General features: G+C 42.3%; 1 protein-coding gene and 1 long non-coding RNA gene across 3 annotated transcripts in view; both read left to right on the top strand.

The window, feature by feature from the left end:
* Nucleotides 1-10,415, top strand: part of LOC110522476 (MAM domain-containing glycosylphosphatidylinositol anchor protein 2) — a 379,869-nt gene extending 369,454 nt beyond the window's left edge. Inside the window, exons 16-18 of the mRNA XM_021600903.3 lie at nt 4,528-4,658; nt 4,776-4,875; nt 10,104-10,415. Coding sequence (XP_021456578.2) covers nt 4,528-4,658; nt 4,776-4,875; nt 10,104-10,192 — 320 coding nt within the window. The 3' untranslated portion in view covers nt 10,193-10,415. The remainder of the gene's footprint in view (nt 1-4,527; nt 4,659-4,775; nt 4,876-10,103) is intronic.
* Nucleotides 10,416-53,859: 43,444 nt separating this feature from the next.
* LOC110522475 (uncharacterized) lies at nt 53,860-57,634 on the top strand. Of its 2 annotated transcripts, none has more exons than XR_002473322.3 (3): nt 53,860-53,985; nt 54,594-54,690; nt 54,817-57,634. It is a non-coding gene; the product is annotated as an uncharacterized LOC110522475 (long non-coding RNA). The 2 variants fall into 2 exon arrangements; XR_002473323.3 differs by having other exon boundaries at nt 53,871-53,985; nt 54,597-54,690.
* The last annotated feature ends 14,455 nt before the right edge of the window (nt 57,635-72,089 follow it).

Raw genomic sequence — 72,089 nt, 5'->3', positions numbered from 1 at the left:
CCGTAGTAGGGTACTCCCCTAGCGGGCTATATCAATAGAATGACGGGTAAAAGTATTTAAAACCGTTTTATAATTTTTGGGTGACCAGGTGCACGTTTTCAATCACCAGGTGCACGGAGGAAAATGACAATCTGCATCCATAGTCCTATTTTAAACCGTCCATAAAGCACTGAAGGACCGGCCCTGAGAGAGAGAGAAAAAGAGGGGGGGGAAAAAAAATCATACCTTCCATAAATAATTCGGACCGGCCCTCATTGAAAAAGGTCCGTAGTAGGGTGCGCCATAACCGGACATGAATATATGGAACACCGCTAAGCGCATTGAGAACCGTCATTTGGGTGACCAGGTGCACGTTTTCAATCACCAGTTGCACGGAGGATTAATAGCAATCTGCATCCATCGTAATTTCTTAAAGTGTCCATAAAGCACTGAAGGACGGCCCTGACCGAGACAGGGCCGTAGTAGGGTACTCCCATAGCGGGCTATAATAATAGAATGACCTTTAAATTCATTTTGAACCATATTTTAATTTTTGGGTTACACGATGCACATGGGTCTTTTAGGCTACCAGTTGCGCGGTAATTTATTTTTCCTGCCAAAATCGGTAATTTTCAAAAAATGATTAAAAATACTTCCCGAGGGGCTAGAGGTCCCAAATTTCGTCTCATACCCTCTCTCTCAATGGGCAACAAGTAGAGCACGTAAAAAACAAATTGCCCTCACAGGCACCTATGTTTCCAGTAACATGCACTTTTTCCCAAAACTTAAAACACGATTTCCTATTAAAAGGTTTTATACAAAAACTGTTTTAATGAAATGTAAATTCTCGTCTATGTGTGCCCTTTCGTTTAAAAAAAAACCCATCCAGATTGGACATGTACTTTTTGATTTATTCACGTTTTGGTGTACCGGAATATAGCCCAAAATGGCGGCCAACAAAGGTCAAATAAGGCCTTGAGGCCAGATAGAGGCATGTAACCCGGATAGGGGTGTTTGGCCTTTAGGCCTGTATGTCCCTTCATCCCATGAGAGAGAGTCCTGACCTTTATGCCTATCTGTGTCCTCTCATGCCCAGAAAAAGGCATGCAAACCGGTTAGGTCATATAAGGCCTTGAGGCCTGTTTGTGTCCTCTGATGCCCAGATAGAGGCATGTAACCCGGGCAGGGCTGTTTGGCCTTTAGGCCTGTTTGTGTCCTCTGATGCCCAGATAGAGGCATGTAACCCGGGCAGGGCTGTTTGGCCTTTAGGCCTGTTTGTGTCCTCTGATGCCCAGATAAAGACATGCAATCCGGCTAGGGATATGTAAGTACCAGGCCAGGGCAGTGGCTTTTGTCCCAGGCCAGGCCAGTGGCTTTGTGGCCTATGGGCCTATGGGCCTTTTCTGGGTTAGCAGGCCCCTGTGGTAAAAAAAAAATGACCCAGGGGGGGTCTCGAACACTCCCCGTCCGATTGTGAGGCAGGTGCGCTAACCATCAAGCTACAGAAACCTTCACGAATAAAGAGACAATGAGGTGAGGTTCATGGTGAAATGTTCCTTCCCAGTCCAATTAGTCCCATTATGGCCCACATCTGGGGCTCATTGAGCCCTTGTTAGGGCTAGGGCTAGGTTTAGGATAATGATTAAGGTTGGGGTTAGGGCTAGGTTTAGGATAAGGATTAAGGTTGGGGTTAGGGTTAGTATATAGTTAGTTGAAATGTTACTAATAGCCTGTAGATAGTCTATAGAACATCTACAGATGGACTATCCAAATAAAGTGTTACCCATTTAAATGCCCGTTGAAGTCAAAATACTGTTTTTCCTGTGTTTTGAATCATATCGTACAACAGCTGATGAAACTAACACTGTAAAAGTGTGAAAAATGTGATCAGTGTTATTTCCTGATAGATGCTGATAGAAGTTTTTGCATGGGTGGAGCTTGCCTGGTGTAATCACCAGGTGGTAAAAGTTAATAGACCAATAACAAAGAGAGTTCCAAACCTCTCTGCCAATAGCAGCTAGTTTTCAGCTTACATCCCTCCCTTTTACTCTCTCTTTCTCTCTGTCTCTCTTTGACTTAGACAAGGGTTCAGAGTAACAGTCCTGTTAAGCTTGAGGAAAATTCTTGCTGTGGAGAATTACATTTAAAATGTTAGTACTTTAGCAGATGCTCTTATCCAGAGCCACTTACAGTTAGTGAATTCCTCTTAAGATAGTTAGATGGGACAACCACATGTCACAGTCATAGTAAGTACATTTTTCCTCAATAAAGTAGCTATCAGCAAGGTCAGAGCTAGTAAGGGGGAAAAAGTGTTAGACGGACAGTTGAAGTCAGAAGTTTACATACACCTTATACAAAAGTTTTTCACAATTCCTGACATTTAATCCAAGTAAATATTCAATGTCTTAGGTCAGTTAGGATCACCACTTTATTTTAAGAATGTGAAATGTCAGAATAATAGTAGAGAGACTGATTTGTTTCTGCTTGTATTTCTTTCATCACATGAAAGACAGTGGGTCAGAAGTTTACAGACACTCGATTAGTATTTGGTAGCAGTGCCTTTAAATTGTTTAAATTGGGTCAAATGTTTTGGGTAGCCTTCCACAAGCTTCCCACAATAAGTTGGGTGAATTTTGGCCTATTCCTCCTGACAGAGCTGGTGAAATTGAGTCAGGTTTGTATGCCTCCTTGCTCGCACACGCTTTTTCAGTTCTGCCCACACATTTTCTATAGGATTGGAGTCAGGGATTTGTGATGGCCACTCCAATACCTTGACTTTGTTGTCCTGAAGCCATTTGTCATTGTCAATTTGAAAGACACATTGTGACCAAGCTTTAACTTCCTGACTGATGTCTTGAGATGTTGCTTCAATATATCCACATCATTTTCCTCATTATGATGCCATCTATTTTGTGAGAAGTACCAGTCCCTCCTGCAGCAAAGCAACCCCACAACATGATGCTGCATACCCCGTGCTTCATGGTTGAGATGGTGTTTTTCAGCTTGCAAGCCTCCCCTTTTTCCTCCAAACATAACAATGGTCATTATGGCCAAACAGTTATATTTTTGTTTCATCAGACCAGAGGACATTGCTCCAAAAAGTACAATCTTTGTCCCCATGTGCAGTTGCAAACCGTAGGCTGGCTTTTTTATGGCTGTTTTGGAGCAGTGGCTTCTTCCTTGGTGAGCGGCCTTTCAGGTTATATCGATATAAGACTTGTTTTACTGTGGATATAGATACTTTTGTATCTGTTTCATCCAGCATCTTCACAAGGTCTTTTGCTGTTGTTCTGGGATTTATTTGTACTTTTCGCACCAAAGTATGTTCATCTCTAGGAAACAGAACACGTATCCTTCCTGAGTGGTATGATGGCTGAGTGGTCCCATGGTGTTTAAACTTGCGTTATATTGTTTGTTCAGATGAACGTGGTACTTTCAAGTGTTTGGAAATTACTCCCAAGGATGAACCAGACTTGTGGAGGTCTACAGTGTATTTTTCTGAGATCTTGGTTGATTTCTTTGGATTTTCCCATGATGTCAAGCAAAGAGGCACTGAGTTTGAAGGTAGGCCTTGAAAGACATCCACAGGTACACATCCAATTGACTCAAATGATGTCAATTAGCCTATCAGAAGCTTCTAAAGCCATGACATCATTTTCTGGAATTTTCCAAGATGTTTAAAGGCACAGTCAACTTAGTGTATATAAACTTCTGACCCACTGGAATTGTGATACAGTGAGTTATTTGTGAAATAATTTGTTAACAATTGTTGGAAAAATGACTTCTGTCATGCACAAAGTAGATGTCCTAACCTATTTGCCAAAACTATAGTTTGTTAACAAGACATTTGTGTAGTGGTTGAAAAACAAGTTTTTATGACTCTAACCTAAGTGTATGTCAACTCCCGACTTCAACTGTACGTAAGTACTGTTTCCCTCTATTATGCCCACAAGCCATTAGAACCGAGTGGACAAGACAAAGCACTAAATCACATGGGGGGGAAATTAAATTATTTTCTACACAGAAGATCATACAACTTTATTGCCTGGTGATCTTCTGAACCCAATACCTTTCTGATGCATTTCAGTCACTTCAAACCATCTTCAGATTTAAATGCTGTCCAAAGTACTGTCATACTGATTTCTAATAGACTGTCATAGCCCAAATTAAAAAGTTAACATTGGCTGTTGATTGCATAATTTTCTTTACATGGTGGGGTCACAAAAAAAAGTGATATCAAAATGGGGTCGCAGGTCAAAATAGTTTGGGAACTCCTGGCCTAAGCATTTGTTGAAAAATACATATCCCGATTCATACTGTGATATGGAATCACTCAAAGCCCTTAAGCATTTGACTTTCTGAACCTCTGACCGTGTCTGGCCATATCTAACCGTGTGGTATCTTTCCTCTGCAGGGACCCTGAAAAGCTTGCTGCAATATCACATTATGGAGATGATTATTGGCAACACTTGAGGCGGCTCTGACTGCGTGTCACAGTCTCTGGCTGAGTTTGACCGTGTGTGACCGTGTGGTCTCTCTTATCTGTAGGGACCCTGAACGCGCTCCTGAGACAGAAGGGTCAGGCAGCGACAGAGGGGCCCACCTGGTCACTGAGCGGTAACCAAGGCGACCACTGGAAACAGGCCAAAGTTAGCATCCACCCAACTGCCTCTTTCCAGGTGAGTAAAACCTTGTGTGATTGGATGATTCGGGAGTCATTCGGGAAGAATCCCAACTTAAAGTCTATGTCTATAACAGCTATCTCTCTCCATCTCTATCTTTTTCTCCCACCTCAGGTGGTGCTGGAGGGTATCCGAGGTCCTGGTATTGAGGGGGATATCGCAATTGATGATGTCACCCTGGAGGAGGGGGAGTGTAGAGATCTACCGGCCGTTAGTGAGTACAGAAACATGAGAGGAGTTTATCCCTAGTTGCTCATCTGAAGATGGTTGTATGTTTAACACCCTGATGGATAAGATAAGGCTTTGGGAGAGGGTAAGATCATCTTATAAGTGTGCCTAGAGCTGCTTTTTGCTGCACCTGCGATAACATTAGCAAAACTGTGTATTTCAGATGCTTATCTAAGGTCAGTTCTCAAGTCAGTTAAGATTTTGGGGAAGACATAGTAAGCTGGTTGTAGATCTTTTCTGTCTCTCAATTCATTTTAAGAGGCTTTATTGGCATGGGAACATATGCTTACATTGCTAAAGCAAGCGAAATAGATAATAAACAAAAGTGAAGAAAACAATCAAAAACCAACAGTAAACATTACACTCACAAAAGTTCCAAAAGATTATTATGTCTATATGTTGTAATATTGTAATGATGTGCAAATAGTACAAAAGGGGAAGTAAATAATCATAAATATAGATTGTATTTACAATGGTGTTTGTTCTTCACTGGTTGCCATTTTCTTGTGGCAACAGATCACAAATCTTCTCCTGTGATTGCACACTGTGGTATTTCACTGAGTCTGTACATAGTCAAAAATGTCCTTAATTTTGGGTCAGTCACAGTGATCAAGTATTCTGCCATAATGTACTCTCTGTTCTGGGCCAAATATAATTCTAGTTTGCTCTGTTTTTTTGTAAATTCTCTCCAATGTGTCAAGTAATTATCTTTTTGTTTTATCATGAATTGGTTGAGTTTAATTGTGTTGCTGTCCTGGGGCTCTGTGGGGTCTGTTTGTGTTTGTGAACAGAGCCCCAGGACCAGCTTTCTCTTCTCCAGGTTCACCTCTCTGTAGGTGATGGCTTTGTTATGGAAGGTCTTGGAATCTCTTCCTAGGTGGTTGTAGAATTTAACGGCTCTTTTCATGATTTTGATCATTAGAGGGTATCGGCCGAATTCTGCTCTGCATACATTATTTGGTCTTTTACGTTGTACACAGAGAACATTTTTGCGGAATTCTACATACGGAGTCTCAATTTGGTGTTTGTCCCATTTTGTGAATTCTTGTTTGGTGAGTGGACCCCAGACCTCACAACCATAAAGGGCAATGGGTTCTATAACTGATTCAATTATTTTTAGCCAGATCCTAATTTAACGTTGAATTTCATTTTCCTTTTGATGGCATAGTAGACCCTTCTTCCCTTGTCTCTCACATCGTTCACAGCTTTGTGGAAGTTACCTGTGGCACTGATGTTTAGGCCGAGGTATGTATAGTTTTTTGTATGCTCTAGGGCAACGGTGGCTAGATGGAATTTGTATATCTAGATGCTGCTGTAGGCCCTACTTGGTTGGTGACAGAAGCACCAGATCATCAGCAAACAGTAAACATTTGACTTCAGATTCTAGAATGGTGAGAACGGGTGCTGCAAACTGTTCTTGTGCCCTCGCCAATTCATTGATATATACAGTGTGTTGAAGAGGTTTGGGCTTAAGATGCATCCTTGTCTCACCCCCCAGCCCTGTGGAAAGAAATGTGTGTGTTTTTTGACAATTTTAACTACACACTTGTTGTTTGTGTACATGGATTTTGCAACTTTCCATCAATTTCTATAGCAGACCCTCATGCCAAATTGAGTCGAACGTTTTTTGAAATCAACAAAGACTTTGCCTTTATTTTAGTTTGTTTGTGAGTATGTGGTCTGTCATACGATAATTTGGTAAATGCCAATTTGACATTTGCTCAGTACATTGTTTTAGCTGAGGAAATGTACGATTCTACTGTTAATGATAATGCAGAGGATTTTCCCTGGGTTGCTGTTGATGCATATCCCCCGGTAGTTATTGGGGTCACTTTTGTGAATTGGGATGATCAGTCCTTGCTTCCAAATATTGGAGAATATGCTAGAGCTGAGGATGATGTTAAAGAGTTTAACCTCTCTAGGATAGGGGACGCTCGCATCCCACTTGGCCACTTGGCCATTCAAATAAATTCATTAAATCACACATGTAAGATACTCAATTAAAGCTACACTCGTTGTGAATCCAGCCAACATGTCAGATTTTAAAAAGGCTTTTCGGCGAAAGCATAAGAAGCTATTATCTGATGATATCACAATAGTAAACAAAGAGGGTAGCACATTTCAACTCTGCAGGCGCTACACAAAACTTAGAAATAAAATATAAAACATGCCTTACCTTTGACGAGCTTCTTTTGTTGGCACTCCAATATGTCCCATAAACATCACAATTGGTCCTGTTGTTCGATTAATTCCGTCCATATATATCCAAAATGTCAATTTATTTTTTAACGTTTGATCCAGAGAAAAACAGCTTCCAAAATGTGCAATGTCACTACAACATATTTGAAAAGTAAACTTTGCCAAAATATTTCAAACTACTTTTGAAATACAACTTTAGGTATTTTTAAACGTTAATAATCAATCAAATTGAATACGGGTCTATCTGTTTTCAATAGAGGACGAGAGGAAACTAACGCTACTTTTCATGTCTTGGCCAACTCTCAACAGTGTTACGCAGTTCCTAGGTGGCATACTTCTTCATTGCACAAATGAATAACCTCAACCAAATTCCAAAGACTGGTGACATCCATTGGAAGTGGTAGGAACTGAAAACAGGTTCCTAAGAAATATAATTTGCCAATGAGAACTCAGTGAACAGACAGACCTAAAAAAAAAAAATCTGAACGGTTCTAGTAACCCAGTACTCTGGGTTTTGCCTGCTACATAAGTTCTGTTATACATGTTTCAAACAGTTTTAGAATCTTCAGAGTGTTTTCTATCCAAATCTACTAATAATATGCATATCTTATATTCTTGGCATGAGTAGCAGGAAGTTGAAATTGGGCACGCTATTTATTCCAAACTGAAAATGCTGCCCCCTATAGCTTAAGAAGTTAAGTATGGCCAATTGGAATTTGTGGTCTGTATATTTTATAATTTCATTGAGGATACCATCAACCCCACAAGCCTTTTTGGGTTGGAGGGTTTGTATTTTGTCCTGTAATGTAATTGGAGAATCCAGTGGGTTCTGGTCATCTTCAATAGTTTATTTTAAGATTTGTATTTGATCTTGTATATGTTTTTGCTGTTTGTTCTCTGTTATGGAGCCAAAAAGATTGGAGAAGTGATTTATCCATACATCTCCATTTTGGACAGATAACTCTTCGTGTTGTTGTTTGTTTCCAATTTTCCAAGAACTGGTTAGATTCTATGGATTCTTCAATTACATTGAGCTGATTTCTGATGTGCTGTTCCTTCTTTTTCCGTAGTGTATTTTAGTGATTCACCATAGTGAAGACACAAGGTTTTCTTGGTCTCTATGTTTTTGGTTGGATAGGTTTCTCAGTTTCTTTCTTAGGTTTTTGCATTCTTTATCAAAACATTTGTCATTGTTGTTCACTTTCTTAGGTTGTCAGCTTGAACATTTTTTATTTGATAGGGAAGCTGAGAGGTCAAAAATACTGTTTAGGTTTTCTACTGCCAAGTTTACACCTTCACTATTACAGTGAAACCTTTTGTCCGGGAAATTGTTGAGAAGGGATTGAATTTGTTGTATCCTAATTGTTTTTGTTTTGTAGATTTCCACACTATTTTCCTTCCATCTATACCATTTGTTAATATTATTTAGTTCCTTTGGCTTTGATGCCTCATGATTGAGCATAGCACTGTTCAAGTAGAGCGTGAATTTGCTGTAATCTGATAGGGGTGTCGGTGGACTGACTGTGAACACTCTAAGGGAATCTGGGTTTAGGTCAGTAGTCTACAGTACTACTGTCAAGAGATGAGCTATAGGTGTACCTACCATAGGAGTCCTCTCAAAGCCTACCATTGACTCTTTACATACCCAGCATCCGACAGAGCTGCAGGAGTTGTGGCCCGTTTTTTTTGTTGGTTATGTTGTCGTAGTTGTGTCTAGGGGGGCATATGGGGGAGGGAATGCTGTAGGTTTTTTATGGGGGGGGCCTATATAGGGTGTGGTCAGGGTTTTCTTGGGGTCGTCTTAGCTGTTTGGGGTGTGGCTGGTGATGGTGTGGGTGCAGGTCCTTCAGGAGGGGGTCTTGCAGAGGTGCTTTCTCTCTCTCTCTCTTGTTCGCTCTCGCTGTCTCAGGAGGGCCAATTCTAACCGGCAGCTATAGTGTCTCTCTAGAAAGAGAGGGGTGGGGTTTCCATAGCAACAGGGCAGTAATCACATGAATGATAGCCGTCCCGACCAAACGGAGCGTCGGAACGAGCGACAGTCCGCGGGGAGGGGATCACTGTAATTGCAGACAAGGAGGAACAACCAGAGAGAGAGAGCAAAAATAGAAAAGCATGACAGGTAATGGCTTGCAATTGACGAGGCGGCCATATTGACAAGATAGGAGGAGGAGAAGGAGGACTGTGTTGCTCACTGCAGGAGGGAGAGGAAGTCTGATTAAAGTCAGCTTCTAAATGGACACACTCTCTCTCACACACAAACACACCACACACTCCAGGGAAATAAACTTCTTAGTTTGAATTTGATTTTAAGTGAACAGATTGAAGGAGTGTTGATAGATTTTTCTGGGAATTGAATAAAGGGAATCACTTGTGAACAATTGTAACGAACAAATTGTGATATTGCTTTTTTGTCAAATGAATACATTCCTACTTACTTGTTCTCACAATACCTGTGTTACTTAACTGGAAAATCAAAAGTGAGAAATGAATTACACAATCAGACTGAGCTGTCGCTATGAATAAGATTTTGAGCATAACTGGTCACTATTTCAACATCTACTTTGTAAAACAAAATATGTAAAGCAAAATATTTCCAGTTACAATATCCAGGAGTAATATGTTAATAAAGTAAACTAGTAAACTAAACTATGTCAAGTCCAAGCAATCTACTGGCAGTAGTTTCAGACAATGTTTGTCTGCAGTGCATCTGGCTCCATTATCATTCAGATCAGTTTAATCACTTCATTAGTAGTTAAGGAGTTAGTCTCCCAGGTCGAGGACAGACTCTCTCCATGCATTATGGATTTACCATCTCTCACCATGAATATTACATGATCCTGACTGCCACCATGGAAACAGCATGTGTTTTAATGAAAGTTCTTCTAATGTCTCATTTTAACTAAGAATTACTGGATATTATTACTGGAGATATTTTTGTGAAGAAACAGATTTCAGGGTCATGATGATGCCAAATGTTATTGAACAAATGTTTAACTCTGTCTCCGCCCCCTTTAGATCTCAGATCCGCTGCCCCATCTACATCTGCCCATATATGGCTGCTGAGTGTCACCTTGGCGATGACCTTCCGGTGGGGTCATAGGTGACCCTGCCCTGCGCCATCTGGCGGAGGCAAACGGGCCGAACCGGTCTCGGGCCCGACCTCGGCCCTGGTGTCTGTGTTATTGTACCCTCAGCATCCAATCACCAAAGATTCATGCATTCAGAAGGCAGCGGCGAGGGAATCCAAACACAGACCCCCAAGAGGGACGAAAATCTTTAAAACAGACGAAAAAAAGGAAAAAAAATACCACATAAAACGTAATAAAATAAGATCCGCAATTTTTTTTAAAGTGACAACTTTTCCAGAAAATTGCTCCCCAAGCGCAGGATTGTGAGCACTTTTACGAGAGCGAAGCAAAGCCAGGTGTTGAGACACCTGGACTTTAGTGAGAGTGTTCACAAGCGCAGCGGGAAAACTATTTGTAAAGCACAAGAACAATTTTGCCAGTCAGGAAACTTAAATTGAAAGGTAAGTGGGAATTGAGACATTGGGGACTTTTTGAAGAACAAAATGACTTTTCCCCGGCTTAAAAAAACACATGGAATTGAAGCTTTTCTCTGTCTGTCTTATATTTTTGGAGTTGCTCCTGATACACATCAAGGACAATTTTCACTCTGCCCAGCCACCCTGACCTTCACACCTTGACATGTCTCCCTCTCTCTCGACTTGATGCTGTGCAGTAGAAAACAGAAACTTGGACATTTAGTTATCTATCCCAGCTCTCTCTCCCCTCTTGCCCAGTAGCTGCCTAAGTATTTCACAACACTGTCCTCACCAGTCCAAGTCGCCAACAGAGGGTATATGAGGCCAAGTAAGCAGGCCCCAGGCAGACTCCAGGCAAACCCCAGGCAGGCTCCAGACTCAGGGTCTGTAGGTTAGATGGAGAGAGAGTAGGAGAGAGAGTTGAAGAGGTGTGGGGTATAGAGGTGGAGAGGGGTGTGGCATAGAGGTGGAGAGGTGTGGGGTATAGAGGTGGAGAGGGGTGTGTCATAGAGGTGGAGAGGTGTGGGGTATAGAGGTGGAGAGGGGTGGGGCATAGAGGTGGAGAGGGGTGGGGCATAGAGGTGGAGAGGGGTGGGGCATAGAGGTGGAGAGGGGTGGGGCATAGAGGTGGAGAGATGTGGGGCATAGAGGTGGAGAGATGTGTGGCATAGAGGTGGAGAGGGGTGGGGTAGGAGAGAGAGAGTTGAAGAGAGGAGGGTTAGAGGGTGGAGTGGGGTAGGAGAGAGGTGGAGGAAGGGCTTTGGGGTTAGGACAGATGACGTGTATAGGGAGGTGGAGGTCTGTAGCAGTCAGTAAGAGATGGGTGGAGATGGACAGAGACTGACAAACAGACAGTTGAAGGCTAGGTGGAGAGCAGAGGGGAAAGAGGTGGAGGGTAGAAGTAGAGGATAGAGAGCAAAAAGGAAGGGTGGACGACAGATGAGAAGAGAGGTGTCTCTGGTCTCCCCCAGTCGGTCGAACCCTGCAGCTGAGGAACAGAAGCCACTTCCTGCCATGAAACAAAGTGCCTTCAGATCACAAACAACAGAACAGACCGAACTGTTAGCCTGGATGGTAAGACCAAACACACCTATGATGATGATAGTGATGGTGATGTTTCCACTGATGGGCTATTTTCTACATGTTTATTTTGCCCCACAAGTGCTGGTGGAAAGCACGCTTCCTCAAAGGGATTCAGTTGAAATTGTGTGTGTGTGAGTGTGTGTGTGTGTTTTAGGGCAAGCTGGGGGATAGTCAGGCAGACCGGGGGGCCTAGGTCCCAGGACTATTGCAAGATGTCACAAACCAGGCAGTTGTGACCGTTTCAATAAAGGAGTTAGTATAAATGGACAGGAGGGGTGAACGCGATGGACTACTAAGAGAGGAAGGGCTGTGGAGTTTCTCAGAAAGACAGTCAGAGAACACATACTGTATGAGGACAAAGACAGTCGATTGATTGCCTCGCTGTTTCCAAAAGAGTCTCCATCCCAGCCGAACTGACTTTTTAAAAGAAAAGAACAGAACTATTAATATAACGTTGTGTTGTACAGGGAGTTGAAGATGCCGGTAGATGGAATACTGTAAGCCTCGCTACCCCACACACCTCCACCATTTATATCAAACAATGGGAGAGAAAAATATGAATAATGATCATAATAATGATATTTTATTACTCTAGCGAGAATGTTTCTCTGCTTTTACACAAACTGTGAAGATTGCCTGTGGAAGATCTACATGAGACCCTCCATTACCTTAACCAGCTGGTTTTTAAAAACATATTGTAAAAAAAAAAAAAAGACTACAAGAATTTGAGAAAAATTCTGTACATTGTTGGTTATGAAGAGAAAACAAAAACGTTTTGAGGACTTGTTGGTCTTGTTTCTTATATTTTTCTGTTGGGAAAATGATCAGACTTTTAACTTCTTTTTATCTTCTTGTTGTCTCCCTTGCATTGCTGAAGTATCAAAAACCGATGATGGAAACATAAGACGTTAAACCTATTTGGTAATTGTATAACTTGTAAATGTGAAGAAGCTCTATTATAAAGGTTTATGATCAATGTTTTATGTTGGAGAACTGGAAGCACAACATATAAGGTCTCAACATATAAAATGCAGTATATATGCACCTATATGTGACCTGCTCACACAAAGTCAGGCTTATAGACCCCGAGAAACATATTACACAATCATCGATAATAAATAACTTGTATTATTTTTACTCGTTACGTTGACATTCATACAGTCTTACCCATCCAAAGACACGAATGCAAATTCTGTGAAAAACTAACAGTCATAGATCATCAAGAATGAAACTTACCAGACAATTGTAGCCAACAAATTTGTCTGTTATTGAGTTGTAATTTGGTATTTGGTTGGTATTGGGACTTTTGACGCAGAAAACATGTATGTGATGCAAATATGCCTGGTTTGGTCCAAGCGGGTAGTGTACACGTGTGAGCACATGCAGTGTAAAATAGGTGTGATAAGAAACAGATACATGGAAAAGAAAAACACACCATACATAAAACTAAACAGAGCAGAATGATTGGCAGTCGTTAGAAAGCATTAATAACATCCTCTCATAAGGCGTATGTTATAGTTCCTAGGACATTATCACGTTTACATGTACTGTTTATGCTGTAGAGTCTGTTTGGTTTCACAAAGATGCCCAGATCATATTGAATGTAAATCAAAAATGAGTGTGCCATAATAATTGAGAATTGATTTAGGCTTTGAAGCTTACCTAAGCCCTTTTTAAAAGACACATTCACACATATTACACTGTTATCTGTGAAATTATCCATATAATTTTGCCATGCATCATGTTGTTACAAAAATATTTGTCAAAAGGTCAAATTTAGACCTGTTTATTGATTATTTCTGACTTGGACACAGACCTACTACTATACTTGGCAAACTCAACACATACTGTACTTCACTGAAATCACTATTGTCCATCATAACAGAAGGGCTTTGTCACATTGTGCCATTCTTCACCAGGTTTTAATATCATTATCTCCCAATGATATAACATATCACAGGAAGTGGTAACCCTTACGACCCGCATCACTTCCTGTCATACTCGGTTAATGACATTGGGATGTATCTCAGTACGCTGAAGTTGCTTCCTCCTCTTGTGTCTTCACTCCTTCAACTGCTCTGATCTAAAAAACACCCTTGGATAAGTCGAAGCGACATGGTGGATATTTGGAAATTTTACCATGTTGTAATTTCAGTGCAGAATAGTGTAAGAGAAGAGACGAGGAGAGGAGGCCATTTTAGACTACTGAAAGGTACCCATTTGAATTGCTACACAAGGGTACCGAAGAGATTACATTCTGTAGGGATGTTTCTGAGAGCTGTGTAACGATTACGTTGCCTATGTTGTACTGTGCCAACACCTTGTAATAATTATTCTCTGTTCTGTGCTCTATATATAATTAGGCTTCTTTTTCACTGTATTTCTTTGGATTTATCACCCATTTTGTGTGCCATACCTGCAACTAATGCTAAAATAAAGAAAACAGATATTTTATGTTTGTGTTGTTGAATTAGTCCTGTTCTGGGTATGGGAGATGGGCACGCCTCTTTGTACGCCTTTGTATTTGCTACATATGTAACTTCCTAAATTAGCACAAGTTGTGTTGCCATTATACCCTTTACCTCATCTCCTCTTGACAATTCACAGTTTTGTTCTTGACACCATGTCCCAGCGGTTCCTCCAGTGATCACCTGTATTCAACTCAAAGGAATGGAAACGAAAAGCTTTTGTGATCTGTGCAAATTGTTAGTTTCACCGAATGTCCCTGCTGTGTTTATGGAGCTGCATATCACTGAGTTGAGTTATAAGCTTGGGGGTAGCGTGGCTGGCTGTTGGGGGTTTAGCCAGACGGCTCATCCTCCAGCCCTCAGGGACAGGAGAAAGTGAGTGATAATGGCAAAAAGGACAGTTGAGAGATATAGATGGAGGAATAACAAGAAGTCTACTGTCAACTGAGAACTTGGATGAGAGCCAGAGGTTTTTAGTCCACATTGCCCCAAGGGAATCCTAAGTCCTTCATTAAGTAACTGTTGAAAATACCACACATCCTGAATTTGGTATTCAGTGTATAACCCTCCACCGCAATGTTGTGTTTGCAGAAAAACTAATTAACGTTTAATGCAAGGGGGAAAAAAATGTTTCTATAATTGCCGAAATCCCTTTTAGGCATCTCCTGTCAGATAGTTTACACTGATGTGTTTGGGGGTTGAATGCAAAAATAGTGCATTGCTGTTGGGTAGAGAAACTACCCTCATCATGAATACAGTATATGTCCTAATAAAAAAGTATCTGGTCGGGTCCCCAGAAGGGTCAGGTTAACATCATGGTACGTACATAATGTGAAACATGTGATGCCATAATAAATTGTAGATACCTAGGCAGACCTAGGTGTCGCCATAACATATGTATTGGTCGTGTCCCCATAAGATATGTATTTGCCGTGTCCCCATAACATATGTATTGGCCGTGTCCCCATACCATATGTATTTGCCGTGTCCCCATAAGATATGATATGTATTGGCCGTGTCCCCATAAGATATTTATTTGCCGTGTCCTCATAAGATATGTATTGGCCGTGTCCCCATAAGATATGTATTGGCCATGTCCTCATGAGATATGTATTGGCTGTGTCCTCATAAGATATGTATTTGCCGTGTCCCCATAAGATATGATATGTATTGGCCGGGTCCCCATAAGATATGTATTGGCCGTGTCCCCATAAGATATGTATTGGCCATGTCCTCATGAGATATGTATTGGCCATGTCCCCATAAGATATGTATTGGCCATGTCCTCATGAGATATGTATTGGCCATGTCCCCATAAGATATGTATTGGCCATGTCCTCATAAGATATGTATTGGCCGTGTCCCCATAAGATATGTATTGGCCGTGTCCTCATAAGATATATATTTGCCGTGTCCTCATAAGATATGTATTGGCCGTGTCCCCATAAGATATGTATTGGCCGTGTCCCCATAAGATATGTATTTGCCGTGTCCTCATAAGATATGTATTGGCCGTGTCCCCATAAGATATTTATTTGCCGTGTCCTCATAAGGCAGATTTTGACCGTGTCCCCATAAGATATGTATTTGCCGTGTCCTCATAAGGCAGGTTTAGACCGTGTCCCCATAAGATATGTATTTGCCGTGTCCGCATAAGGCAGGTTTTGACCGGGTCCCCATAAGATATGTATTGGCCGTGTCCTCGTAAGGCAGGCTTTGGCCATAAGATATGATATGTATTTGCCGTGTCCTCATAAGATATGTATTGGCCATGTCCCCATAAGATATGTATTGGCAATGTCCCCATAAGATATGTATTGGCCGTGTCCCCATAAGATATGTATTGGCCGTGTCCTCATAAGGCAGGTTTTGGCCATGTCCCCATAAGATATGTATTGGCCGTGTCCCCATAAGCTATGTATTGGCCGTGTCCTGATAAGGCAGGTTTTGGCCATGTCCCCATAAGGCAGATTGTTTGTGAGAGCTATTGCTTCCTGTCTATTGTTTTGTTGTTGTTGTTGTGTGTGATGCCCTGGGGAAACAGTGGGAGAGTGTTTTATTGTTTTATTGTTTTTATGAGATTCAGGGGTTTGTCATCCGTCTGCCTCCAGGCTAACCTCGAGCTGCCCCAAAAGATACAGACCGCTATGGACGTGTGTGTGTGTGTGTGTGTGTGTGTGTGTGTGTGTGTGTGTGTGTGTGTGTGTGTGTGTGTGTGTGTGTGTGTGTGTGTGTGTGTGTGTGTGTGCGAGTGAGTGAGAGAGAATGAATGTTTGGCCAGATTCACAGTTAACTAGATAACTAGATATACAGTGCCTTGCGAAAGTATTCGGCCCCCTTGAACTTTGCGACCTTTTGCCACATTTCAGGCTTCAAACATAAAGATATAAAACTGTATTTTTTTGTGAAGAATCAACAACAAGTGGGACACAATCATGAAGTGGAACGACATTTATTGGATATTTCAAAATGTTTTAACAAATCAAAAACTGAAAAATTGGGCGTGCAAAATTATTCAGCCCCCTTAAGTTAATACTTTGTAGCGCCGCCTTTTGCTGCGATTACAGCTGTAAGTCACTTGGGGTATGTCTCTATCAGTTTTGCACATCGAGAGACTGACATTTTTTCCCATTCCTCCTTGCAAAACAGCTCGAGCTCAGTGAGGTTGGATGGAGAGCATTTGTGAACAGCAGTTTTCAGTTCTTTCCACAGATTCTCGATTGGATTCAGGTCTGGACTTTGACTTGGCCATTCTAACACCTGGATATGTTTATTTTTGAACCATTCCATTGTAGATTTTGCTTTATGTTTTGGATCATTGTCTTGTTGGAAGACAAATCTCCGTCCCAGTCTCAGGTCTTTTGCAGACTCCATCAGGTTTTCTTCCAGAATGGTCCTGTATTTGGCTCCATCCATCTTCCCATCAATTTTAACCATCTTCCCTGTCCCTGCTGAAGAAAGGCAGGCCCAAACCATGATGCTGCCACCACCATGTTTGACAGTGGGGATGATGTGTTCAGCTGTGTTGCTTTTACGCCAAACATAACGTTTTGCATTGTTGCCAAAAAGTTCAATTTTGGTTTCATCTGACCAGAGCACCTTCTTCCACATGTTTGGTGTGTCTCCCAGGTGGCTTGTGGCAAACTTTAAACAACACTTTTTATGGATATCTTTAAGAAATGGCTTTCTTCTTGCCCCTCTTCCATAAAGGCCAGATTTGTGCAATATACGACTGATTGTTGTCCTATGGACAGAGTCTCCCTCCTCAGCTGTAGATCTCTGCAGTTCATCCAGAGTGATCATGGGCCTCTTGGCTGCATCTCTGATCAGTCTTCTCCTTGTATGAGCTGAAAGTTTAGAGGGACGGCCAGGTCTTGGTAGATTTGCAGTGGTCTGATACTCCTTCCATTTCAATATTATCGCTTGCACAGTGCTCCTTGGGATGTTTAAAGCTTGGGAAATCTTTTTGTATCCAAATCCGGCTTTAAACTTCTTCACAACAGTATCTCGGACCTGCCTGGTGTGTTCCTTGTTCTTCATGATGCTCTCTGCGCTTTTAACGGACCTCTGAGACTGAGACTATCACAGTGCAGGTGCATTTATACGGAGACTTGATTACACACAGGTGGATTGTATTTATCATCATTAGTCATTTAGGTCAACATTGGATCATTCAGAGATCCTCACTGAACTTCTGGATAGAGTTTGCTACACTGAAAGTAAAGGGGCTGAATAATTTTGCACGCCCAATTTTTCAGTTTTTGATTTGTTAAAAAAGTTTGAAATATCCAATAAATGTCGTTCCACTTCATGATTGTGTCCCACTTGTTGTTGATTCTTCACAAAAAAATACAGTTTTATATCTTTATGTTTGAAGCCTGAAATGTGGCAAAAGGTCGCAAAGTTCAAGGGGGCCGAATACTTTCGCAAGGCACTGTAACTAGTTAACTATATTCCTGTATCATTTATATGTTTTAATAAATCCTTATTATTATAGACTTCAGAGAAATAACCTGTATATCCCTACCATGATTGCTGTTCTTTTGAATTGTATTGCATTGTTGTATGTTTAATTCTGTAATGTATTGATTGTTGCTGCCCTCTTAGCCAGGTCTCCCTTGAAAAAGAGAATCTGGGTCTCAAGGGGCTTTTCCTGGTTAAATAAAGGTTAAATAAATAAATAACTATCAAATCTGTATGAACAGCCCAGCAGGTTCAGGCCCCAGCAAAGGCCTTGCATTTTTGATCCAATTCAGTTGAATACTACCACCGGTTATGGGTTAGCATTATTTTCAAGTGTTACTGTACGTCTTGTCGGGATCTCTAAATGGACACATTTTTTATTATGGATGGACACAGCTGGGCCAGGTGCACGTTTATATCCAGGAGTGTATTATATACCAAGGTTATATCGTATCAGTGCACATTCAAAGTACAAAAAAACTATTTTATTTTACACAGTGTTTTAAAGTTACTCTAAAGTTTTTGGTTGTCTTCTTTATGATGTTTTTTTAACCCCCTGCGTGCCCTAACCCTAAATAAAGCATGACAAACTTTATTTTTTGTCCAGATGATAAGTTATTCCCATAAAACATTCAGATGGTTTCTGCTGCTGATAACCTCTGTTAGCATTTGCCCTTTAAAACCTTAAGCACTTTCAATTACCTTCTCTCTTATTACTCTTTCTCACTGTCTCTCTTTCTATCTCTCCTCTCTCTTTCTCTCTCTCACATCTCCTCTCCTCTGTCCGCTTTCCCTCTCTCCTCTGTTTCAGCCCAGCCGACAGACTGCCCCCATAGATCCACATTAGAATTGAAACCTGGAATCTCAACCCAGTGAACAATACCATTTTACATTACATTACATTCCCCTCTCTCCTTGCCATGCACCGCGACAGTGCTTTGTTTACATTACTTCCATTGTCTTCCTGGGCGGGTGGGAAAATGTCATGGAATGTTAATGGACCACTAATGCCTCTTTGAAGGAGGGTAGTTGCATCAGTCAAACCAATATCTTTAGCCGTACCAGCATACCAGCCGTCTGTCAAAGTCAGTCAAGCCCAGCAGCCAGATGATCTTATCTGATGCAACCTCGTTATTGGTTCATTTTGATCTATTTTCCATCAGCAATCAGCTTGTGTTTGGTTTTGTCATGTATATTCTGTTGGGAGTGGTTTGAGGAGATTAAGGACGCGGCTAGACACATCAACGTCTTTGAGGTGAGTTAGTGCTCACGTTGCCTCAGGACATTTGTTTTGGTCTGTCCCCTGATGTGTGTTTTTAAAATGGGTTAGAAAAAGTCAACTTTCAAATCATCCACTAGAACAGTGTGCAAAACAACAATGCCAAAGTAGCACAGAAAATCCACAAACATCTTAATGGCAAGGCTAACTTTGGTCCCATCATCTTCCTTACCGCTGATCCTGGCTCAGATATTGTTTGATGTATCGAATTGTTATGGGTAGGATTGGTGGTAGAGAAACCTGATCCTACATCTGTAGTTAGGTGCTTCTTATGGTTCAACCCTAAAAGCACTAGGGAAGACTCATGTGGTTGGTGGTAGAGTAGTCTACACCCATATTCTACAGTATTCTACAGTTTAATGAACAAAGTTACAATTGAAAGTTTGGTAATTTGATCTTGAATCTGTGGTTAACTTATTGTCAAATTCATCTCGATAATACAGTAGTGTGTGTTCTGTGGGCAGTTGGATAGTATCTCAGTCGCTCCCACAGCGATGACACTGGAGATCTTTAGATCATGTCTAAAGCGTACGTCTTTCACACCACAGTGTTGGAGGACCTTTTCTGATCCGCCCTGTCCTAATTACACATTGTAAAGAACCACTCACACATTCCTCTCCATCCTGTCTTATTGACGATGGTGACACCGCTTATTGAGTAATGACGGATACAAGTGACTTTAAATGCCCTTGATAAAGCATCGTATTGGTGGTGAGCAACTCTTGTTACATTACCAGAGAGTCGGAATGGCCACTTAACTGTATGTGTGATTGTTACACCAAAGGTGTCCCAAAAGTATGTTCCTGACTTTTCAAGAGAATCAGGTAGGACATGAAGTATAAGATATGAAAACATTAAATGACGACTCAATATATCTTTGTAGGTTGGTAGCAGTTCAGAACATTGTGTTGGAGCTCTGAAAAATATATACAATTTGTACCGACCCTGGAGAGAGAGGTTGGAGGAGAGAGGGAGGGGTGGAGAAAGAGGGGGGGATTAAGGGAGCTGTGGATTCAGATTTAGTCAAATCAACGTGACTTTGCTTTTCTTTGTTTGTTTTCTAGCTCCATGACTCCATGGTAACAGATGTCTTAAACTGATTTACTAGTCGGTAATTTCCTTCTCATCCTCCTCTCTGACAATCTTCTTCTCTCTTCTCTCATTGTTCTCCGTCACACAAGTGGCCTTTGAAGCCGACGCAACAATCAAAGGATTCTTGTCTGTTTGAGGAAGAAGAGCAGGGGAGGAGGAAGCGTTTAAATTCCCCGCAATTATCATAGCAATGACTACTTCAACTTTCCTTGCAACTTCCATCTAACGACGAAAGAGTCGCTTGAGGAAATATACTGGATACAGCATAGCATACTGGATACAGCACAGCATACTGGATACAGCACAGCATACTGGATACAGCACAGCATACTGGATACAGCACAGCATACTGGATACAGCACAGCATACTGGATTCAGCACAGCATACTGGATTCAGCACAGCATACTGGATACAGCACAGCATACTGGATACAGCACAGCATACTCTCCTCACTTCAAAGACAAGTCAGTTACAACCAGAAGGGAGAAACATGGGGAAGAATTCTGCAGGAAAGCACACAGGCTTCCTTTAGAAGAGTATCAGCATCAGAATAGATTCATAAACCTGTTACGTAAAACCTCCTAAAGATCGTACCTTTTTCTTAAATTTTTGCCTAAAATGACACTCCTAAGGATATGCATATTCTTGATACCATATGAATGAAACACTTTGAAGTTTGTGGAAATGTGAAATTAATTTAGGAGAATATAACACATTAGATCTGGTAAAAGATCATTTTTGTTCCCATCATCTTTGAAATGCAAGAGAAAGGCCATACTTTCAGATAGAAGTCTAGGTGTACTTTAGATTTTGGCCACCTGGTGGCAGCAGTGTGTGTGCAAAGTTTCATGCTGATCCAGTGAAGAATTACATTACTGCACAATATTTATATCAAGCCTGCCAGAAGTTTGCCCAAATGTGCTTAATTTGGGAATTGATACATTTTCAAGTACATAACTGTAGAGAATATAAAAAAATGCTATGGTAATACCAAATTTAAATGTACACACTCCCAGGATTGTCATACATGATGGATCATTAGCTTATACACTAACTTTCACACATCTAGATGGCCGGGCGGGGTGGGCGTGGAGCCAGAGACAGCAATGGGTCAAACTTTGAACCCCAGTTCCTACATTTGAGCATAAAAAAATGTATTTCATCAAACAAAACTATGCTAAATTTTTTATCTCTGGGACCCTCAGGATGACAAATGAGAGCAAGATTACTGAATGTAAGTACATTATTTACCTTCAGAGATTAATGTATCAAACCAGTTTCCGTGATAAAGAGTTTTTGCAGTTGTGCACTCTCAAACAATAGCATGGTATTTTTCACTGTAATAGCTACTGTTGGGGCTTCCCGGGTGGTGCAGTGGTCTAGGGCGTCGTCCAGGTTAGGGAGGGTTTGGCCAGTAGGGATATCCTTGTCTCATTGCGCACTAGCGACTCATGTGGCGGGCCGGGCGCAGTGCACGCTAACCAGGTCGCCAGGTGCACAGTTTTTCCTCCGACACATTGGTGCGCCGGGCTTCCGGGTTGGATGCGCGCTGTGTTAAGAAGCAGTGCAGCTTGGTTGGTGTCACGCCCTGGTCTTAGTATTTTGTGTTTTCTTTATTAATTTGGTCAGGCCAGGGTGTGACATGGATTTTGTATGTGGTGTGTTTTGTCTTGGGGTTTTTGTTAGGTATTGGGATTGTGGCTTAGTGGGGTTTTCTAGGTAAGTCTATGGTTGCCTGAAGTGGTTCTCAATCAGAGGCAGGTGTTTATCGTTGTATCTGATTGGGAACCATATTTAGGCAGCCATATTCTTTGAGTGTTTCGTGGGTGATTGTTCCTGTCTTTGTGTTTGTTGTCACCAGATAGGCTGTTTAGGTTTTCGCACATTTATTGTTTTTGTTAGTTTATTCATGTATAGTTTTTCTTCATTAAAAACCATGAATAACCACCACGCTGCATTTTGGTCCGACTCTCTTTCACCTAAAGAAAACCGTTACAGAATCACCCACCACAACAGGACCAAGCGGCGTGGTGACAGGCAGCAGCAGGAGGAGCAGTGATCACAGGACTTCTGGACTTGGGAGGAGATATTGGACGGAAAAGGACCATGGGCACAGCCTGGAGAATATCGCCGCCCCAAAGAAGAACTGGAGGCGGCGAAAGCGGAGAGGCGCTGGTATGAGGAGGCCCGAGAATCAGCCCCCAATTTTTTTTGGGGGGGGGGGACTCACAGGGAGTATGGCTACGCCAGGTAGGAGACCTGCGCAAACTTCCTGTGCTTACCGGGGGGCTAGAGAGACCGGGCAGGCACCGTGTTATGCTGTGGTGCGCAAGGTGTCTCCAGTGCGGGTGCATAGTCCGGTGCGGTACATTCCAGCTCCGCGTATCGGCCGGGCTAGAGTGAGCATCGAGCAAAGTACCATGAAGCCGGCTCTACGCATCTGGTCCCCAGTGCGTCTCCTTGGGCCGGCTTACATGGCACCAGTATTGCGCTCGGTGTCCCCGGTTCGCCTGCATAGCCCAGTGCGGGCTATTCCACCTCGCCGCACTGGCAGGGCGACCGGGAGCATTCAACCAGGTAAGGTTGGGCAGGTTCGGTGCTCAAGAGCTCCAGTGCGCCTGCACGGTCCGGTCTATCCAGTACCACCTCCACGCATCAGCCCTCCGGTGACAGCTCCCCGCACCAGGCTTCCTGTGCGTGTTCTCGGCCCAGTACCACCAGTGCCAGCACCACGCATCAGGCCTATAGTGCGCCTCGCCTGTCCAACGCTGCCAGAGCTTTCCTCCACTCCAGCCGGAGTCTCCCGCCTGTTTAGCGCTGCCAGAGCCTTCCTCCTCTACAGCGCTGCCGGAGTCTCCCGCCTGTTTAGCGCTGCCAGAGCCTTCCGCCTCTACAGCGCTGCCGGAGTCTCCCGCCTGTTCAGCGCTGCCAGTCTGCAAGGAGCAGCCAGAGCTGCCAGTCTGCAAGGAGCTGCCAGTCTGCAAGGAGCTGCCAGTCTGCAAGGAGCTGCCAGTCTGCAAGGAGCCGCCAGAGCTGCCAGTCTGCAAGGAGCCGCCAGAGCTGCCAGTCTGCAAGGAGCCGCCAGAGCTGCCAGTCTGCAAGGAGCCGCCAGAGCTGCCAGTCTGCAAGGAGCCGCCAGAGCTGCCAGTCTGCAAGGAGCCGCCAGAACTACCAGTCTGCAAGGAGCTGCCAGAGCTGCCAGTCTGCAAGGAGCTGCCAGAGCTGCCAGTCTGCAAGGAGCCGCCAGAGCTGCCAGTCTGCAAGGAGCCGCCAGAGCTGCCAGTCTGCAAGGAGCCGCCAGAGCTGCCAGTCTGCAAGGAGCCGCCAGAGCTGCCAGTCTGCATGGAGCAGCCAGAGCCGCCAGTCAGCATAGAGCAGCCAGAGCCGCCAGTCAGCATGGAGCAGCCAGAGCCGCCAGTCAGCATGGAGCAGCCAGAGTCGCCAGTCAGCATGGAGCAGCCAGTCAGCATGGAGCAGCCAGAGCAGCCAGTCAGCATGGAGCAGCCAGTCAGCATGGAGCAGCCAGTCAGCATGGAGCAGCCAGAGCTGCCAGTCAGCCAGGATCTTCCAGATCCGCCAGTCAGCCAGGATCCGCCAGTCAGCCAGGATCTGCCAGAACTGCCAGTCAGCCAGGATCTGCCAGAACTGCAAGTCAGCCAGGATCTGCCAGAACCACCAGTCAGCCTGGATCTGCCAGTCCCATTAACCTGCCTGAGCTTCCTCTCAGTGCCGAGCTACCCCTCAGTCCCGAGCTACCCCTCAGTCCCGGCCTACCCCTCAGTCCCGAGCTACCCCTCAGTCCCGAGCTACCCCTCAGTCCCGAGCTGCCCCTTAGTCCAGTGGGGCCCTTGGTGAGGACTACTCAATCAATCAAATTTATTTTATATAGCCCTTCGTACATCAGCTGATATCTCAAAGTGCTGTACAGAAACCCAGCCTAAAACCCCAAACAGCAAGCAATGCAGGTGAAGAAGCACGGTGGCTAGGAAAAACTCCCTAGAAAGGCCAAAACCTAGGAAGAAACCTAGAGAGGAACCAGGCTATGTGGGGTGGCCAGTCCTCTTCTGGCTGTGCCGGGTGGAGATTATAACAAAACATGGTCAAGATGTTCAAATGTTCATAAATGACCAGCATGGTCGAATAATAATAAGACAGAATAGTTGAAACTGGAGCAGCAGCACAGTCAGGTGGACTGGGGACAGCAAGGAGTCATCATGTCAGGTATTCCTGGGGCATGGTCCTAGGGCTCAGGTCCTCCGAGAGAGAGAAAGAAAGAGAGAATTAGAGAGAGCATATGTGGGATGACCAGTCCTCTTCTGGCTGTGCCGGGTGGAGATTATAACAAAACATGGTCAAGATGTTCAAATGTTCATAAATGACCAGCATGGTCGAATAATAATAAGGCAGAATAGTTGAAACTGGAGCAGCAGCACAGTCAGGTGGACTGGGGACAGCAAGGAGTCATCATGTCAGGTAGTCCTGGGGCATGGTCCTAGGGCTCAGGTCGTCCGAGAGAGAGAAAGAGAGAAGGAGAGAATTAGAGAACGCACACTTAGATTCACACAGGACACCGAATAGGACAGGAGAAGTACTCCAGATATAACAAACTGACCCTAGCCCCCCGACACATAAACTACTGCAGCATAAATACTGGAGGCTGAGACAGGAGGGGTCAGGAGACACTGTGGCCCACTCCGAGGACACCCCCGGACAGGGCCAAACAGGAAGGATATAACCCCACCCACTTTGCCAAAGCACAGCCCCCACACCACTAGAGGGATATCTTCAACCACCAACATACCATCCTGAGACTACTAGGCCAAGGTCGGCGGCGAGGGTCGCCTATCTAAGGACGCGAGGCAAAGGGACTAAGACTTTGTTAGAGTGGGGTCCACGTCTCGCGCCGGAGCCGCCACCGTGGACAGACGCCCGCCCGGACCCTCCCCTATGGGTTTAGGTGTGCGGCCGGGAGTCCGCACCTTGGGGGGTGGGGGGGGGGGGTTCTGTCACGCCCTGGTCTTAGTATTTTGTGTTTTCTTTATTAATTTGGTCAGGCCAGGGTGTGACATGGGTTTTGTATGTGGTGTGTTTTGTCTTGGGGTTTTTGTTAGGTATTGGGATTGTGGCTTAGTGGGGTTTTCTAGGTAAGTCTATGGTTGCCTGAAGTGGTTCTCAATCAGAGGCAGATGTTTATCGTTGTATCTGATTGGGAACCATATTTAGGCAGCCATATTCTTTGAGTGTTTCGTGGGTGATTGTTCCTGTCTTTGTGTTTGTTGTCACCAGATAGGCTATTTAGGTTTTCGCACATTTATTGTTTTTGTTAGTTTATTCATGTATAGTTTTTCTTCATTAAAAACCATGAATAACCACCACGCTGCATTTTGGTCCGACTCTCTTTCACCTAAAGAAAACCGTTACAGTTGGGTTGTGTTTCTGAGGATGCATGGCTTTCGACCTTCGTCTCTCCCGAGCCCGTACGGGAGTTGTAGCGATGAGACAAGATAGTAACTACTAACAATTGGATACCACGAAATTGGGGAGAAAAGTTTTAAAAATTATTATTTTTTAAAATAAATAGAAAAAGTAATAGCTATTGTTAATTGGACATTGGCATTAGATTACAAAGAATGTAAGCTTTCTGCCCATATAATACATGTCTATGTCCCAGAAAGTTGGTTGTTGTATGCAATGTCATTCTAGTCACATTAGCACACGTTAGCAACATCAGTCCCAGTTTAGGGACACCCATCCCGTAGAGGTTTTTAACCTCTCTAGGATAGGGGGACAGTCGCGTCTCACTTGGCCAAAAGCCAGGGAGAATGCAGAGCGCCAGATTCAAATAAAATTATATAAAAATCTAACTTTCATTAAATCACACATGTAAGATACTAAATTAAAGCTACACTCGTTGTGAATCCAGCCAAAAAGGCCTTTCGGCGAAAGCATAAGATGCTACTATCTGATGATAGCACAACAGTAAACAATGAGAGTAGCATATTTCAACCCTGCAGGTGCTACACAAAATGCAGAAATAAAATATATATCATACCTTACCTTTGAGCTTCTTTTGTTGGCACTCCAATATGTCCCATAAACATCACAATGTCAGACCTATAGACCACCACCAACTCCTCTATATCTGTCAGACCTATAGACCACCACCAACTCCTCTACATCTGTTAGACCTACAGACCACCACCAACTCCTCTACATCTGTCAGACCTATAGAACACCACCAACTCCTCTACATCTGTCAGACCTATAGAACACCACCAACTCCTCTACATCAGTCAGACCTACAGACCACCACCAACTCTTCTGCAATTAATTCCCTCCAACTTTCTCCATTTCCTTGTCTTAATATTGGCTGTCTGCTAAACACAGCCGAGTGTAAATTTTTAATTGTGTGCTGGGCTCTGTTATATTGTGTTGCTGAGTCCCTGGGGTAATGAGGAGAGGATATATAGATTGGGCTGGTGGAGTGAGACTGGGGCCAATGCTGCCTCCAGTGCCAATCAATAAGGAGGAACTGTAAATACTAGGTCATGTGCATGTACACACAGACAGAGGTCATCCATTTCAGTGTAACGGTGGTGATACGGTGAACCAGACTTGTATCATACAAGGTAACCTTACCTTGAGACATGATCATTCATGTTAGCTGACCAGGATAAATGCCTACTGTAGGCTTTTGCTCAGCTGGCTAACACAGTGTTGTGGTACACAGGTTCACTTGGAAAGGGTAAGCCTCTTCTGACTACTGAGATTCACTCCATGTCTCCAATGGATCAGTCATTCAGTCATTCACTATTCCCCTTTCTGAAAAATAACAGAAATTGATTTTTAGTTTTTTTGTAGGAATTCTGAGAGGCTCACAGTGAACTACATTTGGAAAGATTCAGCTGGTGTGAGACATTTGTGTAGACTTTAGTGTTTGCGATTTGCGCTGACAACACAAAGCACTTCAAATTCCATTTCACTGTCATAAATTTAAGCTGGATTTGTATTACATTGTCATGCAAGGCTGGGCAGAAATAAGAAACTCCCACTAACACAAAAGGGGGGTGATGATGATACGCTATGCCGCGTGTCTCTCTCTCTCTCTCTCTCTCTCTCTCTCTCTCTATCCCTGTCTCTCTCTCTGTCTATCTCTCTCGCTCTCTCTCACTTGCGTGCACGTTGTAAACAGGGAGGATATTTCTGGTGCTCTTTTGGTGCAGGGGTCCAATTAAATTCCATACTCCTGTGGAGGTACATTGTGGGGCCGTTGGGAGGGATGCAGGGGGCTGTGTGCACTCAAATGCCCCACTGTAGGGGCCTAGGACCCTGGGGGTGAGAGATATGTAGGGAGGGAGGTGAAAAGAGAAAGGAAAGTTGAGAAAACAGGGGGGGTAAGGAGGACAGGGACAGGGGTGGGTCGATAAGGTGATGTGACAGCACGGCCTCAGAGCTATACTAAATATACTATACACATTTCTAAGCACCTTCATGATATCTACTAATGGTCTACTTACTTTAGACAGAAACTAAAGTAGGGTGGTTGGTCATGGCGGATGGTTAGGCGTAGTCTGGGAAAACTATAGCTATTTAGCTAACCCTTCCCCTAACCCTTATTCTTAACCAAATTCACCTAACTTTTGTCAATTTAGTTCTCATCACCTTTTATGTTAATTACCGCCTGTAATTCTCCTTGTTCTTATGATGCAACCTGGTCTCAGAGAAAGATGCATAGTACTATACTTCCTCCAAGGTATATGATAAGTTATGTCATCCAATTTGTATGCTATTGTACGCCCGGGTCAAACGCATGATACTATAAGTCCTCTAATTCGTATTATATTGTACAACCACTATTCCATTCACAATGTAACCTAATATAACATAACATATAACATAACATAACTAAACGGAGTGTCACAGAGTTCATACAGAATGATATGAATTGCCCTGAGACCACATGAGTAGTGAGTAGTGGATGCTGGAGTGAGATTTAAAGCTTGTTGCGTCTCACTTTAAAAACTCATACACTTTCTCCAGTCCAGATGATTTGGGATCCTTTGAGCTTCACAAAAGTATGTTTGTCTTACACTTCCCATCCTACAGGAAGAGTGTGGTTAAAATCAATAGCTCTTGGCGAGTACAACAGTATAACAGCTCCAGGAGCTCTGATGTTTGGATGGTTGCTGTACACACAGAACCATTTATGGTCATTCCCAGTGCTGTAGAAAATCCTAAGCCAAAGAAAAAGGATATTTTAATATATTACAAGTACAGTATTTAGACACCTTGACTTTTTCAAATTTTTGCTAAATTACAGCCTTATTCTACAATGGATTAAATAAATGTTTTTCTTCATCAATCTACACCCAATACCCCATAACGCCAAAGTGAAAACAGGTTTTTAGAATTTTTTGCAAATTTATTAAAAATCTAAAACAGAAATACCTTATTTACATAAGTATTCAGACCCTTTGCTATGAGACTTGAAATTGAGCTCATGTGCATCCTGTTTCCATTGATCATCCTTGAGATATTTCTACAACTTGATTGGTGTCCACCTGTGGTAAATTCAATTGATTCTACATGTTTAGGAAAGGCACACACCTGTCTATATAAGGTCCCGCAGTTGACAGTGCATGTCAGAGCAAAAACCAAGCCATGAGGTGGAAGAAATTGTCTGTAGAGCTCTGAGACCGGATTGTGTCGAGGCACAGATCTCGGGAAAATGTCTATATCATGGAAGGTCCCCAAGAACACAGTGGCATCCAACCCGGAAAAACTGAGCAATCAGGGAAAAAGGCCTTGGTAAGGGAGGTGACCAAGAACTCGAGTTTCCACAAAATATATTTAAATTATATTTTCAAAAACATGTGCACAAACATTTGTATATAACTTTTGATTTATAATATTGTCGTGTCTTTGGCTATGCCGGATTAATTGCTATGACATGCTATTCTATAAAATAATTTATCCGTAATTAATATCACCTGATTAAGCTAATCATGTAAATGTAATTAACTAGAGAGTCGGGCACGACAAAATAATATTTGTAGAGCTGTTATCTTCCGAATAAACTCTTAAAGATTTAGTAATATTTTACATCAATAGCAGTCAACATACACAAAGAATGAATTATACCTGGATAATTCTTTACGTCATAGGACGTTCCTGGCGGGCGGAACAGATATGACAGCTTGTTACACAAAAGAAAAGGGGCTGGGTTTGAGGGAAAGAGCGGGAGACTGGAACAAAGGCGAAGCTGTGCTATCGTAAATACGGTATCTTATGCATTCTAAATTACCGCCCATTTGGAAAAGGACAATGCAATAAATATTTACTCTGAGCTGCGCTTCAGTAGGTTGGTGGTAGATGGAAGACCGTGTTGCCAAACCAAGTCGTCTGTCCTTTGAAGAATGTCTCTGGTGGTAAATTGGATAAGTTGTAGTAACGTCGTTGTGTGGTAGATGGGATACTCTGTCTGTTCCATCCTAACATGCGTTTGCAGCTGCGGTCGCTAACTCAACGGCTAGGAGGTATCACTTCTGTCGTGAATAAGAGTTCAAAGTTCATACCATTCGCAACCAAAGCTCATGCTAATGTTGGCTTCGTTCTGTAGTTTTATCTGAACCATTCTGACATAGGATCGTCATCCTACCTCATTGGAACAGATAGTTATGTTGTCGTCAAGAGCTTATGTAGGAAGGAAGAGGAGGGTGTGTTTGAAAAGTTTTACGACCTCTGTCTCTTCACGTGAGCGGGCCACTGAGTGAGCAGCCCTAACTTATGAAAACCCACATCTCACATTTTAGAAGCTAAAATCAGATTTCATCCCATCACAAATAATTTCATATTCAAACATTTAAATTGAACAGCAATTCCATGTAAATCTGATAACTCTGATGTATAGACTTTCCACTGTAGAGTTTATGCCATCTTATTATTGATGAGAATGTCTCAGATGACAACCGAACTGACATCATATTCATTAAGTACCACTGCACATGTTCAATTGTTCGGATTACCAGAAAATAGTTAATTTCCCCCCACATACTGATATTCTGCTGCCTGCAACATCCTCCAGCATGACCGGTTTGGCGGTGGGTCAGTCATGATGTGGGGTGGCATTTCTTTGGGGGGCCGCACAGCCCTCCATGTGCTCGCCAGAGGTAGCCTGACTGCCATTAGGTACCGAGATGAGATCCTCAGACCCCTTGTGAGTCCATATGCTGGTGCGGTTGGCCCTGGGTTCCTCCTAATGCAAGACAATGCTAGACCTCATGTGGCTGGAGTGTGTCAGCAGTTCCTGCAAGAGGAAGGCATTGATGCTATGGACTGGCCCGCCCGTTCCCCAGACCTGAATCCAATTGAGCACATCTGGGACATCATGTCTCGCTTCATCCACCAACGCCACAGACTGTCCAGGAGTTGGCGGATGCTTTAGTCCAGGTCTGGGAGGAGATCCCCCAGGAGACCATCCGCCACCTCATCAGGAGCATGCTCAGGCGTTGTAGGGAGGTCATACAGGCACGTGGAGGCCACACACACTACTGAGCCTCATTTTGACTTGTTTTAAGGACATTACATCAAAGTTGGATCAACCTGTAGTGTGGTTTTCCACTTTAATTTCGAGTGTGACTCAAAATCCAGACCTCCATGGGTTGATAAATTTGATTTCCATTGATAATTTTTGTGTGATTTTGTTGTCAGCACATTCAACTATGTAAAGAAAAAAGTATTTAATAACAATATTTTATTCATTCAGATCTAGGATGTGTTATTTTAGTGTTCCCTTTATTTGTTTGAGCAGTGTACTTCCAATATGTGAATGACGTATGATTTTAGGTATATTTAAATATATTCATTTTCCGCATGGGATGGACAAGCTATAGTTTCTGTTTGTGTTGTGGCTATTGAATCCTGGAGTGTCCCGTCCTGAGGTATATAGCCCAATGCAATCTGAAGGGATCAATCCTAGAGATAAATTGGCACAACCTAGCACCAAAATGAATTATTATCCAACAGCAGCACAGTGACAGGCCCAATCCCTTTACTGCTCTGGGGCGTCAACGGAGGTGACCGGACTGGCAATCATAGACACACACAGACACACGCGCATACGCACATACACAGACACTGGGATCATCACCTAAACAAAAAACAACTGTGAGGAAGTAGGGGGAACAAATTGCCCTCAACTTAATTCACAGACTGAATGACCAGTATAACCCTCTACCAACCAGGCGTATTTATAGAGCTTCTGATGTTGTGCCAATGTTTATCAAAGTGCTCAACTCTTGAAGCATTTCTTTATTTGTATTTGTAAATACAGTGGGGAGAACAAGTATTTGATACACTGCCGATTTTGCAGGTTTTCCGACAAAGCATGTAGAGGTCTGTAATTTTTTATCATAGGTACACTTCAACTGTGAGAGACAGAATCTAAAACAAAAATCCAGAAAATCACATTGTACGATTTTTAAGTAATTCATTTGCAGATTCCGTCTCTCACAGTTGAAGTGTACCTATGATAAAAATTACAGACCTCTACATGCTTTGTAAGTAGGAAAACCTGCAAAATTGGCAGTTCTTGTTCTCCCCACTGTATGTGTATACAGTGCCTTGCGAAAGTATTCGGCCCCCTTGAACTTTGCGACCTTTTGCCACATTTCAGGCTTCAAACATAAAGATATAAAACTGTATTTCTTTGTGAAGAATCAACAACAAGTGGGACACAATCATGAAGTGGAACGACATTTATTGGATATTTCAAACTTTTTTAACAAATCAAAAACTGAAAAATTGGGCGTGCAAAATTATTCAGCCCCTTTACTTTCAGTGCAGCAAACTCTCTCCAGAAGTTCAGTGAGGATCTCTGAATGATCCAATGTTGACCTAAATGACTAATGATGATAAATACAATCCACCTGTGTGTAATCAAGTCTCCGTATAAATGCACCTGCACTGTGATAGTCTCAGAGGTCCGTTAAAAGCGCAGAGAGCATCATGAAGAACAAGGAACACACCAGGCAGGTCTGAGATACTGTTGTGAAGAAGTTTAAAGCTGGATTTGGATACAAAAAGATTTCCCAAGCTTTAAACATCCCAAGGAGCACTGTACAAGCGATAATATTGAAATGAAAGGAGTATCAGACCACTGCAAATCTACCAAGACCTGGCCGTCCCTCTAAACTTTCAGCTCATACAAGGAGAAGACTGATCAGAGATGCAGCCAAGAGGCCCATGATCACTCTGGATGAACTGCAGAGATCTACAGCTGAGGTGGGAGACTCTGTCCATAGGACAACAATCAGTCGTATATTGCACAAATCTGGCCTTTATGGAAGAGTGGCAAGAAGAAAGCCATTTCTTAAAGATATCCATAAAAAGTGTCGTTTAAAGTTTGCCACAAGCCACCTGGGAGACACACCTAACATGTGGAAGAATGGTCAGATGAAACCAAAATTGAACTTTTTGGCAACAATGTAAAACATTATGTTTGGCGTAAAAGCAACACAGCTGAACACACCATCCCCACTGTCAAACATGGTGGTGGCAGCATCATGGTTTAGGCCTGCTTTTATTCAGCAGGGACAGGGAAGATGGTTAAAATTGATGGGAAGATGGATGGAGCCAAATACAGGACCATTCTGGAAGAAAACCTGATGGAGTCTGCAAAAGACCTGAGACTGGGATGGAGATTTGTCTTCCAACAAGACAATGATCCAAAACATAAAGCAAAATCTACAATGGAATGGTTCAAAACTAAACATATCCAGGTGTTAGAATGGCCAAGTCAAAGTCCAGACCTGAATCCAATCGAGAATCTGTGGAAAGAACTGAAAACTGCTGTTCACAAATGCTCTCCATCCAACCTCACTGAGCTTGAGCTGTTTTGCAAGGAGGAATGAGAAAAAATGTCAGTCTCTCGATGTGCAAAACTAATAGAGACATACCCCAAGCGACTTACAGCTGTAATCGCAGCAAAAGGTGGCGCTACAAAGTATTAACTTAAGGGGGCTGAATAATTTTGCACGCCCAATTTTTCAGTTTTTGATTTGTTAAAAAAGTTTGAAATATCCAATAAATGTCGTTCCACTTCATGATTGTGTCCCACTTGTTGTTGATTCTTCACAAAAAAATACAGTTTTATATCTTTATGTTTAAAGCCTGAAATGTGGCAAAAGGTCGCAAAGTTCAAGGGGGCCGAATACTTTCGCAAGGCACTGTATGTAGCCTGAATTTGCCTAGAATGCTTCCAATCCTTTATACTGTAGCTGACATGTTTTGTCTTCTACTTTGTTGTATCTTGTTCTGTATGTAGTAATCCGTCACCACACATGAAGTTCCCTCTCAGGAAATAAAAGTTATTTGAATTTGAATTCCTTTTTGGAGCATTGGAGCAGCCCCAGTCCTTCCGTATGCTATTGTTTATTGGATAAGACAGAGAGAGTTAGAGAAGAAAGGTAGTATAGGTTTTGCTGAAAGTGCAATGGGCTGAATTCAAATCCATTCTGGCAGCGGTACATGTTTTCTAGAGGTAGAGCCCTAGACCACCCCGGATCACCAGCTGGTGGTTTTCTCAACAACAAAAACAACATCAACTTTCCAATCACTCACCAACCCAGATCCTCTGGACAACAAAGTAATTTACAATTTGAGCAATCCTTCACACCAGCACGGTCTGCTTTGTTGTTTTGCTAGCATCGCATAGAGACATAGACGCTGGTTTGTTGTGGTCTGCTCTGGAATGATCTGGCTGTGATCAGGCTTCTCTCTTCCCTTTGGCCCCTAGTCGAACTGGCAGCGTTTTAACTACTTTGCAGATATGAAACAATCAGACAATCATAATATTAAACCAAACTATAAACAATTCACAGTTTGTGCTACAAAAACAACTTCATAAGAGGTTTTAAAAATATGTTCTATTTGACTAAAATACTCCATTACGTAGAGTGAGTCATTGTTGGCAGAATAGATGAATGCAGTCGATGCATGAGTAATTACATTTAATCTATACCTATACTAGGTAGTCTAATAAAAATGTCTATATCAAATTATAAATCTCGGCTGGTACATTTTTGCTGCCTCCAGCAATTCGGGTGATTTTTGTTTTGATTAGATTTATTATGATCCCCATGGTTACGCCAATGGTGATCCAACACATAACAAAAAAGACATTACAGACAAAAAATGACTTAACAATTTACATACGTTTAAAAACATTAATATGTTGTGTGTGTGTGTGTGTGTGTGTGTGTGTGCATCTATCCATTTTTAAACCAGGTTTGCTGTTCACTTGCGCTATATAGAGTGCATTCGGAAAGTACTAAGACCCTTTCCCCTTTTTCACATTTTGTTACGTTACAGCCTTATTCTAAAATGGATGAAACTATTTTTTTGTCCTCAATCTACACACAATGCCCCATAATGACAAAGCGAAAACAGGTTTTTTGATTTTTTTGCAAATGTATATAAAAAAAAACTAAACAGAAAAACCTTATTTATGAGAAACAAGATTCTCTGGTCTGATGAAACCAAGATTGAACTCTTTGGCTTGAATGCCAAGCATCACGTCTGGAGGACACCTGGCACCATCCCTACTGTGAAGCATGGTGGTGGCAGCATCATGCTGTGGGGATGTTATTCAGCGGCAGGGACTGGGAGACTAGTCAGGATTAAGGGAAAGATGAACGGAGTAAAGTACTGAGAGATCCTTGATCAAAACCTGCTCCAGAGCGCTCAAGACCTCAGAGTGAAGGTGAAGGTTCACCTTCCAATAGGATAACGACCCTAAGCACACAGCCAAAGCAATGCAGGAGTGGCTTCAGGACAATTCTATGAATGTCCTTGAGTGGCCCAGCCAGAGCCCGGACTTGAACCCGATCAAATATCTCTGGAAAGACCTGAAAACTACTGTGCAGTGATGCTCCCCATCCAACCTGACAAAGATTCAGAGGGTCTGCAGAGATTAATGGGAAAAACTCCCAAAATACAGGTGTGCCAAGCTTATAGCGCCATACCCAAGAAGACTCGAGGCTGTAATCGCTGTCAATGGTACTTCAACAATGTACTGAGTAAAGTGTCTGAATACTTATGTAAATAAGGTATTTCAGGTTTGTTTTATTTAATAGATTTGCAACATTTTCTAAAAACCTGTTTTCGCTTTGTCATTATCGGGTATTGTATATATTGATGAGGATAAAAACATATTTAATCAATTTCAATGAAGGGGTCTGACTACTTTCTAAATGCACTGTATCATGGATTCATAGCTCTGAATCTACGATATGTCAGAGGTTGAAAAGCCATAACACATAAGTTCTCTCAGCAACAGGTTATGGTCACTGAAATGTAACAGTACAGCTCCCACAATCTTCTTACTATCAATTTCTTCAACCAATCATCAGTCATTTGTGTCAGTGCAGTTCATGTTGAGTGCCCTTCTCTATAAGCATGCTGAAAGTCTGTTGTTAATTTGTTCACAGAGAAATATAATTGTATTTGGTCAAACAATTTTTTACAACAGTTTGCTAAGAGCTGACAGCCAAATGATAGGTCTGCTGTTAAAATCAAATAAAATGTTATTTGTCACATACACATATTTAAATCAAATCAAATGCATTTATATAGCCCTTCGTACATCAGCTGATATCTCAAAGTGCTGTACAGAAATCCAGCCTAAAACCCCAAACAGCAAGCAATGTAGGTGTAGAAGCACGGTGGCTAGGAAAAACTCCCTAGAAAGGCCAAAACCTAGGAAGAAACCTAGAGAGGAACCAGGCTATGTGGGGTGGCCAGTCCTCTTCTGGCTGTGCCGGGTGGAGATTATAACAGAACATGGCCAAGATGTTCAAATGTTCATAAATGACCAGCATGGCCCAATAATAATAAGGCAGAACAGTTGAAACTGGAGCAGCAGCACGGCCAGGTGGACTGGGGACAGCAAGGAGTCATCATGTCAGGTAGTCCTGAGGCATGGTCCTAGGGCTCAGGTCCTCCGAGAGAGAGAAAGAAAGAGAGAAAGAGAGAATTAGAGAGAGCACACTTAAATTTACACAGGACACCGAATAGGACAGGAGAAGTACTCCAGATATAACAAACTGACCCTAGCCCCCCGACACATAAACTACTGCAGCATAAATACTGGAGGCTGAGACAGGAGGGGTCAGGAGACACAGTGGCCCCATCCGAGGACACCCCCGGACAGGGCCAAACAGGAAGGATATAACCCCACCCACTTAGCCAAAGCACAGCCCCCACACCACTAGAGGGATATCTTCAACCCACAAAGATCTCCGCCACGGCACAACCCAAGGGGTGGTTAGCAGATGTTATTGCAGGTGTAGTGAAAGGTTTCTGTTTATTGCTCCAACAGTGCAGTAATATCTAACAAATCCAAACAATATACACTACCTAAAAGTTAAATAATTGAATTAAGGAATATATAAATATTATTATGAGCGATGTAGGAGTGGCATAGACTAAATACAGTAGAATAGAATATAGTATATACATATGAGATGAGTAAAGAAAAAATATTGAAACATTATTAAAGTGAGTACTGTTCCCTTATTAAATTGGACAGTGATTTCAAGTCTATGTACAGTATATGGGGCAGCAGCCTCTAAGGTGCAAGGATACGTAACCGGATGGAAGCGGCCTAGTGATGGCTATTTAACAGTCTGATGGCTTGGCGATAGAAGCTGTTTTTCAGTCTCATGGTCCAGGTTTTGATACACCTGTACTGACCTCGTCTTCTGGATGATAGCAGGGTGAACAGGCAGTGGCTCAGGTGGTTGTTGTCTTTGGTGGTCTTTTTGGCCTTCCTGTGACATTGGATGCTGTAGGTGTCCTGGAGGGCAGGTAGTTTGCCCCAGATGATGCGTTGGGCAGACCGCACCACCCTCTGGAGAGCCCTGTGGCTGCGGGCGGTGCAGTTGCCGTACCAGGCGGTGATACAGCCTTGCTTTCAATTGTGCATCTGTAAAAGTTGGGGAGGGTTTTAGGTGCCAAGCCAAATTTATTCAGCCTTCTGAGGTTGAAGAGGTGCTGTTGCGCCTTCTTCACCACACTGTCTGTGTGGATGGACCATTTCAGATCGTAAGTGATGTGTACAGAGAGGAACTTGAAGCTTTCCACCTGCTCCACTGCTGTCCCATCGATGTGGATAGGGGCATGCTCGCTCTGCTGTTTCCTGAAGGCCAAGATCAGCTCCTTTGTTTTTTTGACATTGAGTGAGATGTTATTTTCCTGGCACCACACTCCCAGGGTCCTCACCTCCTCTCTGTAGGCTACCTTGTCGTTATTGGCCATGCAGTCATCGGTGAACAGGGAGTACAGGAGTGTTGAGGATCAGAGAAGTGGAGGTGTTGTTTCCTACCTTCACCACCTGGAGACGGCCTGTCAGGATGTCCAGGACCCAGGTGCACAGGGCGGGGTTCAGACCCAGGGCCCCAAGCTTAATGATGAGCTTGGAGGGTACTATGGTGCTGAATGCTGAGTTATAGTCAATGAACAGCCTTCTTACATAGGTATAGGGAGACCAGCTGGCTGGTGTGTTTATGGAAATATTAAATCGCTCCATGTCCCAGTCTGCTGTCCCCACATGCTTCAAGATGGCCACCATTGTTCCTGTACCAAAGAAGGCAAAGATAACTGAATGACTATCACCCTATAGCACTCACTTCTGTCATCATGAAGTGCTTTGAGAGACTAGTGAAGGATCATATCACCTCCACCTTACTTAACACCCTAGACCCACTTCAGTTTGCATACCGCCCCAACAGGTCCACAGACGATGAATCCGCCATCACACTGCACACTGCCCTATCCCATCTGGACAAGAGGAAAACCTATGTAAAAATGGCACCGGAGAAGAAGGCAGACGTTTTACGTGCCCCCAACTGATTATGTTTTTTGTTCATTTATTTGCGTTGTTTGTAAAAAAAAATGTTTTACTTATTTGTACATAATGTTGCCGCTACCATCTCTTATGACCGAAAATAACTTCTGGACATCAGGACTGCGATTACTCACCACAGACTGGCAAAATCCTTTTTTTCCTTTAAAGAGTCTGACGAGCCCGACGTGAACGATATACTGCTTTCTTGGGAACAGGCCCGGATCCCCATGATTTGCATAAAGAGGAAGCAGAGAAAAGGGGTCCGAAGGGCAGGCTGCCCTCTGAGAATTTTTTGGGGATCTAATAAACCCCCACTTCCTTCCGATCTGCTAGAAAATGTGCAATCTTTGGACAATAAAATAGATGACCTACGCGGAAGATTAAACTACCAACAGGACATTCAAAACTGTAACATCTTATGCTTCATGGAGTAGTAGCTGAACGACGACACTATCAACAGACAGCTGGCTGGTTATACACTTTATCAGCAGGATAGAACAGCGGCATCTGGTAAGACAAGGGGCGGCGGACTATGTATTGTTGTAAATAACAGCTGGTGCATGATATCTAAGGAGGTCTCGATCAATTGCTCGCCTGAGGAAGAGTATCTCATGATAAGCTGTAGACCACACTATCTACCAACAGAGTTTACCTCCTGGTTACACTAGTGACCATATCCCCCGTGCATCCCGCAAAGGCGGAGGTGTTGCTAACGTTTACGATAGCAAATTTCAATTTACAAAAAAAAAAATGACGCTTTCGTCTTTTGAGCTTCTAGTCATGAAATCTATGCAGCCTACTCAATCACTTTTTATAGCTACTGTTTACTGGCCTCCTGGGCCATATACAGCATTCCTCATTGAGTTCCCTGAATTCCTATTGGACCTTGTAGTCATTGCAGATAATATTCAAATATTTGGTGACTTTAATATTCACATGGAAAAGTCCACAGACCCACTCCAAAAGGCTTTTGGAGCCATCATCGACTCAGTGGGTTTTGTCCAACATATCTGTGGACCCACTCACTGTCACAGTCATACTCTGGACCTAGTTTTGTACCATGGAATAAATGTTGTGGATCTTAATGTTTTTCCTCGTAATCCTGGACTATCGGACCACCATTTTGTTACGTTCGCAATTGCAACAAATAATCTGCTCAGACCCCAACCAAGGAGCATCAAAAGTCGTGCTATAAATTCACAGACAACACAAAGATTCCTTGATGCCCTTCCAGACTCCCTCTGCCTACTCAAGGATGTCAGAAGACAAAAATCAGTTAACCACCTAACTGAGGAACTCAATTTAATCTTGCGCAATACCCTAGATGCAGTTGCACTCCTAAAAACTAAAAACATTTCTCAATAAGAAACTAGCTCCCTGGTATACAAAAAATACCCGATTTCTGAAACAAGCATCCAGAAAATTGGAACGGAAATGGCGCCACACCAAACTGGAAGTCTTCCAACTAGCTTGGAAAGACAGCACCGTGCAGTATCGAAGAGCCCTTACTGCTGCTCGATCATCCTATTTTTCCAACTTAATTGAGGAAAATAAGAACAATCCGAAATGTATTTTAGATACTGTCGCAAAGCTAACTAAAAAGCAGCATTCCCCAAGTGAGGATGGCTTTCACTTCATTTTCACTTCTTTGAGGAAAAGATCATGATTATTAGAAAGCAAATAACGGACTCTTTAAATCTGCATATTCCTTCAAAGCTCAGTTGTCCAGAGTCTGCACAACTCTGCCAGGACCTAGGATCAAGAGAGACACTCAAGTGTTTTAGTACTATATCTCTTGACACAATGATGAAAATAATCATGGCCTCTAAACCTTCAAGCTGCATACTGGACCCTATTCCAACTAAACTACTGAAAGAGCTGCTTCCTGTGCTTGGCCCTCCTATGTTGAACATAATAAACGTCTCTCTATCCACCGGATGTGTACCAAACTCACTAAAAGTGGCAGTAATAAAGCCTCTCTTGAAAAAGCCAAACCTTGACCCAGAAAATATAAAAAACTATCGGCCTATATCGAATCTTCCATTCCTTTTAACATTTTTAGAAAAGGCTGTTACGCAGCAACTCACTGCCTTCCTGAAGACAAACAATGTATACGAAATGCTTCAGTCTGGTTTTAGACCCCATCATAGCACTGAGACTGCACTTGTGAAGGTGGTAAATTACCTTTTAATGGCATCAGACCGAGGCTCTGCATCTGTTCTCGTGCTCCTAGACCTTAGTGCTGCTATTGATACCATCGATCACCACATTCTTTTGGAGAGATTGGAAACCCAAATTGGTCTACATGGACAAGTTCTGGCCTGGTTTAGATCTTATCTGTCAGAAAGATATCAGTTTGTCTCTGTGAATGGTTTGTCCTCTGACAAATCAAATGTACATTTCGGTGTTCCTCAAGGTTCCGTTTTAGGACCACTATTGTTTTCACAATATATTGAACCTCTTGGGGATGTCATTCGAAAACATAATGTTAACTTTCACTGCTATGCGGATGACACACAGCTGTACATTTCAATGAAACATGGTGAAGCCCCAAAATTGCCCTCGCTAGAATCCTGTGTTTCAGACATAAGGAAGTGGAGGGCTGCAAACGTTCTACTTTTAAACTCGGACAAAACAGAGATGCTTGTTCTAGGTCCCAATAAATAAAGAGATATCCTGTTGAATCTGACAATTAATCTTAATGGTTGTACAGTCGTCTCAAATAAAACTGTGAAGGACCTCAGCGTTACTCAGGACCCTGATCTCTCTTTTGACGAACATATCAAGACTGTTTCAAGGACAGCTTTTTTCCATCTACGTAACATTGCAAAAATCAGAAGCTTTCTGTCCAAAAATGATGCAGAAAAATGTATCCATGCTTTTGTTACTTCTAGGTTAGACTACTGCAATGCTCTACTTTCCGGCTACCCGGATAAAGCACAGAATAAACTTCAGTTAATGCTAAATACGACTGCTATAATCCTGACTAGAACCAAAAAATGTGATCATATTACTCCAGTGCTAGCCTTCCTACACTGGCTTCCTGTCAAGGCAAGGGTTGATTTCAAGGTTTTACTGCTAACCTACAAAGCTTTACATGGGCTTGCTCCTACCTATCTCTCTGATTTGGTCAGAGAGATAGGTAGGCTACGGTCACAAGACGCAGGCCTCCTAATTGTCCCTAGATTTCTAAGCAAACAGCTGGAGGCAGGGCTTTCTCCTATAGAGCTCAATTTTTATGGAATCTTCTGTATACCCATGTGAGAGACGCAAACTCAGTCTCAACCTTTAAGTCTTTACTGAAGACTCATTTCTTCAGTGGGTTATATGATTGAGTGTAGTCTGGCCCAGGAGTGTGAAGGTGAACGGAAACGCTCTGGAGCAACGAACCGCCCTTGCTGTCTCTGCCTGGCCTGTTCCCCTCTTTCCACTGTGATTCTCTGCCTCTAACCCTATTACAGGGGCTGAGTCACTGGCTTACTGGTGCTCTTTCATGCCGTCCGTAGGAGGGGTGCGTCACTTGAGTGGGTTGAGTCACTGATGTGATCTTCCTGTCTGGGGTGGCGCCCCCCTTGGGTTGTGCCATGGCGGAGATCTTTGTGGGCTATACTCGGCCTTGTCTCAGGATGGTAAGGTGGTGGTTGAAGATATCCCTCTAGTGGTGTGGGGGCTGTGCTTTGGCAAAGTGGGTGGGGTTATATCCTTCCTGTTTGGCCCTGTCCGGGGGTATCATTGGATGGGGCCACAGTGTCTCCTGACCCTTCCTGTCTCAGCCTCCAGTATTTATGCTGCAGTAGTTTATGTGTCGAGGGGCTAGGGTCAGTTTGTTATATCTGGAGTACTTCTCTTCTCTTATCCGGTGTCCTGTGTGAATTTAAGTATGCTCTCTCTAATTATCTCTTTCTCTCTTTCTTTCTCTCTCTCGGAGGACCTGAGCCCGGGACTACTCTCTCAGGACTACCTGGCATAATGACTCCTTGCTGTCCCCAGTCCACCTGGTCGTGCTGCTGCTCCAGTTTCAACTGTTTTGTCTGTGGCTATGGAATCCTGACCTGTTCACCGGACGTGCTACCTGTCCCAGACCTATTATTTGACCATGCTGGTCATTTATGAACATTTGTACATCTTGGCCATGTTCTGTTATAATCTCCACCCGGCACAGCCAGAAGAGGACTGGCCAACCCTCATAGCCTGGTTCCTCTATAGGTTTCTTCCTAGGTTTTGGCCTTTCTAGAGAGTTTTTCCAAGCCAACGTGCTTCAACACCTGCATTGCTTGCTGTTTGGGGTTTTAGGCTGGGTTTCTGTACAGCACTTTGAGATATCAGCTGATGTACAAAGGCCTATATAAATACATTTGATCTGTATTTTTCGTAGCTGTTTACATACTACCACAATCCAAGGCTGGCACTATAAGACAGCATTTAATGAGCTGTATTCCGCCATAAGCAAACTAGGAAACGCTCACCCAGAGGCGACTAGTAGCAAGGGGACTTTAATGCAGGGAAACTTAAATCCATTTTACCAAATTCCTATCATCACGTTAAATGTGCAACCAGAGGAAAACAACTCTGGACCACCTTTACTCCACACACAGATATGCATACAAAGCTCTCCCTCGCCCTCCATTTGGCAAATCTGACCATCATTCTGTCCTCCTGATTCCTGCTTAGAAGCAAAAAATGAAAGTAGGAAGCACCAGTGACCAGAGCAATAAAAAAGTGGTCAGATGACGCAGATGCTAAGCTACAGGACTGTTTTGCTAGCACAGACTGGAATATGACGCGGGATTCCTCCAATGGCATTGAGGAGTACACCACAACAGTCATTGGTTTCATCAATAAGTGCATCGACGACGTTGTCCCCACAGTGACCGTACGTACATACCCAAACCAGAAGCCATGAATTACAGGCAGCATCCTCACTGAGCTAAAGGCTAGAGCTGCCACTTTCAAGGAACGTGACTCTAACATGGAAGCTTATAAGAAATCTTGCTATGCCCTCCTAACAGATCCAAAGATGATGCAATCTCTATTGCACTCCACGCTGCCATTTCTCACCTGGACAAAAGGAACACCTATGTGAGAATGCTATTGTCATGAACCGGCTCAAAGTTCGTAACAAAAAGGGAGACAACGTGGAGATAAGGGATAACAAAATATATTTATTAACGAAAGTAAACTAAATACAATTAACAATGGTGTGCGTAGTCAGTAATCAGTAGTGTAATTGAGTTGCGTGCAGAAATTAGACAATGAGGGGTGTTGAAAGGTGCCAACGCAAACAAACGCAAACAAACAAAACAGGCACAAAAAATGCCATAACCAAAATCTATCAGTGTCTGCATGAAGAGAGTCTCCCCAATGAATGGGGAAGAGGTGTGTTTGTTGGTTTCTCATAAGAAACTATTGGAAAAATGGCTACCTCAGTAATTTACGCAAGGTTTTCTCCGGGAGACACCATGCGACCACTCGCCCTATATGGTCTCTTACAGCCATTCTCCAATGGAAATGCCTAAAAAGACGTCACAATGCTGTAGACACCTTGGGGAAAACGTGGAAAACGTAAGCTGACTCCTAGCTCCTTCACAGCCATTTAAGGAGTCATTGGCATGAGGCGGTTTCAAAAAATGCGGCACTTCCTGATTGGATTTTTATCTGGGTTTCGCCTGTAACATCAGTTCTGTGGCACTCACAGACAATATCTTTGCAGTTTTGGAAACGTCAGAGTGTTTTCTTTCCAAAGCTGTCAATTATATGCATAGTCGAGCATCTTTTCGTGACAAAATATCTTGTTTAAAACAGGAACGTTTTTCATCCAAAAATTAAAAGAGCGCCCCCTATATCCAACTAGGTAAATAGATTACGTTATTATGAAAACATTGTAACGTGAAGAGTTTTCCTAGTATATGTTTGATGTTTATACATTATACATTGTGTGGAAAATGTCCAAATCAAAGGGAATGTTTTGGTAACGGGGAAATGTGAAGTTAGTTGTCTAAAATTGGATTTGAGAAAGACCTAGACCTTGCTCTTAACTTGGTACGCCCAGAGAATTGCCCTAAAGGCGGTTACCCCCACTTCTGACCCAAGGGTATAAAACCTGTGAGTAAAGAATTTACAGAGGAGACTACGTGACCCAAGCTGCAGCCGAGGTCTAAAAAGTCAACGAACACAAAACGCAACGCGTGAAGACAAATAAATATTTTTCTACCCAAGCTACGGATGAGTAGCTGTGTCCAAGCGGGTGAATTCAAGTCGAACCACCTAGCCTCCACCTCCCATCGAATTGTGGTATCTACACTGTTTCATTCCTACGCTGTGAGCTCTGAGCTACAGAGCTGTCTGTCCTCAGAAGAGCCCTTCCAGAACAAGGGCGAGGGAACAGACTCCTAAGCCAAAAGGACACTGACATCGTGAGGACGACCAGAGAGGTGCGCCTGAGAAGTGAGTCATTGAGCAGCCTGGACAGTCAACGTGGAGAATCCACAGAGACCTTCCCCACGTAATTACATCATTATATTCTGACCCATAAGAGCAGCAGTTAGGGGCAAGGCTAGGGCTAGAATAGCATAGCTGACAAATTCACCCAAATGTATATTTCTCTCGTGTGCTTTCTTTTTCCTCTCTCTCTTTGAAATCCCCATTTTGGTTAACACGCGCCATAGTGTGTTGGCCCGTTATACTAATTTCAAATCAATAGCCTATAATGTGTTTTGTCTATGTGTATCTTTTATCATCATATTAGCTTTCTCGTAAATAAATATTCAACTAAGATTGGTGTGGTACGAACTCATTGGTGAGACCTGGGTCCATGCAGATTCACAAACTATACGACGTTCAGAACGAGATTGTAGAGGTAACTGGTTAATTAGCGGCTGTTGTAAAATCGATATTCTGATATTCTTTGAGTTCATTTGGGAAATAGAAACTCAATAAAAACTAGTTTTCCCATGGTGCCCCAGGTTAATGAGTTAATAATTACTTGATTCAGTGAATCAAGAAATTAGAATATTTTAATCATTTGATGAGCAACAGTCGTCATATTAACTAATAGAACATCACGACAACTGTTATCCACGACAGTTAGCATATTTCTTAGTTGTCAATAAAATGTATTTGGAATCGATCAAATGGGCAGGCAGGCAGGCAACCTGTAAATCCCATTCAGTTGTCAAAGACGCGGGTTATGGGACAGAATAGAGCCAGCCATAGGCAGAAAGGCTGCAGGAGAGAGAGCATTCTGATATTCTGCATTGTATCAGTGCAATTTTGATGGCCAAATACTCACTGAAAATGTTTGAGAAGGTTTACCTAGCTAACTGTTCCCTCAGTAGATTTTAGCTAATCTTATTTGTGACAAATACAATTTGATTTGATTTGATTTGTTCGTGTTGATGTGCACACGCAACTGAGGAAGAGAGTTTAGTTTGCCTGTTGGTTGTTTGATCAATTAGGACTGTAATGTTCCAAAATGTAAGATGACTCCTGTGGTATACATATTTGCAGAAAACCATTCAGGTGTTATGTTATTTTGTTGCTTTTGGGACTGCTTTCTAATTATCTAAAGTCGCACTGTTGCTGCTGCCAGTAAACACCAATGATGTATATAAACTCTGGATTGCTGATTCTATGTATTGACCATTGAGAGGCTTTGAATCCACCAGTCGGCCATATTGGCATTCACCAGTAGTAGCAGTCCATAGGAATGAACGAAATTCTACAATGACTTTGTTTACACGCACACTAATCATTTGATGTTAAACTGATTATGACAGTAGGCCGAGTATTGGCATTAGTCATGTAAACACCTTACTCTACTTTTCTTAATCAGCGTAAGGTCATAATTTAAGTAAGCATACGTCGATTTAAACACCTGGTTTTCTGAGCATTCTTTCAAATTATTAGGACATGTTAACACCTTAATCAGCATTCCAGCGGTTTTGTTTCATCTGCGCATGTGCTAGCATGATTTTGGAAAAACTGAGTTCAAGCATATATGAAATCAGAATCAAAGATGCTTCACAAAAAGAACAATGTCACTGTGGTAGAACATTTATTTTAATTGACAATTTCCTGCATTTATCAAAGTCCCACCAGGTAGCCTGACTTCAGATGTGTCCATGTAAACAAGATTATTAGGGAAATCATTCTTCTTGCAAAGAAGGTAAACATTTATATCAAACTTTTATATTAATCTGACTATTCACAAAATTACATATATTTAAGTATTTTTTGTTGTTGTAGTGGGGACAGTAACAATCTCCCAAAAATATTTTTGTTAATGTTTAGCTCACATAACATTGTTTAAAAGTATGCATAAAGATGTCTGTAATAGAATAAATGTGCCAAAAATTAATGTAGACATTAATAAATGCATTTCTATACCTTTCAAAATATTTGTTACAATCGTGAGAGAGTGCCAAACATGGAGGCACGGTGGCTTCAACACACCACCCCCTAAGGCTCATCTAGTGTATATATAAATCATTGGTAAACACACAGTTCAAAGTGGATAGCACAGGCTCATAAATGGCAATGGCCTATTTGCATATAGGCCTACTGCAGCTCTGATTGGTTATAGTTCACCGGTTTGTGTAGAGTATGGGCCTGGACAAGACTGAAAAGTTTTTATTTGTTTTTATTTACTGCAGTGTCTATTCATTGTCCAAATGCACGGAAGCTTTCCGCCTCTCTATTCCTATGTAGAATTGTCACAAATACCAGCATCAACGTCATTCCCAAACATTCTATGAAAGTATGAAAACATGAACAATTACCATATCTCTGTACTTGCTTGTCAGAAAACATCTTTTTTTTTGTAAATGATCAGATTGTTATGATATTTAATGATGCTAAATTCAGGACTATTTTTTCAGACTGGTTTATTCACACACCCTCACCTCACAGAGACAGAGGGAGCATCCTTGACTTGGGCATATACCAGGGCCAAATACACTGAGGCGCAGATCTCAATGAGTAAAACTCTTTAGTGGTCCTTGAATATTTTTTAAATGTGAGAAATTATAACAAATTTAAACACAGGGACAAAACAGGAGGATTCTACTCTCCCATCTCCTTTTCTCTTCTCCTCTCCTCTCCCTATTATTTCCTCTCCTCTATTCTCCCCTTTCCTCCCCTCTTCTCTCTTTACTCTGTTTTTCTCTCTTGTTTTATAATCCTAAACACTCACAGTCTGATTTCCCTCTGTGCTGTCCCTCCATTACTTCATCTCTCTTTCCCACCATCCCTCCATCTTTCCATTGCTCCTTCATTCCATCCCTCCATTTCTCCATCTTTCCTTCCATCCATCTCTCCACCGCTCCAAATCTCATCCCCCCACCATCCCTCCTTCTCTCCATCTCTCCTTCCCCCATATCTCCTTTTCTTCAACTCTCCATCCCTCTATCCCTCCATCTCTCCATCCCTCCATCTCTCTGTCCCTCCATCTCTCTGTCTCTCTATCCTTCCATCTCTCTATCCCTCCATCTCTCTGTCCCTCGATCTCTCTGTCCCTCTATCCCCCCATCCCTACTTCTCTCCAAATGAGACCTTTGTCTGACTGATGTACTGTCCCCTTTGAGATACCACTGCAGGCATCCCACACACACACACACACACACACACACACACACACACACACACACACACACACGCACACACACACATCACATCACATCACATCACATCACATCAGGATGCAGGCCAGGGGGTCAAACTTTTTTATTTTTTGGGGAAGTGTGTGTGTGTTTATTTATTCGGTGTATTCTGTTGTGTGTGAGTGTGCTAGAACACTTGCATGCGTCCTCACCCAAAACATAACAACCACCCTCTCTGTATCCATCATTCCTTCCCTTCTTCTTTCTGTCAATCTCTCTTTCCTGTCTCCTGCTGTGCCAGTGTTCTCCTTACCCATAGGGAGATGATTGGAAATCGCACACTGAAACCTATCCTACTCCTCCCCGTCGCTACCTGCAAAGCCCTGTTGGGCTCTGAGATGATCCATCATGGAAGGTTATATAACACGGTGAGCGACTATAATTGTGTTTAATTGGATGTAAAAGTGAGAAACATCTAATCTTATTTGAGCAACAGTTCTGAAACATTACGCCTATTGATTGTCATTAGATGTTATTTATGGTCTCGTTGAATTGTGAGATTGGAGTGAAATTAAAAAGTTTTGCCCGGCACGTGTGTGTGTGTTTGGTTTAACTATCAAATCAAATCAAATTGTATTTGTCACAAGCTCCGATTACAACAGGTAGACCTTACTGTGAAATTCTTACTTACAAGACCTTAATTCTTATGGCTTGAATCCCGCTAACTGGATCGATATGACAACAGCCAGTGAAAGTGCAAGGCGCCAAATTCAAAACAACAGAAATCTCATAATTAAAATTCCTCAAACATAGAAGTATTTTACACACTTTTAAAGATAAACATGTTGGTAATCCCACCACAGTGGGATTATGTTAGGTCTGTACCTAGTCACGGAAAACACAGCCATTTTTCCAGCCAAAAATCTGAAATAGAGATAAAATTAATCACTAACCTTTGATGATCTTCATCAGATCACACTCATTGTTCGAGTTTACAATCTGAGTTTACATTGGCGCGTTATGTTTAGTAGTTCCAAAACATCCGGTGATTTTACAGAGAGCCACATCAATTTACCGAAATACTCATAATAAAAATTGATAAAATATACAACTATTATGCATGGAATTATAGATACACTTCTCCTTAATGCAACCGCTGTGTCAGATTTCAAAAAAGCTTTACTGAAAAAGCACATCATGCAATAATCTGAGTACAGCGCTCAGACAACAAATCAAGCCATACAGATATCTGCCATGTTGTGGAGTCAACAAAGTCAGAAATAGCATTATAAATATTCACTTACCTTTGATGATCTTCATCAGAATGCACTCCCAAGAATCCCAGTTCCCCAATAAACGTTTGATTTGTTTGGTAAAGTCCATAATTTATGTCCAAATACCTCCTTTTTGTTCACGCGTTTAACCCAGTAATCCAAATGCTCAATGCATGATCGCTTAGTTCAGACGAAAAGTTAAAAAGTTATATTACAGTTCGTAGAAACATGTCAAACGATGTATAGAATCAATCTTTAGGATGTTTTTTTATCATAAATCTTCAATAATGTTCCAACCGGAGAATTCCTTTGTCTTCAGAAATTCAGTGGAACTCAAGCTAACTCTCATCAGAACGTGCGTGGTCAGCTCATGCCTCTCTGGCAGACCTCTGACTCCATCCCCTCTCATTTCCCATCCTTCACAGTAGAAGCATCAAACAAGGTTCTAAAGACTGTTGACATCTAGTGGAAGCCTTAGGAAGTGTAATTTGACCCCATAGACACTGTATAATCGATAGGCAAAGAGTTGAAAAACTACAAACCTCAGATTTCCCACTTCCTGGTTGGATTTTTTCTCAGGTTTTTACCTGCCACATGAGTTCTGTTATACTCACAGACATCATTCAAACAGTTTTAGAAATGTCAGAAACTCCAAGAATAATATGCATATATTAGCAACTGAGTAGCAGGCAGTTTACTCTGGGCACCTTATTCATCCAAGCTACTCAATACTGCCCCCAGCCATAACAAGTCTTAACCAACAATGCAGTTCAAGAAAGGGTTAAGCAAATATTTACTAAATAAACTCAAGTAAAAATAGTACAATTAAAATAAAAAGTAACACAATAAAGATAACAATAATGAGGCTATACATAGACGGTTACCGGTACCGAGTCAATGTGCGGGGGTACAGGTTAGTCAAGATATATTGTACATGTAGGAAGGGGTAAAGTGCCTATGCATAGAAAATAAACAGTGAGTAGCAGCAGTGTAAATATAATATAAATACAGTGCCTTGCGAAAGTATTCGGCCCCCTTGAACTTTGCGACCTTTTGCCACATTTCAGGCTTCAAACATAAAGATATAAAACTGTATTTTTTTGTGAAGAATCAACAACAAGTGGGACACAATCATGAAGTGGAACGACATTTATTGGATATCTCAAACTTTTTTAACAAATCAAAAACTGAAAAACTGAGCGTGCAAAATTATTCAGCCCCTTTACTTTCAGTGCAGCAAACTCTCTCCAGAAGTTCAGTGAGGATCTCTGAATGATCCAATGTTGACCTAAATGACTAATGATGATAAATAGGTGTTGTTTTTGCCTTTGGTTGCACATGCTGGTTGAAATTTGGTCAAATGTATTTAAGTTTGCCTGCGCATAGGGTCAGTGCAGGAGAGTTTCATAGTAATCCAGAATAGGATGTAGGGGGGGAGAAAGTCAGATAACAGAGCCCATAAACATCCCCTTTTCTCTTCCTCTATTTCACTACTTCTCACACCCACCCGCCCTCCCCCTTGCTCTACCCCACTTGTTTTAAATATCACGAGGAAACATATAAGCACTGTTGTCTTGGCTACACTTCAGAAGGTCCTTTGAGTTAGGCAGATCCATTAAGAGGCTTCACCACTCATTCTGGGCTGGGAGAGGAGGGAGTGAAGGAGGAGAGGAGGGAGGGAGGAGGGAAGGAGGAGAGGAGGGAGGAGAGAAGGAGGGCGGAGAGACAAGGAGCAGGAGGAAGAGGTATAAAATAATTAGTAATACAGAAATTGATTATATTACGAAACAAAAACAAAGATCTTTGATATTCATAATCCTTGGCTCTGTTATAGTACGTTGGAATGCTTCATGACAGATTAAAAGAAGCCTGTACTGTATACATATGGTATTGGACCAACAGAGATACATTACAAAGGTCACTTTTGTTCTCCAGCATAATTTCTCTATTCAACAGTGGACAGAAATGACCACATCCAGACTGTTGTGATTCTAATCCAGTGGAATGTTGAATATTCATCTGCCCTTACAATCCACAATAGACCACTGGCAAGGACACACGCCAGAGGAAAACTCAAACGAGTAGCTAACGACAATGAGAAAGGGGGGAAAATTGAAAATTACATGGAATTACAACTACTTATTATTCCTTACAAATATTTCCCACTCCAAACCCAAACGGTGTAGCAAAACACCGACAACTCTACAGGGGTGGTTAGCCCCCTACAATCTGTTCCATTAGAAGAGGACCATATGCTGCTGGCGGATGGTGATTTGTTTTCCACTGGATCCACAGACGGAGGTAAGGCCTCCCAAAGGATGGTGGAGTGTGTGTGTGTGTGTGTGTGTGTGTGTGTGTGTGTGTGTGTGTGTGTGTGTGTGTGTGTGTGTGTGTGTGTGTGTGTGTGTGTGTGTGTGTGTGTGTTTATGTGCATATCTGTGTTTGTGCATGCGTATTTGTCTGTGTGCATGTGTGTGGCAGAGGTTTGCCACAGCTGCAGTGTTTAGCCACGCCAGGCTCAAGGGAGGGTGACCCAGAACTGAGCAGAGGGGATCAGAGCAGAGCGTATGCCAGCGCGCCACAGATGTGCCCGTCTGTGCAGACAACATGGTCTCTCCCTCAGAACCACAGCTACAGCTCCACAGGCCCATATGTGGCTCTACTCTACTCTCAGCCATATTGTCACAGAGAGGGAAGAGTCTCTTCAGTTTACTTCCCACTGCATTGACTAGGTCAGTACTGTAGGCCCTGTGTGAGGCTCAGGTTGGGAAGATTCTTGTGCTTGAGGCAAAACTGTTCGATTTCCACAAGATGGGGTCAGCTGCAAGGTCAAAATTGTTTATATTGTGAAAATGTATGAAAACAGAAATGTTCTTTTTGGGCTTATTATTAGGTTAGACATTAGAGTTAGCAGTGTGGTTAAGGTTAGGGTTAAAGTTAGGGTTAGGTTGAGGTTTAAAATCATATTGTATGGCTGTGCTAGCTAGTGACCACTCTGCAGAGCTGCTTCCAGAACAAGATTCATGATGATAAAAATGCTAACCTGCTGGTGAGACTCCATCTGAGCTGACTTCCTCTTCTCCTATCTTTTCCTTAATTTGCACTTAAACTAAAGATGGCTGACAACATTCTCTTCACCTCCTGGGTGTGTTGGTCTTTACAAAATATCTTCTCTCTTGCTTTACTTTCTTCCTTCTGTGCTGAACTGAACACTAAGTATGTGTGACAGGACAAAGCCTATACCAGGGGACATGCTTCCAGCTGTCCAGCTCTCTAACATGGTATCTCCCACAGAACTCCAGCTACAGCACTTTAGCCCTCTCCCACACCATGAATCTACATTTGACTGTCAGCACCTGTCACAGTGACTTCCTACTGGAGAGCAGAGAGCAGGAGACTGATAATGAGTGTGCACAGTCTGTCAGGGTTTGACGGTGCCTACCACCAGTACAGCCATATGGTACAGCTTTGCACATGGGATGTATGACATGTATTTCCCATATGACTACAGTACAGTAGCCTGTGTGTCACTCACGGTATGTGACCATTTTCTCAAAACAGAGAGCTGGGAGTGTAATGAGAGAACACAGTGAACATACAGTTGACGTCAGAAGTATACATAAACCTTAGCCAAATATATTTAAACTCAGTTTTTCACAATTCCTGACATTTAATCCTAGTAAAAAATGCCAGTTAGGATCACCACTTTATTTTAAGAATGTGAAATGTCGAGATAATTATTTATTTCCGATTTTATTTCATTCATCACATTCCCAGTGGGTCAGAAGTTTACATACACTCAATTAGTATTTGGTAGCATTGTCTTTAAATTGTTTAACCTCTCTGGGATATGTGGGACGGTAAGCGTCCCACCTCGCCAACAGCCAGTGAAGGTGCAGGGCGCCAAATTCGAAACAACAAAAATCTCATAATTAACATTCCTCAAGCATACAAGTATTTTACACCATTTTAAAGATGGAATTCTCGTTAATCCAGCTACAGTGTCTGAGTTCAAAAAGGCTTTACAGCGAATGCACCACAAATAATTATGTTGGGTCACCATCAACTCACAGAAAAACACAGCCATTTTTCCAGCCAAAGAGAGGAGTCACAAAAAGCACAAATAGAGATAAAATGAATCACTAACTTTTGATGATCTTCATCAGATGACACTCATAGGACTTCATGTTACACAATACATGTATATTTTGTTTGATAAAGTGCATATTTATATCAAGAAATCTCATTTTACATTGGCGCGTTATGTTCAGTAGTTCTAAAACATGCTGTGATTTGCAGAGAGCAACATCAATTTACATAAATGTTGACGAAAATGCAAGTGTTATACATGGAATTAGTGATATACTTCTCCTTAACCTTTCTGATCTCCCCATCCCAGATCCGGGATCGTGAATACAGACTCAAGCTCATTACCATAACGCAACGTTAACTATTCATGAAAATCGCAAATGAAATGAAATAAATATTGATACAAACTGAACAACTAGAAAGCAACAGTCCATTATTACTTAAAGACATGAAGGTCAGTCAAACCGGCTTGCTTTAGGACCACACGGACATCACAGAGCAAACGAATAGAAGCAGCTGTTGTTTGTGTGTGTTTCCAACTCGTTGGAAAAACAAGCAGAGTAGAAACTGACTACTCTTTATTTGATTGATGTAGCTGGCAAGGTAACTGCTGTTTGACTTAACAGAAAAAAGTGTTTATTCCCAGTGCTGATCTCGTAGTGTAACTGACATGTAAAGTTAGCTATTGTTGCTCTCAACTGAAGTTCTGTCTCAAGTGAATTAACTATCTTGATAGCTAGCTAGCTTGTAGCTACCACAGCCAGTAGCTACCACAGCCAGTTTAGCCACTCTAGCCTCTAGCTATCTGCCATGTAGCACTATCTATCAGCTGTTGAGTGTATGGAAATGTTTTGTAGCCTTTGTTTTGTCCCGTTTCAATAGAAGTAAATGAACTTGGCTCGTTTTCGTCAGTTGATGTACTTAGAGCAAGCCAAAAGATAGCTAATGTTAGCTATTATTTTGCTTCAATCACACTAGACCTGAATCAAATGATGAAACCAACAGCCAAACAATTGAAGACCAATAATCTGACGTTTTTTTGATAGTGCAATGTGAGTTTTTATAGAGTCAGTATAGCACTGTAACATTATTGATCTGTCAGTTTCCCAAGCTAATTCCTTATATTCACACTGTCATGGTATAAACAGCTCTACAGGCTTCACTGTCGTTGTGCACAGTCAGTACACAACACTATGCTCATCATGTCTTAGCAGGATCAGATGTTGACAGGTGTCCCAGCATGGTCAGACTGGGAAGACCAGTCTAGTTAGCAGTGAATGGATACAAAGTTCCATCTTGATTTGATGGGTAAGCTACAGTCAGGGATCTGGGAATAATGGTCAATTCAATTATTGAACCATTGATTCTATTCTTGGATAATATAATGTGTAAATGTACACCAAGGTAATTCTTTGTCATTCCTCATCTGAGCAGGATCAGATGGTGACAGTGGCCTCAGCAGGGACAGGCAACCAAGGAAGTCCAGTCTGTGACGGCGCTGAGAAGAAATTTTGCAGATGCAACACTTTATTCACTCTTTGCAGCAAACACTGGACAAGCCAGAGGCTTAAAAGATTGAAACTATTTTAAAGCAGTCTGACAAAACTCTTAAGTTGATTTCCAAACTGTATCAAGGGTTAATAGAGGCTTTTCCCAATGTCGCAAAACATTTTATAACAAAAATGTGAGGAAGACCTGGGAGAGACTATTGATGATGATGACTAGATATAGATATGTTACAATTTTCAGTCATGTTCATATTATCTCAGACATAAATTACTGCAGTTTAAGACTATGCATAGAAACTGAATATCAGGCACTCAGAAATGTAATTCCTCTGCTGGAGGTCTAAAACACAAATGTGGACATACTTGCATCTCTTATGAAGGCTGGCTGAATTCAGGCGAAGTGTATGTTCTTTTATCTCAGCATGTCTACAGGTTCTCCCTTCTCACAGTTTTTGTTTGCTTGGAAATGTTGATACTGGAGACTGTTATCAGAAGAAACTGTGTAACCTAGTATTTATAGTGGCTAAGAAATGCATTGCCATTAATTGGAAGGCTGGTTATCCTCCCACAGTCACAATGGATGGCAGAAATGTCAAGTTATGTATCACTAGATTTGATTTATTAAAGAATTAAGGGTATCCTGTGCAACTTTCATAAGGTATACCTTATATGGAATACTGTACGACAAAAGGAGTCTATTGTATTGAAAACATGCCCACGTCAGGGAGATACCTATTTACGCAATCCCTAGCTGCTGGGCTGCTCAGTCCTGGCCCTGGGGGTCTTCCGTACTGCTGGTTCTCACTCTGGCCTTGGCCTAACACACCTAAAACCAATAATGAATATTTCACTAAGATCCTAAAGCTGAGTGGGGTGTGTTGGGTTGTGGCGCTACAGGGCGGTGGACCTCTAGGTGTAGAACGGGGCAAACCAGCTGTGTGCAAGTAAAAAGGGCCTTACAGTACTATTATGCCTATGACATGAATTATACTGCCCACTGTAATTATTGGGACGGTGAAGCATGTTTCTTCTTTTGGCTCTATACTCCACAAGTTTGAATTTGAAATCAAACAAATGTCATAGCTCCAAGACATGCTAAGCTCTCACCATTACAATAACAGGGGAGGCTAGCATTTGTATATGTGTGCGTCAATAACGTTTTCACTCATCATTATTCATGATTCATTCAGGATTATCAATAATCATGGTAGCATCCACATTCATGTAGAAGTGTTCAGAAACATATTCTTATTTACAGTAAAAGTGACCACAAAATTAACATAATCGTATTAGATTCTGTAGAAATGCAAGAAATGAGCTTTAGATGACCCAAAAAATTCTGAGGGAGGACCCCCAGACAGGTTATGTCTCCCTCCCCACTTCTAAAACCAAAGTTGTGCCCCTGGAAATAAGTGTTCTTATATTTATTTCTCATCTGGTCATATTAATCCAACTCCACGATAAAACCGAAGTAGCCTGCCAGGCATAATTGAAAAACGGTCCTGCGGGAAAGCGAGCAGCCTCCATTCGCTATTGAAGTGCATACAGCTGACCTGTCTTTTTTCCCCTACCCCTGTTCTTGCCCATTAAAAATGCCCAATTCTATATCAAACTACTTTTACATTTAAGTAAATACTATATTTAATTGAGAATGATGGGTGAAGGAACAGAGCACAAGCTTTTTCTGCAGCTTTCTCAAATCATCCATAGCCTATAGTCAGTCGCTCCATGCAGCCCATACATGTTTTGATTTCTAAGACATGCAAAGGTTTGTGTCATTTACAACTAAAGTTGCCAAATAACTCTAAATCTATCGTACACGACCAAATTATCATTTTTACCCTCAACATAGCCACTTTATATGCGCACCTGCCCTGGAATGGGAAAAATGGCCTTTCTATTTTATTCAGCTAAATTTCATTATATCCTTCTTACTATAAAATCACATAATATAAAATAATGGCACGGGACTTAAGAATATATTGTCAGTTAATTAACAAGCCTACAGCCTATGGCATGGAGCATAGCCAGATAACATACAGTAGGCCAACTCATTCTGTTCTTCTGAAATACATTTTCTTCATTTCATAATGTTTCTTTAGACCTGTCTGAAATAAATAATGGATTTATTGTGATGGTGTTTATTCAATTCATTTATTATACTTTTTTTTTAACATGTAGATGTTCCAAGGGCGTTATCAGTGGCTTGTATGCAGCTCCTATGCGTGGAGGCCTGAAGATACTAAACCATGTTAATGTTTAATTAATGGTCAATTACTGTGAGACCGGAAGACTTTTGCATGACCCCAACAGCTCATGCATGGGTATAAGCCTGTGTAGGAGGATTGTGCTGACATTATGAAGTAACATACGTCCCAGTCAGATATTTTACATGAATATTCACAGACGCACTGTATATACAGACTCATGCATACTGTAGTGTATCTCGGACCTGCCTGGTGTGTTCCTTGTTCTTCATGATGCTCTCTGCGCTTTTAACGGACCTCTGAGACTATCACAGTGCAGGTGCATTTATACAGAGACTTGACTACACACAGGTGGATAGTATTTATCATCATTAGTCATTTAGGTCAACATTGGATCATTCAGAGATCCTCACTGAACTTCTGGAGAGAGTTTGCTGCACTGAAAGTAAAGGGGCTGAATAATTTTGCACGCCCAATTTTTCAGTTTTTGATTTGTTAAAAAAGTTTGAAAAATCCAATAAATGTCGTTCCACTTCATGATTGTGTCCCACTTGTTGTTGATTCTTCACAAAAAAATACAGTTTTATATCTTTATGTTTGAAGCCTGAAATGTGGCAAAAGGTCGAAAAGTTCAAGGGGGCCGAATACTTTCGCAAGGCACTGTAAGTATGTTTTTGGGGTATCTTTTATTTATTTTATTTTTATATTTCACCTTTATTTAACCAGGTAGGCTAGTTGAGAACAAGTTCTCATTTGCAACTGCGACCTGGCCAAGATAAGGCATAGCAGTGTGAACAGACAACACAGAGTTACACATGGAGTAAACAATTAACAAGTCAATAACACAGTAGAAAAAAGGGGAGTCTATATATACATTGTGTGCAAAAGGCATGAGAAGGTAGGCAAATAATTACAATTATGCAGATTAACACTGGAGTGATAAATGATCAGATGGTTATGTAAAGGTAGAGATAGAGATATTGGTGTGCAAAAGAGCAGAAAAATAAATAAATAAAAACAGTATGGGGATGAGGTAGGTGAAAATGGGTGGGCTATTTACCAATAGACTATGTACAGCTGCAGCGATCGGTTAGCTGCTCAGATAGCAGATGTTTGAAGTTGGTGAGGGAGATAAAAGTCTCCAACTTCAGCGATTTTTGCAATTCGTTCCAATCACAGGCAGCAGAGAACTGGAACGAAAGGCGGCCAAATGAGGTGTTGGCTTTAGGGATGATCAGTGAGATACACCTGCTGGAGCGCGTGCTACGGATGGGTGTTGCCATCGTAACCAGTGAACTGAGATAAGGCGGAGCTTTACCTAGCATGGACTTGTAGATGACCTGGAGCCAGTGGGTCTGGCGACGAATATGTAGCGAGGGCCAGCCGACTAGAGCATACAAGTCGCAGTGGTGGGTGGTATAAGGTGCTTTAGTGACAAAACGGATGGCACTGTGATAAACTGCATCCAGTTTGCTGAGTAGAGTGTTGGAAGCAATTTTGTAGATGACATCGCCGAAGTCGAGGATCGGTAGGATAGTCAGTTTTACTAGGGTAAGTTTGGCGGCGTGAGTGAAGGAGGCTTTGTTGCGGAATAGAAAGCTGACTCTTGATTTGATTTTCGATTGGAGATGTTTGATATGGGTCTGGAAGGAGAGTTTAGAGTCTAGCCAGACACCTAGGTACTTATAGATGTCCACATATTCAAGGTCGGAACCATCCAGGGTGGTGATGCTGGTCAGGCGTGCGGGTGCAGGCAGCGAACGGTTGAAAAGCATGCATTTGGTTTTACTAGCGTTTAAGAGCAGTTGGAGGCCACGGAAGGAGTGCTGTATGGCATTGAAGCTCGTTTGGAGGTTAGATAGCACAGTGTCCAAGGACGGGCCGGAAGTATATAGAATGGTGTCGTCTGCGTAGAGGTGGATCAGGGAATCGCCCGCAGCATAAGAAACATCATTGATATATACAGAGAAAAGAGTCGGCCCGAGAATTGAACCCTGTGGCACCCCCATAGAGACTGCCAGAGGACCGGACAGCATGCCCTCCGATTTGACACACTGAACTCTGTCTGCAAAGTAATTGGTGAACCAGGCAAGGCAGTCATCCGAAAAACCGAGGCTACTGAGTCTGCCGATAAGAATACGGTGATTGACAGAGTCGAAAGCCTTGGCAAGGTCTATGAAGACGGCTGCACAGTACTGTCTTTTATCGATGGCGGTTATGATATCGTTTAGTACCTTGAGCGTGGCTGAGGTACACCCGTGACCGGCTCGGAAACCAGATTGCACAGCGGAGAAGGTACGGTGGGATTCAAGATGGTCAGTGATCTGTTTGTTGACTTGGCTTTCGAAGACCTTAGATAGGCAGGGCAGGATGGATATTGGTCTGTAACAGTTTGGGTCCAGGGTGTCGCCCCCTTTGAAGAGGGGGATGACTGCGGCAGCTTTCCAATCCTTGGGGATCTCAGACGATATGAAAGAGAGGTTGAACAGGCTGGTAATAGGGGTTGCGACAATGGCGGCGGATAGTTTCAGGAATAGAGGGTCCAGATTGTCAAGCCCAGCTGATTTGTACGGGTCCAGGTTTTGCAGCTCTTTCAGAACATCTGCTATCTGGATTTGGGTAAAGGAGAACCTGGAGAGGCTTGGGCGAGTAGCTGCGGGGGGGGGGGGAGCTGTTGGACGAGGTTGGAGTAGCCAGGCGGAAGGCATGGCCAGCCGTTGAGAAATGCTTGTTGAAGTTTTCGATAATCATGGATTTATCGGTGGTGACCGTGTTACCTAGCCTCAGTGCAGTGGGCAGCTGGGAGGAGGTGCTCTTGTTCTCCATGGACTTCACAGTGTCCCAGAACTTTTTGGAGTTGGAGCTACAGGATGCAAACTTCTGCCTGAAGAAGTTGGCTTTAGCTTTCCTGACTGACTGTGTGTATTGGTTCCTGACTTCCCTGAACAGTTGCATATCGCGGGGACTGTTCGATGTTAGTGCAGTCCGCCACAGGATGTTTTTGTGCTGGTCGAGGGCAGTCAGGTCTGGAGTGAACCAGGGGCTATATCTGTTCTTAGTTCTGCATTTTTTGAACGGAGCATGCTTATCTAAAATGGTGAGGAAGTTACTTTTAAAGAAAGACCAGGCATCCTCAACTGACGGGATGAGGTCAATGTCCTTCCAGGATACCCGGGCCAGGTCGATTAGAAAGGCCTGCTCACAGAAGTGTTTTAGGGAGCGTTTGACAGTGATGAGGGGTGGTCGTTTGACTGCGGCTCCATAGCGGATACAGGCAATGAGGCAGTGATCGCTGAGATCCTGGTTGAAGACAGCGGAGGTGTATTTGGAGGGCCAGTTGGTCAGGATGACGTCAATGAGGGTGCCCTTGTTTACAGAGTTAGGGTTGTACCTGGTGGGTTCCTTGATGATTTGAGTGAGATTGAGGGCATCTAGCTTAGATTGTAGGACTGCCGGGGTGTTAAGCATATCCCAGTTTAGGTCACCTAACAGAACAAACTCTGAAGCTAGATGGGGGGCGATCAATTCACAAATGGTGTCCAGGGCACAGCTGGGAGCTGAGGGGGGTCGGTAGCAGGCGGCAACAGTGAGAGACTTATTTCTGGAGAGAGTAATTTTCAAAATTAGTAGTTCGAACTGTTTGGGTATGGACCTGGAAAGTATGACATTACTTTGCAGGCTATCTCTGCAGTAGACTGCAACTCCTCCTCCTTTGGCAGTTCTATCTTGACGGAAGATGTTATAGTTGGGTATGGAAATCTCAGAATTTTTGGTGGCCTTCCTGAGCCAGGATTCAGACACGGCAAGGACATCAGGGTTAGCAGAGTGTGCTAGAGCAGTGAGTAAGACAAACTTAGGGAGGAGGCTTCTGATGTTGACATGCATGAAACCAAGGCTTTTTCGATCACAGAAGTCAACAAATGAGGGTGCCTGGGGACATGCAGGGCCTGGGTTTACCTCCACATCACCCGCGGAACAGAGAAGGAGTAGTATGAGGGTGCGGCTGAAGGCTATCAAAACTGGTCGCCTAGGGCGTTGGGGACAGAGAATAAGAGGAGCAGGTTTCTGGGCATGGTAGAATATATTCAGGGCATAATGCGCAAACAGGGGTATGGTGGGGTGCGGGTACAGCGGAGGTAAGCCCAGGCACTGGGTGATGATGAGAGAGGTTGTATCTCTGGACATGCTGGTTGTAATGGGTGAGGTCACCGCATGTGTGGGGGGTGGGACAAAGGAGGTAACAGGGGTATAAAGAGTGGAACTAGGGGCTCCATTGTAAACTAAAACAATGATAACTAACCTGCACAACAGTATACAAGGCATATTGACATTTGAGAAAGACATACAGCGAGGCATACAGTAATCACAGGTGTTGAATTGGGAGAGCTAGCTAAAACAGTAGGTGAGACAACAGCTAATCAGCTAGCACAACAACAGCAGGTAGAATGGCGATTGATTAGGCAGAGAGGGTCGGATTAACTACACACAGAGCCTAAGTGCGGCTGGGGCCGACAGATAAAACATAAACAAGCAGAATGGATTACCGTGATTAATGGACAGTCCAGCATGCATCAGCTATGTAGCCAAGTGATCAGTGTCCAAGGGGCAGCGGTGGATGGGGCAGGGAAGCTGGACTGGCGAGTGTTATCCAGGTTAGAAAACTAACAATGACCAAATAGCTTGTAGCCAGTTAGCTGGTTAGCTTCTGGAGGTTCTTGAGTGTGTTCTAAAAATGTAAAGATAATAGCGGTTCCGTATCACATTGGGTGAGGCAGGTTACCGGAAGGTATAAACAAATTAAAAATCGAAAAGGGATAGAAAGTAAATATGGGTTCAGTGAGTGTTTGGGACGCGGCGATTCAGACGGTTAGCAGGCCTGTGCTAACAAGCTAACAGTTAGTAGACGGTGCTAAACACGGTAGCAGTTAGCGGACCGGGCTAAACAAGCTAGCAGTTAGCAGGCCGAATTTGCAAGCAAGGGGATAGCAAGGGCTAGAGAGTTAGCCTTTGGGGACGTCGCGATGGGGGTATCTGTTTATTCCTCTTCATGCAGTGACATCGATGGACCGGTCGTGGGTCTGGATATTGTAGCCCAGGAGCTCAAAATGTTCCGTTTGCGATGGGAATCCGGGGATGAAAAATAAAATAAAATAATAAATAGGTCCGTTATGCTCTGGTTAGAGTCGCGTTGTTCGAACTGGCGAGAGCTTTCCGAGCTAAAGGTTAGCTGATGACCGGTTAGCTGAAGACCGCTAGCAATGTTTTGCTGAAGCTGGTAGTTCGATGGCTAGCTTCAGTTGAGGGGTTCCAAGGTCCGAAGTAAATATAAATACTTTAGGAAAAATAGCTACGTTGGGTGAGGCGGGTTGCAGGAGAGTATTTAGAAGAAGTTGAGGTTCAGCAAAAAGTTTTAAAGATATGTGAAGAAAAAAAACGAAAACAAACGATATATACAAGGGACACAACACGACAATACGTCCTACTGCTACGCCATCTTGGATCCTGGGATCTGTACTTGACTTTACTATTTATATTTTTGGGAACTTTTACTTCACTATATTCCTAAAGAAAATAATGTACTTTTTACTCAATACATTTTCCCTGACACCCAAAAGTACTCATTACATTTTGACAGGAATTGGTCCAATGCACACACTTGTCAAGAGAACATCCCTGGACATCCTACTGCCTCTGATCTAGTGGACTCACTAAACACAAATGCTTCGTTTGTAAATTATGTATGAGTGTTGGAGTGTGCCCCTGGATATCTGTCCAAATAAATAATAATTGTGCCCTCTGGTTTGCTTAATATAAGGACGTTTAAATGAATTATACTTTGATACTTAAGTACATTTTAGCAATTCAATGTACTTTGATACCTAAGTATATTTAAAACCAAATACTTTTAGACTCTCTGTCTCTCCCCAATGTCATTATCTGGATGATCGAATGCTGTGTGTGTGTGTGTGTGTGTGTGTGTGTGTGTGTGTGTGTGTGTGTGTGTGTGTGTGTGTGTGTGTGTGTGGTCCAATGCAGCCATTTTTCTCTCAATATTAAATCATTTCGGGGTAAAAATTGACCCTCGCTAAGTCCCACCCCCTTGGCTGCTGTGACTAATGCTGACAAGTTTAGCCTTTTATCTTCCGGTGAACATGGAGAAATGCATAGTAATAGCACTAAGGGAACTCTCAAAAGAGGCACTGTATTTAGTAACTTTTGGAGTCAACCATCCCTTTATCAGATAGGACCAGACAAAAGGGCCTTCAACATGCCTTTGAAGGTTCTATTCATAAAATTAAAATAACGCAAGAGCGCAACACAACAAGTAGGAAGGCTAGGATGGAGGCAAAAGCCTACAGGTCCCAGTGTAAGAGGGAGAAACCCCACCAGCTGACCAGTGAGGCAGAGGAGGATGAAATAAAGGAGTAAATTGTTCCTGCACTCCAGGGTAGGTCTCACAATAATTTAAAAACGCATCATGTAAAGTGTTAGTAACTTGTTTCATGAGCTAAAATAAAAGATCCCAGAAATGTTCCAGACACACAAAAACCTTATTTCTCTCAAAGTGTGTGCAGTAATTTGTTTACATCCCTGTTAGCGAGCATTCCTCCATTGCCAAGATAACCCATCAACCTTACAGGTGTAGCATATCAAGAAGCTGATTAAACAGCATGATCATTACACAGGTGCACCTTGTGCTGGGAACAATAACAGGCCACTCTAAAATGTGCAATTTTTTCACACAACACAATGCCACAGATGTCTCAAGCTTTAATGGAGCATGCAATTGGCATGCATATTGCAGGAATGTCCACTAGAGCTGTTGCCAGAGAATTGAATGTTCATTCCTCTACCATAAGCTGACTCCAACGCCATTTCAGATAATTTGGCAGTACATCCAACCGGCCTCACAACCACAGATCACGTGTAACCACGCCAGCCCAGGACCTCCACATCCAGCTTCTTCACCTGCCAGATCATCTGAGACAAGCCACCCAGACAGCTGATGAAATTGTGGATTTGCACAACCAAATAATTTCTCCACAAACTGTCAGAAACCGTCTCAGGGAAGCTCATCTGCATTCTCGTCATCCTCACCAGGGTCTTGACCTGACTGCAGTTTTGCAGTCATAACCAACTTCAGTGGGCAAATGCTCACCTTCGATGGCCTCTGGCACACTGCAGAAGTGTGCTCTTTGCTGGTAAATGCAGGTTTCAGCTGTACTGGGAAGATGGCAGACTGTGTGTATGGCGTCGTGTGGGCGAGCGGTTTACTGATGTCAACGTTGTGAAAAGAGTGCCCCATGGTGGTGGTGGTGTTATGGTATGGGCAGGCATAAGCTATTGATGGCAATTTGAATACACAGAGATATCGTGACAAGATCCTGAGGCCCATTGTCGTGCCATTCATCCTCCGCCATCACCTCACGTTTTAGCATGACAATGCACGGCAGCAGGATCTGTACACAATTCCTGCAAGTTGAAAATGTCCTATTTCTTAGATGGCCTGCATATTCACCAGACATGTCAACAATTGAGCAAGTTTGGGATGCTCTGGATTGACGTGTACAACAGTGTGTTCCAGTTCGTGTCAATCTCCAGCACCTTCGCACAGTCATTGAAGAGGAGGGGAACAACATTGCACAGGCCACAATCAACAGCCTGATCAACTCTATGCGAAGGATTTGCATGAGGCAAATGGTGGTTAAACCGGATACTGACTGGTTTTCTGATCCATGCCTCTACTTTTTTTTGTTACCTCTACGGGACCGGTGTCCCCGTGAGACGGTTGAGCTAACATAGGCTAATGTGATTAGCATGACGTTGTAAGTAACAAAAAACAATCCCAGGACAAAGACATATCTGATATTGGCAGAAAGCTTAAATTCTTGTTAATCTATCTGCACTGTCCAATTTACAGTAGCTGTTACAGTGAAATAATACCATGCTATTGTTGAGGACAGTGCACAATTATGAACTTGAAAATGTATTAATAAACCAATTAGGCACATTTGGGCAGTCTTGATACAAATCTTTGAACAGATATACAATGGATTTATTGGAAACTTTGCACATACACTGCTGCCATGTAGTGGCCAAAATCTAAATTGGGCCTGGGCTGGAATAATACTTTATGGCCTTTCTCTTGCATTTCAAAAACGATGGTACGAAAATATATATATTTTTAAATGAATGCTTTTGTCTTTGTATTGTCTTTTACCAGATCTGATGTGTTATATTCTCCTACAATAATTTCACATTTCCACAAACTTCAGTGTTTCCTTCCAAATGGTATCAAGAATATGCATATATTTGCTTCAGGTCCTGAGCTATAGGCAGTTAGATTTGGGTATGTAATTTTAGGCGAAAAAAAAAAAAAAAAAAAAAGGGTCAGATCCTTAAGAGTTTGTTAAGAGTCTGTTACCAACAGATGCAGATCTGTATTCCCAGTCATGTGCAATCCAATCCAATTCATGTGCAATTCATTGAAGTTGTTGCATGATGCTTTAATATTTTTTTCAGGTGTACATTGTGTACATTATCAGCTGTGGTTAGCAGTTATACCAACTAAAACAACCAATGTCCTCGCCCCAACAAACATACCATTCTAGGCTAGCTCCACAGGTTACTGCTCCCATGTTGTCGGGCTTATCCACACACTGACCATCTGGAAAGCTCAAGATGAAATGTCCACTACAAGCATGCCACAACAGTGGCATAAGCCAAGAGGCAAGACGATTGATGCCAAGCCTATTACAGCAGTCGTGGTGGCAAAGTCGGAAGAGAAGACCAGTCTACTGCAGTTACAACTTTGACAAGTGAGCTACAGGTGAATGCGTTGTTTACGTCTAATACATGTAATAACCATTTCAGCCACAAGAGGGTATTGTAACAGAGAGGCAAGTCCATTATATCTTCAACTGTCACATATCAAAGAAACCCATGTTACAGAAGTGGGCAGGAACTTACTGTATCGGCACAAATCTATGGTTAGCAGCGGAAACAGTACAGCCTTCCTCATAAACAGATGTCATCAAATGTATGTGTGTGCGCGTGTGTGGGGGATGTATATGTGCATCACTACAGCCTTCCTCTGAGACCTAAAAATAGTGCCCTCCCTGTTGTGCAGAAGGTCACTGCGTCTATCTGTGTATGTGGGAACTAGCCTACTTCTTAAGAATCTGTGGCTGGAAGTTGGATACATAAAGTCCAGCGAGGAATTGAAAAAAGTGCTGACACTTTGTAAGTCCATATGAAACCTGAAAGCCCGATCTTTAAGGTCAAAATGTTGAGTTTCATCAGCATAAGTTCGAACTGCTGACACAGGGGCATCTGTTGAATCTGCCTATCTACTTTCTTGTATGTCAAGGGTACATTTGTCTTTGGGGCTGTTTTATATATTTTTTTAAGTTATTCAAGTGATCATAAGTAAACCCAGTGCAGTATTGGAAGTATTTGGGGACACTGCTGTTATTTACTGACTCTGTTAAATGGTTAGGCCTTTGAGTTTCCTTTTTGAGCGAGTTGAATCTTTAACCTCTTCCCTTCCTCATTTACTTCTTCCAACTGGGATGCTCCTCTATACACTCTGGAAACACAAAATACACCAAATTATTACAATTAGAATTCCTACAGATTTGAACAAGATGTTGGTGCTTTGTAATAACTGTTCGTTACAGTGTTCTTTTGCAGCTCAAACTATTAGAGAACACAGGGCCCCCATCATCCTCCTCCAACTCTATTGATGAGTTCTCAACATGTCCTCTGCCACCACAACCAAACCGTTTCTCTACAGTTCTGAATGAAAATCAGCCCTATTACAACAGTGATTTGATGATCTCCCAGTCTGAAGCAGAGGCACTGGAAAAAGAGAACAGACAGCAGAGCAACAATAACACCTGGCATCGTGTCTGCTCCCAGCACCTTACTTCATTCTCTTTTAAGAAGGTGTGCTCCAGGGTAGCAGACGTTAACAGTCTTGCCACCGGCATGCAGGGAAGAAGAAGACAGTGCAGACCAAGGCGAGGCAAGAGAGGCCTGGAGCTTGAGCCTGTTTCAGCAGCACTGTACACGGAAGTCACTGGGCACAAAGTGTTCCATGTGGCCTTGTTGTCAACCCCCATGATCCCTATTTAGGCACATCCCCTGACAAGAAAGTCCAGAGTAAGCAGAACCCAAGCCACAGGTTTCTGTAAATGAAGTGCCCAGACCAAGATAGCTTTACAGGTTGTAAATACCTCCGTCAAAGAGCTTATGATACCCACTCTCTCAACCCTAATTATGAGTACCACTACCAAATTATGGGACAAATGGGAATCACAAGGATGTCGTGGTCTGATTTATTTGTCATGTGTATAAATTACTTTCACCTAGATCGTGTTCACGTTAACACAGAAAAGTGGGAGAGCATGAAAAGCAGGCTGAACTGCTTCTTTTTTTGAAAGAGTTAATATAGTACCTACATTGTAAACCCCAAGGCATTTTTAACTCAAATACTTCCAGTAAGTTGTACTCAAAGTCAATGAAAAGACATTATTACTTAAAATGTTTACGTGGTACTGACTCAAAACTAAATGAAACGTCACACCAACTATTTTATTTTAGATATGTTAACAGCATACTCTACTGCAGGTAGATTTTTGTAGAATTATTTTTAATATCATCCCATCTGGTTTGCACTTAGTGGGACTATCATTTGTTTTTCAACAGGACAATGACCCAACACACCTCCAGGCTGTGTAAGGGCTATTTGACCAAGAAGAAGAGTGATGGAGTGCTGCTTCAGATGACCTGGCCTCCGCAATCACCTGACCTCAACCCAATTGAGATGGTTTGGGATGAGTTGGACCACAGAGGGAAGGAAAAGCAGCCACCAAGTGCTCGGCATATGTGGGAACTCCTTCAAGACTGTTAGAAAAGCATTCCAGGTGAAGCTGAATGAGAGAATGCCAGGAGTATGCAAAACTGTCATCAAGGCAAAGGGTGGCTACTTCAAAGAATCTCAAATATAAAATCTATTTTGATTTGTTTAACACTTTTGGTTACTACATGATTCCATATGTGTTATTTCATAGTGTTGATGTCTTCACTGTTATTCTACAGTGTAGAAAATAGTAAAAATAAAGAAAAACCCTTGAATGAGTAGGTGTGTCCAAACTTTTGACTGGTACTGAATGTAAATAAGGTATTTGCTAAAATTGATAAAAACCTGTTTTCACTTTGTCATTGTGGGGTATTGTGTGTGGATTCATGAGGAATAAAAGTTATTTAATTCATTTTAGAATAAGGCTGTAACGAAGCAAAATGTGGAAAAAGTGAAGGGGTCTGAATTCCTTCCGAATGCACTGTATGTGACCTTCATTATCGTGCTTGTAATTCAACTGTGACTGAAGTTGTCAACAATCCTTTATCCACAACCTACACTTCTCTCCGTTAAATTTTGGTTTTGGAAAGGGTATAAAAAAGATACCCTCTAACCGCTCCAGGTACTGACTGTCAGTATGTTTATTATGTACAGTGCCTTGCGAATGTATTCGGCCCCCTTGAACTTTGCGACCTTTTGCCACATTTCAGGCTTCAAACATAAAGATATAAAACTTTATTTTTTTGTGAAGAATCAACAACAAGTGGGACACAATCATGAAGTGGAACGACATTTATTGGATATTTCAAACTTTTTTAACAAATCAAAAACTGAAAAATTGGGCGTGCAAAATTATTCAGCCCCCTTAAGTTAATACTTTGTAGCGCCACCTTTTGCTGCGATTACAGCTGTAAGTCGCTTGGGGTATGTCTCTGTCAGTTTTGCACATCGAGAGACTGACATTTTTTCCCATTCCTCCTTGCAAAACAGCTCGAGCTCAGTGAGGTTGGATGGAGAGCATTTGTGAACAGCAGTTTTCAGTTCTTTCCACAGATTCTCGATTGGATTCAGGTCTGGACTTTGACTTGGCCATTCTAACACCTGGATATGTTTATTTTTGAACCATTCCATTGTAGATTTTGCTTTATGTTTTGGATCATTGTCTTGTTGGAAGACAAATCTCCGTCCCAGTCTCAGGTCTTTTGCAGACTCCATCAGGTTTTCTTCCAGAATGGTCCTGTATTTGGCTCCATCCATCTTCCCATCAATTTCAACCATCTTCCCTGTCCCTGCTGAAGAAAAGCAGGCCCAAACCATGATGCTGCCACCACCATGTTTGACAGTGGGGATGGTGTGTTCAGCTGTGTTGCTTTTACGCCAAACATAACGTTTTGCATTGTTGCTAAAAAGTTCAATTTTGGTTTCATCTGACCAGAGCACCTTCTTCCACATGTTTGGTGTGTCTCCCAGGTGGCTTGTGGCAAACTTTAAACGACACTTTTTATGGATATCTTTAAGAAATGGCTATCTTCTTGCCACTCTTCCATAAAGGCCAGATTTGTGCAATATACGACTGATTGTTGTCCTATGGACAGTCTTCCACCTCAGCTGTAGATCTCTGCAGTTCATCCAGAGTGATCATGGGCCTCTTGGCTGCATCTCTGATCAGTTTTCTCCTTGTATGAGCTGAAAGTTTAGAGGGACGGCCAGGTCTTGGTAGATTTGCAGTGGTCTGATACTCCTTCCATTTCAATATTATCGCTTGCACAGTGCTCCTTGGGATGTTTAAAGCTTGGGAAATATTTTTGTATCCAAATCCGGCTTTAAACTTCTTCACAACAGTATCTCGGACCTGCCTGGTGTGTTCCTTGTTCTTCATGATGCTCTCTGCGCTTTTAACGGACCTCTGAGACTATCACAGTGCAGGTGCATTTATACGGAGACTTGATTACACACAGGTGGATTGTATTTTTTCATCATTAGTCATTTAGGTCAACATTGGATCATTCAGAGATCCTCACTGAACTTCTGGAGAGAGTTTGCTGCACTGAAAGTAAAGGGGCTGAATAATTTTGCACGCCCAATTTTTCAGTTTTTGATTTGTTAAAAAAGTTTGAAATATCCAATAAATGTCATTCCACTTCATGATTGTGTCCCACTTGCTGTTGATTCTTCACAAAAAATACAGTTTTATATCTTTATGTTTGAAGCCTGAAATGTGGCAAAAGGTCGCAAAGTTCAAGGGGGCCGAATACTTTCGCAAGGCACTGTAAATACCTTGATTTTGTTTGTCCCCGGGAAGAGTAGCTGCTGTCTTTGCTGAAGTTAATGGGGATCCTTAATAAATAAACATAAAAATATATCTTTATAGGCTCTTGTAAATACTTGTAATATCCATAGTAAATGGAATTGACTGTTTTGCATCTGTGCTTTTTGCAGTAGATACCCATGTGTTTCTACACACACACACACGTACACACCCACACACACATACACACACATATACACACAAACACACACATACACACCCAGACACACACACATATACACACACACACACACATATACACACACACCACACACACAGACACACATAGACGCACTGTGGTCCTGCTGGCTAATTCATTCCTCACACCAGCCATTATAGTATGCCACAATTAGCCACGCTTAGTTTGTGTTAGACGTTTGTTCCTGACACTTTCAATTAGAACACATTGCAAAGCAAAAATAGCTCATTACAGGACTGACACTGGAGAAAGAACACCTAGTGGTGTAATTTGGTCTGGATTGCACCATGTAGCTTCAGGGTGTTTGCAGGTAACACTTAAATGAATTGTGTAATTGTCTGATTTGTTGTTGTTTTTTGTCTTGATTCATAAAGGTAATAATGGTGATGGTGATTTCTATTCAGTCAGATCTCAAAATTCAAAAGGCAGTCGCACATCTGAGCTATCTTTGTTGCAGGTGCCTAGTAACAGTTGAATAAGATGAGAAAAAGCAAGAAACCTGCACACTGCTCTTGCTAGGATCACTGCTCTTTAATAAGCTTTATGTAAAGCTTAAAAATAGTATGGTCTTTGTCTTTCAAGTAGTTCAAATGTTTTATGCTCTTTATATGTTCCCATCATAAACAGGCCCGTTTGTTATAAAAAATCCATAATAATTATTATCCAAATCATATAGAAAAGTCATATCGTTCATTCCAAGTGAAGTGCATTTCAAAGTATATTGGCATGACACAGCCTCATTTACATGTTTTATATGCTGCACAAACATGCACCTGAGACTCATGTAAATGTGGATGTCTGCTCTGCTCTGCTGCAATCTGATCACGCCGAAAACATTCAGAAGCCCAAGGTTGACTCTGCCCCAATGAGTCAGTGAGTTAGCTAGCGGTGAGAGTAGACATTCTCTCTGAAGACTACAGGAGTAGTCAGTGATTTGTGGTGTTATTGTCAAAGCCTCAAATCTTCTCTAGTTGTCTTTCACTGGCCAGAAATCAGGGCAGCCCACTTACTTTACCTGCTGCTCATGATTTAAAACAAAAATAAAACAAAAATAAAATGCAAATTAAAATGCAATTAATTACTTAAAAATCATACAATGTGATGTTCTGGATTTTTGTTTTAGATTCCGTCTCTCACAGTTGAAGTGTACCTATGATAAAAATTACAGGAAAACCTGCAAAATAGGCAGTGTGTCAAATACTTGTTCTCCCGACTGTATATGACCAGGTACAATAATGAGATAGATGTGTTTTACAGTAGTGATATATAACGGGAGAGATATTTTATCTGATTGGGTTGGAGGAGAAGTAAAGGTATTAAAGGGTGGGAGGTAGCCTAGCAGTTAGAGTGTTGGGCCAGTAACCGAAAGGTTGCTGGTTCAAATATCTGAGATGCCAAGATGAAAAAAGTATCCAAATGCCCTTGAGCAAGGCACAGAATCCTAATGTTTTCTGAGTTGCTGTACCACTGTGACTAACCCTGTAAGTCAACACATTTCACTGCATTGGTCTGGTGTATGTGACAATGTAATAATTGCATTATGTTTTCTCTCCTGATATTTCTTTATATATAAAAAAAAATTACACTCACACGTACATACATGAGCACACACACACACACA

The sequence above is a fragment of the Oncorhynchus mykiss genome, chromosome 4, assembly GCF_057628025.1.
Source record: "Oncorhynchus mykiss isolate SJ-2025 chromosome 4, ASM5762802v1, whole genome shotgun sequence".
NCBI classification, from domain to species: domain Eukaryota; kingdom Metazoa; phylum Chordata; class Actinopteri; order Salmoniformes; family Salmonidae; genus Oncorhynchus; species Oncorhynchus mykiss.
Note: the sequence above shows the minus strand (reverse complement) of the source record. Positions and strands in the feature narration are given on the sequence as shown.